This window comes from Cottoperca gobio, chromosome 4 (genome assembly GCF_900634415.1).
Source record: "Cottoperca gobio chromosome 4, fCotGob3.1, whole genome shotgun sequence".
NCBI lineage: Eukaryota > Metazoa > Chordata > Actinopteri > Perciformes > Bovichtidae > Cottoperca > Cottoperca gobio.
Window position 1 is genome coordinate 11,937,489 of NC_041358.1, and position 72,089 is coordinate 12,009,577.

Below are 72,089 nucleotides of genomic sequence, written 5' to 3' on the forward strand. Positions count from 1 at the left end.
TGTGTGTGTGTGTGTGTGTGAGCATGTTTAATAAGCAGTAGAGTTAAAATGATAGATCCTCGGGGCAGGATATTCGGCTCATTAAAGAATTACACATTCACTTTGCTCCCACTGTCTCTCTCATTCAAAGAGAAATAAGGCTCTCTCTTTTGTTCAACTCACCCCGAGAGAGATAAAAGAATTGGACTTTACATGAAATGCTGCACATCGGAGAATATCTACAGAATTACTACGTGCACTCAAGCTATCAACATACCCGGAACCTCTTTCAAGCATCTCCTGTGATCTTATATATTCATGTCCTGCTCTCTCTCCCATCAACCTGTCTGTTTGCCTGTTTCCTGCTGTCCTGTCTTTCTGTCTGACACCCCGCTTGTCTCTACACCTGAGTGAGTTTGTTCATGCGAACCTGATGAGACATCATCTGTTTATTAGTCATCCCTCTCTGAAGTGATGCTGTTATTCCCATACTTGACCTTTAGAAAGAAGCCCTTGCTTTGTCTCGCTTTCTCTAGCCGCACCTCCGGCTTCACTCCTCATGTATTTAAATGAGCATTCACATGCCGCACACACAGCGGAGCACACACCCCCATTGGACTGCGTTGATGTACAACCTTCAACCAATCACTCTGCCGTGTTCATTCTTTCATCCAGCTCTAATCACAGTCCCTCGCTGCCTATATACGCTGCAGCCTTCAGCTCGTTTTTTCCCCTACATGTTTCCTCCAAAGGTTTTATGATTTCCACTGGAGGCTCTGCTTAACCTCGGTGAGTGTGACCTTGGGAAGATGCTTCATTGCAAGTCAAACCGCTAACTGTTATTATGGTCATTAGGAAACAAGCACTAGCCATTAACGTGGATATTACTTTTTAGACTATGTAACCACACAGTTAATTTGGGACCAGTGGAGCAGGTGATGTAGATGCAAACTACATCACCTGATCACTCAAGTTACACATTTTTGAGAGCCAGTTGATTAATTTCCTTATGAAGTCTTTCTCTCCATTACAACACTTTAATAAGAAGTATGTAGAGTAAACAGACCTTTCCTTCACATTCATAGAATCTTCTTTAGGTTAAATGTATATTTTAAAAGTGAGGTTTATCAAAACGGTACTTTCACATGTCAAGTGAGCAACCGTTTATGGATTGATCTTTAGTCATGAATAATGCATCCTCACCTGCCTGTCTTCCTGTCAACCCGAAGTAAGGAATGATGGACACGAGATGATGTTTGAAACATATTACAATTTCGACCAAAGCAAATATGTTTGCTCGTTAAAATTAAAGTATTATTATCATTTATTTTTGTTACCATGCTACGGGCGTATATTTCTGTATTTCTGCGTAATATAAGCATGTTGGCATTGTTAGCATTTAGCTCAAACCTCCGCCGTGCCTATGACCAGCCTCTTGCAACACGTTATAGAATGGCCGTAGAATTTTAGTCTTGTTTAATTGAATATTGCCGTGTTAGAAACACAGCGCTTCCCTTGACAACCAGTTAGAAACCAAAACCTAAGAGCCTGCCCATAAAACCCCACAGGTGCTATTATGTTTATAAATGTAACACTGATTTAACATCTCTGCGTAATCCCTTCAAAATAAGCAATTGTGAACAGTAGCCTTAGATATGCTAAAGGTTCTCATTCATTCCCTCTGAGATAAGGAGCATCACTTTCGCTCAGTATAATACAGTATACACTTACTAAAATTACCCACCAGGGACAGATTTGATTTTAGTGTCTAGATTCGTGTCTAAATGAGTAAGATGACAAGCAGGCCAATTTCACGATACTCTTCTTTTTTTAAAGTCTATAAATAACAAGATGACAGGGCTGGAGAGTATAATGAGATGCAGTACGGTGTGTGAGCAGGCGTAGTGTGTGTTCAGAAAGTAGCCATTGTCTTTGGTGTAGAGATATATTACCACTATTTATTTACCATGATGTGTACAGTAGATAGCTGATGTTATTTATGTCTTTCTTTCCCTCTCAGCTTTTTTATTTTGCTATCGTTTTATAATTTGATTCTGATAAGTACTTGCTATAATCCACAGCTACCTTTTACCATGCTCTTGTGTGTGTGTGTGTGTGTGTGTGTGTGTGTGTGTGTGTGTGTGTGTGTGTGTGTGTGTGTGTGTGTGTGTGTTTCTTCCCTGGGGAACTGAGGCTGAAGTAATGAAATGCTCATTACTGATTCAGCTGGAAATGCTAGGGATACATTTACACGCCTACACACACACACACACACACACACACACCATCTATCCAGACACTTTTCAAGGTCACCTTGCATCATATGTGTGTGTGTGTGTGTGTGTGTGTGTGTGTGTGTGTGTGTGTGTGTGCAAGAGAGAGAGAAGGAATGTCTGTTGTATACATACAAATTGAGGAGCAACAAGATTGGGCATAATTGGGGCCTAAGTTGACAGTTCTGTACAATACACCACAGGCATCTGATATCAAACACGATCATCAACTCGCGCACGTACACACACACACACACACACACACACACACACACACACACACACACACACACACACACATATTCACATTAGCTGTCCGTGCACTTTAAACTTTTGCTCATTAGATGCATCACTGGCATTAAAATGCATTGATACTGTTCTGCTTTACACACAGACCGGTCTGATTAAAGCATAACTAACATGTTTCTGTGACACACACAGTGTTTATGGGCACACATACAGCACACACAGTCAGTGTTGTTGGCTGTGTGTTGTCAGTTGGGTTTGTTTTCAGACTGCAGACTGGAGGAATGCATGACTGGAGGAATGCATGACAGAGAATTAAAAACAGCAATGGTGGGGTTTCTGATGCTTGTTACAGACCAGGCCGGGATGTTAACGTCTGAACATTACAATAGATTAAAGCACCGCAGGTGCAGATGGTGATGTTGGCTGGATAATCATAGAGAGAGAGAAATGCACTAAACGCTCTGCAGCCAGTCTGTTTCCTGTGGGTCACCACAACTCTGATTTATCGGCCTGCTCCACCTGCTTTCAACTCTTACTGTCACCCCTGGGAAAATGCTTCTCTGGAATCTAATTCCATTTTTATCTTATTATTTTGGAAAAGTATCTTAATTGCAAGTAAACGGTGAAGAGGACCATTGTTTTACTCGGGAATGAGGGGATGATGTATCACTGTCACTCTCCTCTTCTGCCATTACAATACATGGTAACCATGTTTGTCCTTCCTTGTAAAATGTCAGTTCAGCTCCTCTGCGAATGCAAACTGTGCATAAATGGAGGTGTGAGATGTTCATGTGCTGGACATCAATAAAGAAGGATTAAACCTTTGGCTGATCTGCAATTGCACTGACCTGAGGTCTGCAATCCACCACCACAACTCACTGACAGGATGGTCCAAATGTCACCCCTGCATTCTTAGTATCCCACACACACACACACACACACAACACACACACATGCACTCATTACTCATTCTGGTAAAGGTTAAACTACCCTATGAGTATGACCAGTGACATTGTTCATCACTCATCTCTGGCGGTGTGTGTGTGTGTGTGTGTGTGTGTGTGTGTGTGTGTGTGTGTGTGTGTGTGTGTGTGTGTGTGTGTGTGTGTTGTTGTACACGTATTTGGAGCCAATCTGCCACATATGACATGTTCTGGATTGTTTCTAAGAGATAAACATGCTGAAGGACATATAGGAGGAGACTGCATGTTGCCACTCGCTTTCAGACCACACACAAACAAACACAAACATGAGTGACACTTATTGAGTGTAATTATGACCCTGATCGAACCGTTGTGCTTTCATAATCAATAAATCGTTTATCAAGCAAAAATGTAAAGATTTGCTGCTTTTCTCTGTTGAATATGATTTTTATTTCTGTAGTTCAGACAAAACAAGCTTTTAGAAGTTATTTTCACTATTTTTAAAAATGTTTTATTGACTTAACAATTACTTACTTATTTGGAATAGTCATTAGCAGGATTTAAATAATGGTATAATCATTGATTTTGTTTAACATTTATTCAGTGGTAACCTTATGCGCCAGATGGTTAGTTAAACAGAACCATCTGAGAAGCCGTCATTGGAAATTGTTTGGACGAGGCCAGGCACTTTCAATAAATACTTGGCAATTGGTTGGATGAACCATCTGTCGGTCACCGTCAGTCTGGGGAAGAGCGAAAACAAAGTATTCAAATTGTCCGTAAAAGACAGTCCAGCTTTCAAAATATATTTCAAAGTAAAATATCAAAAGCAACATGGGTTGCAGAAAAGGGGTTTATTATTGAATATATTATTATTAAATTAATATTACTCATGCTTTAATGTGTAGCATTTTAGTGTGGTCGGTTGAGCTCATTTAAATTGCATACTTTTTATACTGATAGTGACATCTATTTAAACCATAACTAGTAAGTATAGCTGTCAGAGAAATGTAGTAGAGTAAAAAGTACAATATTTCCCTTTGAAGTATAGTGGTGTAAAGTAGCAGAGTGCGTACATCCCAGCTCTGTATTTACTGTTTTCTGCTGTCGTGCATATGGCGCAGACCTGGAACGCCATTCTTCAACAGCAGTTGGTTTATATCCTAAAAGATAATGTGTTTTAATCTCTTGTTACACGTTTCAAAATGTGTGTATAGAGCTGCACGAATGAGTCTTAAAACCTGGAAATGAGTTTGTCACGTGTGCAACAAGGGAAGGACCCAAACGCAGGACACAAACTTGGAGCAATAGGTGGGAGGTTTATTGAAGGGGGTTTTCAGGGAAAGGGGACAGAGGACGGAGAACATCCGGCTCGTGGAGGCAGAGGGTGAAGTGGGTAGCAGGTAGCAGGCAGGCGGGTGGACAGGAAGCCAGGGATCCTGTTGCACAAAAACCAGTAAGAGTTAACACGAAAAAACACACAAGAAAATGTACTTGAATCCACAATTCAAGCAGCCAGAGACGCAAACTACCACTGTAGCTGAGTAGACGATCTAGCGACGAGTGGCTGAAGACTGGAGTTGATATACTGCTGGGTTGATGAGTTAATGGATGGCAGGAGTGAGGCTTGGAGCAGGTGAGTTGACTGAACTGCAATCAAGGGAGAGTGAGGGGGGCGACATACCCACAACACAAACACATACACAGAGAGAGAAACAAGCAGGCGACACAGGGAAAACACAAGGAATGACAGGAGGCGTGGCCGTGACAGAGTTTGCATTTTTGCACTTCCAGTTAGTTACCTCATCTTGAAGCCAAAGGATTTTCTGAATGGGTTTTTCGGTAAGCTGCGTGAAATAGAGATTTTCACGTTTTGTTCTAATGACATCAGTAAATACCACTTTCATGAATTTTGAAGCTTTTACGTGTCTTAAAGAAGGCGATTGCTAACGAGTGGCCGACCATGGACATTATCGGGGAAATTAAACGTCATCACACCAAACACGGGGAAACTCATGTACTCAGTTGTGGTGACGCGACTTCTGACAAGAATCAGTTGTGAAGATTATCTTGCTGAACCAAACGTGTGTCATTAACGCTTGTTTTCCTCAGATCTTATTTTCTGCAATGATCCAATGTAAAAAGCCCTTTGTCTTTTGTACCAGGGCGATGCTAACTTGCGGGTTGTGGCTACAAAAATACGTCATGTAATGTAATGTCATCCCTGCAGCACCTTTACACATCAAGCAGCTATTTGTACCACAAGCGCTGCCTAATTTCTCTCACCTTGCTCATGCTTTTCAGTGTAAACTATTCATGAAAACGTTAGGCTTGCCTGATGTTCCTAATTAAAGGGTAAAAACAAATCAACTTGCCATTTTTTCTATCCATCCCAGCTCCCTGAATCCTCCCTTTGGCATGATTCCAATAGTTTAAGAGCTATGATGACAAAAGCAACAGATATTAGGCTAAAATTGAAACCTGAATTTATCACACTACACTTGTTATGGTGGAAAGCAATACAATGTGACAAATGTGACGCAGTTCTGTTCCATAAACAGGTTCAAACCAGATGTGACACAAGGTTTTCAGTTCAGTTTGGGAACAGATGGACACAAAACAGACCACACACACACATTTGCACAGCCATGAGCCCAGGGTCCCATATTGTTCCGTGCAGCTATTTATCACGACAGCATACAATAAAGGACGGATTCCTAATTGGTAAACATTCTGCTGTGATTAAATCATCCGAATCATCAACACACAGTCAAAAACAAAAACACATCATGCGTCTCTGAAACAGATCTTTATTTGCAGAAGAGTTTCTATGTCTGTGTTTGGATTTTCTATTGGTTTTGTGTGTGTGCGGATGTTTGTGTGTGTACTTATATGGGTGTCTTCCTGCTTCCTTCATGTCTGTTATTATGAGATATAATATTTGTGTGAGTGTGTGAACATTAACTACTCACCTCATTCCTCAGCGACTGAAAGAAGGTCTTTGTCTATTGTACTGCAGGACAATGTGTATTGTAAGAGACAGAATCAGATTTCTGCCCAAGCAGGTGTGTGTGTGTGTGTGTGTGTGTGTGTGTGTGTGTGTGTGTGTGTTTTGTGTGCAGTGAGATGTCAGATGAGCACAAATATCTCATATTCTGTGTGTATTACAAGGTGCGTGTTGGTACGTGTGTTAGTCGGTACGTGTGTGTGTGTGTGTGTGTGTGTGTGTGTGTGTGTGTGTGTGTGAGAGAGGGTGTGTGTGTGTGTGCCAGGATAGGGCATGTTGTGACTGAGTGTTTTTTGTGACAGCGCAGGTGAGTATGAGAATGTCTTTGGCCATGAATGTATGTGTGTGTGTGTGTGTGTGTGTGTGTGTGTGTGTGTGTGTGTGTGTGTGTACATTTAGCTGGCGGCACAGTCTGTCTCCATCCTGTCCTAATCCACTCATTTATCTGAGCTCCTCCCAAGAGGTGCTGAAGTCCTGCCAACACACACACACTCACACACACACACACACACACACAAACTACACAAATATGAAAGCGTTAAAGCAGCTGGTGAAGTCAAGCCGTATGCCCATTAAATGAAGCAAGATTTTGCACATCTGTGTGTGTGTGTGTGTGTGTGTGTGTGTGTGTGTGTGTGTGTGTGTGTGTGTGTGTGTGTGTGTGTGTGTGTGTGAGTAAGTGTAAGGTAACAGCATTCACTTTAGTGCGAAGCTGTGGATGGGTGGGTTGAAATCCATAAATCTTTCTTGTCTAAACAACAACAAAAACAGCCATAAATAATACAAGATTTTGTGCAACCATGAGACTAAAAACAGAACCAGAAATGACTTCCACAAATCAGACCGTTAATTTATGGACTTATTTATCTATGGAGAATTATTTTTAAACTAGATCTTTTTTAAATCATTGCAAAGGCCTGAACTTTTTTGGGTTCATTTAAATGATCTTTTCAGACACTTACAGTCGTTCAACTGTCATCATTATAATGTAATATTTTACATACTTTACTTTGGATAATAGATATTTATTTGTAGAGCAATCAGAAACCAGGCTTTACAGTGCTTCACAGGGGGAACAATGACAAATCAACAATAATAAAAGCAAATGGGGAAAAGTTGATAAATTACACTGGACCACCTTAAAATACATTTAAAAAAAGCAAGTAAAACAGAAACATTTGTTAAAAGAGATCAAGAGACATCAAACAACATTACATTAAAAGTAGAGAATATAAGAATATGAACTATATGATCCTATACTTTACATCTTTAGAATAACCACTAAACTACCAGCTAGGTGAGCGAACTGCATAGGACCTGCTGTGATTGAGAGTGTGTGAAAACTAATTAGCAAGTGAGAAGAAAAGTCAAAACATCGATAGCGAAAAATAATGAATAAATGGCCGAAGAGTCCAGCTGTGGTAGCAGTATGAATGCAGACTTGATCAAACCTTCAGTACCAGGAAAAAAGAAAAAAAGTAAACAAAAGTCTAAAGAACATCAAAGCCTAAGATGGATCACTATGTCTTGTATGAAAACACTTTTTAAAATGATTAATAATGTTAAATAACATCCAGTTTGTAGTCTGTTCAAATGAACATAGGATGGGCGGTGCTGACGCAGGGCTTGTTGGGTACAAACACCTGCTGTACTTTATGTACTTATACCGTAATGAACTGTCTTTTTCTGCATCTGTTCAGGTGACGAGACAGGTGATGCATCCAGCGGCCATAGTCCAGCGACAAAGGACGTGGCTCCTCCTCCACCTCGTCGCCTCGTCCCTCCTGAACACCTCCCACCTCCACAGGTTAATCATGGCTGCTCCTCCTTTCACATGCATTCTCTTCTTTCCCTTGTTCTTCTGTTCGTCTGCTCATATCATTTTGAATCTTATCGTATATTCTCTGTCAGGTGGCTGTTCAAGGCTCAGCCCACACGTTGTCTGTTGAACCTTTGACCCTGTGGACCCTGCTGCTCTTACTGCTGTCACCATGGGAACACCGCTGACCGTCTGACAGAGACAAAAAGACTGAGAGACAACCACACGTGTTTGGTGGTGAGGATGAATATTTGGAGTTTCTGTAAGCAGAAACCATTCTGGTTGTTTTTGTTTTGTGTGGGACAGGCTGTGGGTTCATCACAGTTGCAGGTGCACAGTATGCATTTTTATGTTACCTGTACTGACCTCTACATGTGTTTGTTTATGTGTATTTAACTCTGATAGGATAGATTGCACAGCACTACTGACTTTTTTTTTTGAAGAGAGATGTAAATACAAATATATATATATTATATATTTATATAAAGAATTTCTATAGATAACGACGGCTTGATGTGTAAATAGAGATTAATATAGAACAGAACAGACTTGGATGTAAAGGGATGTTCTGTTTAGTTTGATCTTTACATTTTGTATCTCACACGGTGACTAAGATCCATGACAGCTACAGTTCAAGCTGCAAGGTGCTTACAGTGAAGGCACACTAGTGAGGACGCATTAATGTTGAAGAGAACTCAGCACTCAATGGACAAAGAAAACAATTATGTGATACTTCAGACCATTGACAGATGGCCATGCAGCATAATGAAGAAGTTGACAGTTTGGCCTATAAGTCTGTGCAGACTGAAGCCCATCCGGCACTTTTTCCCCCCACAAACATGCTTTGTTGTTCATGCAAGCTGGGTGATTTCTTTCTTTTTTTGAATCAAGTATGTTGAAGATTTTAACACTTGCTCAACATTTGAATGCCTCAAAATGACTCTTTAATAGCAGAGCTCTCTCCCAGGAAACTGTGTCCTCTGGTAGTTTGTCATTTCTACGCATATAATACCTTTTATAGTTTTGGTAGTTGGCGAAAATTAAGTTAAAACTATTTTCTTCTCAAGATCTACAGTGTGCAGAATTGTAAAAGCACTACAGGGAGGGATGTGACAGCTTCAATTTCACTTTTAAGCTGCCATAGTCATCCTCAACTCAAAGCTCTGTTAAAAATAGAAGTTATCTACAATAAAATACAGCTAATATTATAAAATGCGAAATATGTCCCGCATGTATGATCGAGAAAACATAAATATCTGCCTGAACACTGAATCATTTGACATCTTGTTGTCATATACAAACACTGAACTGTCCCAGTGATTTAAAACGCTGGCTCGTTTCCAAATGCATTAATGAAAACTGCAATAATATGATAATATTCAACATATATATATATATATATATATATATATATATATATATATATATATATATATATAATACTCAAAATACTATATATTTAAGTCATTGTATGACTCTGGCACATGTGTTTTCAGCTTATCTCTGTATCCAGTGAACACAAGAGATGAATAATCAAGTGAGCGATCAGATACAGCTGAGCCCGGATCCAAGTGAATTAAATGTAATTCATGTTAATTAGGACCATCGAGTCCTTCCGGCTCTCCGTTGAGTCTCAAACCCCCCAAACTGCACTCAACACCAGGACAGACAACTGGAACACTAATTAATACATTCAAAACGGAGCAAATGAACCAGCTGAAGGACACTGTGTGACTGACTTTCTTCTCATTATGTTGTCCCATATAGTCTACCATTTTCCCATATATAAAAAATGGCACATAAATGTGTCGACTGTCATCACCTGAGGAAAGAATGTCACTGACAGTAGAGACAACTTAAGAAATACCATCAAGAGGCTTCGTGTGTGAGTTATCCGGGCAGTGAGCCCAAATACCATGTTAGCTAACGGGATGCTTTGACAGCACAATTTGTCATATAAGATTGCTATTATTTGATTACTACTTAAATGTTATACCCAAAATAAATGAGATTTTGGATTCGAGCCAACCCCTCCATCTTTCACAGCTCTTGCTAGGCCACCTACTGAAACAAAACACCAATGAACATACGGATAAGTGGATATTTAAAATGGTTTCACAACCAAAAATAAAAGCAGAGCAACGTTGGAGTTTTGAAAATGTAAAACAAAGTTATTTTATATACTTATAAACTTTGCAAAACTTAAATAAATGAGCATGTACAGCCCTCTTGGGTAATAATAAAGGAAATCATCTGGAACGTGAAGGTGAAATTGATCATTTGCTGTTTACAAGTCACTCTGCAGTGCTCACTTGTAACTGTGAGCTACAAACTGCTATCTGCAGTTGAAATGGCTGTGTCATTGTAAAAGAAAATCATTAAACGTACTTTTAGTAGTCTTTTAGTGTAGAAATGTTAATGTTGTTGTAGTAGTATGCAGGAATAAAGTTAGCTACAGTAGTATGGTTTCTCTCCCCACACTCTGAAAACCACTGTGCTAATTTAATAAACTAAACCAGTGACTGTAATTCTATGTGTCCTGCTACTCTGTTTTGTCATTAATCTTCATCTTAATATCCTCAGTAATAAACTGTTTTCAAATACATATTGTACTTTGTCTTTTATTGTGTAAGAAGCGCATCAGAGCCAAAACGGAAACAAGGTGTAAAAAAGCAAACGTGATTTGTAAATATTAATAGCAACTGGGATCATTTGAAACTTCTTTTATTGCTATCATAGAACAAATAAAAGATGTAATACAATAAATATTTATTTATGTACACATGGCTACCTGCATACAGTTTTTAATATGGTTAAAATTCTAATTTTGAGCTTCAGTTGTCGCATTTTCATACTACAGATTAAAAATATGCATGTGGAAAATTTTATCCATTTTAACAAAAAAGTAAAGACTTCATGAAATAAATATTTGGGTTGTATTCACCGTATCTGGGTTGCTAAAATGGGCTTAAACAGATAGCAGTTTGGTGCCATCAGAGCATTATGTGTACATATATATATATGGGAACCCAGCTGCAGCTCTTTGGCCTCTGGCCCTTTGAGAGATTACTGTGATTGGATTGGCATGGCCAGGAAGTTGGCACAGATAGCTTAGTTGGCACAGGAAACTGCCAGGGGATGATGGGAAATAAAGACATCATTGAATGCAAATTGTGACGGAGAGGAAGACACATAGAGAGAGAGCACGAAAGAGAAAGACTGAGAAGGTGGGGTGTGCCCATTTCTCATCCTGATGTTGGCACATTCGCCCCCCCCTCCCCCATGTACTCTGTTTCAGTATAAGAATGTTGTGTTTCAGTACAAGATGTCTTGCAATGCAATTTTGTAATACTTTTTATTATTTGTTGTTGGTTTATCATTGTATTGTCATTCATGGTAAGGTATGTTTCTTCTGGGACAATGCAATGTTCCACTTCTAATGCACTTCAGCCAAAGGCGGCAAAGCCAGCATAGTCTGCACAACTCTGAACTCTGAACATGGAGACAGAAACATAGACACCAGGCAGGTTGAGAGGTGAAGAGGGTGAATCAGAGTTTATGACAAAGAGAAGCCGCGAGACGGGGGATTTGCAGGATGTTGTTTCAACAAGCTGGTGAGGCTGCTCTGCTGAATAATATCCGTCCTCTGTGCCAGCACTAATGCAATCAGAGCTCTGATTATTTTAACCCTGTCAAAGGGTTATAATTTAGGTGTGCGCTGTTTAAATCATAGTTATGTTCCTATATTTGTCAATGTTTCCCAGCCTCCGAGAAACATTATGTCAGATTTCTCTGATACATGTTGCAGCTCCACATAGTTTTATAGTTTTAGCTCTAAAAACATGACTACAGGCTTTTGTGGTAATCACCCAGGAAGCACACCTGCCTGTTATTGACACAGAACAACACAACAATGCACAGCTATACAGGTCAAATTAGCATATGTATGACCTGCACTAGTCCTAATGCTTCTGGGTATATAAAAGATTACTAGTCTGAATGTGAATTGGGTGTCTTGAACTCATTTAACCCTGAAAGCTGATCAACTTTACAGTGGTTGGCAGCCTCCTTATCCATAGTCTATGATCCCAACATAGAGTAGCTCTGCTGAACAATCAGGGATTAAGTGTCTTGCTGACGGGCACTTTAACATCATTTAGTTTCTGTGTGAAAGGAGCACACTGAATCATCTAACTCACCTTATTACACACGCTTATTATCGCAATCATCCCTTAAATCCTCTTAACCACAAATTATTTCTGGTAAACCTGCAATAACTTTTTGTTCGTCACATAAGTGCAGCTGAAACATAAATTATCACCTTTTACTGTAAATGTGCAAAGTTGCCTCCTGACACATCCAGCATACACAGAGCAATGTTATCATTCATTTGGAGTCGTGTTTGTATCCACCTGGCAAATGTAAGTCCAATATTCACTTTGCTTTTAGCTCTACTTTTGGTCTCCACCAACTCCTAAGGGAAAAATCTGGCTCTTTAGCTTCTAAATGCTCGACTATGTTCACCAGCTAGTCTCTAACTCTGTCTGTCTGCTGTTTGGTGTCTGGCAGCTAGTGTAGGCTACAGTGGGTCTTTAAAGCTTTTTAGCTGAAAATAGCTGCAGGCAATAACAGCCTCTAAACATCACTTATGAGAGCGGAGAGACTGAACCAAACCAATAAAGTTGCGAGCCTTTAAATTGAAAGATGCATTAAAACTGAATAGAGCTCAGAGGAACTGCAGAGTCCTGATGATGTTCATCACTACAAGTTGCCACTTTCACATTACTGAAGGCTACATTGTCATTTGAACTACTGTCATTGTAAAACTATCCTTATAGTCAATTTAACCAACAAGTGGTAGTACCAACAACACTAACATACAGCCAACAGCACTGAGGCACAGTTGTGCTTTGAGATACATGCTAACGTCAGCATGATAACATGTTTACAATGACAAGGCTAACGTGCTAATGTTTCGCAGATACAATGTTTACCATGTTCACTGTCTTAGATTAGCGTGTTAGTATGTTAACATTTGCTAATTAACACTAAACCCAAAGTAGGCCTGTAGTAAATTTAGCTGGAAGATTCTGTGTTATAGATTTGTTTGTATGCCTACAAGTAGTTAAAATATTACAGTTTGGACCAAAGTAGTGGATCGATTGCTGAACCCACAGCCTTCGCCGCTAGCTTAGCTAAGAATTTACAACCCCCACCCCATGTCGGTTCTCTTAGATGGGAAAACACTAAATGGCTTTGGCCCTAAGCATTAACTTCACACTGTTTTCAGGTTGAGGCAGGTTCACATTGACCTGGACGCCAGCCAGTCATTCTCTCCTAATCCATCAGTGTTTATTGGCTATGGCTCAGAGATCTTATCCTAAATGACAGATAGTTTAGATCTAGTGTGGCAGGTAAGCTATTTAAGCTTCATCATGTATGATTTATTGTTTGTAGATGTAACGGGTGTTAGTGTGTATGCTTTGGGATACTCATAGTGCATGCTGTGTCTTCAACAGCGGTCCACTAAGGTTTATCATGTCATGGTTCAGTCCTGCTACTGCAGATGCTACCAAGAATGACTGACATGTGAGTCAAGACTGCCAATGGTTTAAAATCTGCTAAGAAGGAAGTATATGTCATTCCAGTTTACAGACTTGAAGGGAAACTGAGTAGAACAGAAAAAACATACAGATTACAGGTCGTAGCAGGCTAAGCTGCCTTGTCTTTCATTATTTTTCTCCCTGACATCTTCATGCTCTGATGCATCTAAAGCATGCACTTGAAAATCCAGAGCCCTAAGATGTATCTGCATTATACTAAAAGTGTGTGTGTGGAGAGCAAGGTGCAAAGGATGGCAAACAGGGAATATATTGAAAAATGGAGAGTATTTAAAGTATTAAAACAGTTCTGTTCTACAGTGTGTGTGAGTTTAGTTAAGGGCGGATACAATAGGGCAGTCAAGAACTGTGGTAAGGTGATGAAGCTGGTTTAATCCTATCGTTAATTCAGATGTGTGTGTCTGACCTGACTTAACTCGCCTCGTATTCAGCAAAGATGTCAAAGGTTAAAAACATGATAGAGAATGTGGGAATGTTCTTGCTATCTCTGAGGAACAGGATTATAAATTGTCAATTGTGCAAGCAAGACCGGTTACCTAACTGACACAATTGAGACATCCTTGGCTCAGTGGCCTGCACCGCCACTGAAATCCTGCACAAACGTGGTGCCAAAAAGAAAGTTGAGACAACTTGTATTTGTCCACAGACAGTATCCACATTGTTGCATGAATTAACGCCCTAAATGTTTTGCTGATATCACTTCAAACCAGTTTTCTGTGGTAATTTAATCTGACATTTTCACTTTTAGTTGATCGAGAGCTCAGCAAACGTTTTACTTGAATGCCTGGTGGACTATATTAATGTTTTTGTTTTCTTTACACGGTGAAAGATGATTCTCATGAAACATCTTGCTTACATTTCCACAACAGGAAGATACTATTCTTCCACTGGATCTGAAGACTGCTATACAGTTATGAGAGCTGAACATTTCACATGTTCCTCTTCACTTTCTGTCTCACGAAACTGTTAAAACGTCTGTCTCCCTGAGGGGCAAAATGGCTGGTATGTCTTTTACACATGAATCCGAACTGCACTTAGCCTGACAAGGCGATAAATCATTGGTTGGATTAACACTTGCTCTGACATTACACGATACTGTAGGTGTGTATGGAGCTGAGCATATGTGGGATTATCTCTTTGCTGAATGAGTTGGCCCATGAGGGTGTGTCCTTAGGAGGTGTGGGTCAACCTGTTGTTCTAAAATTAGTAAATGTTCCAACAACAACAAATGTTGTATTTGACCTGAAAGTTGTCCTCAAACTGACCAACAGTCTGTTAAACAGTCAAAGCAGTTGTTAAATCAGATAAATTCCATGATACTCAATTGTATAATACAAACTGTGACATTTACTTAAAATTAAAGATTGACAACTGGTAAAAGATAAGAATAAAAGTGTGTTATGTTAGTGATAAATACTAAAGATCTGCGCTTCAACATGTTCAGGCTCCTGATGGCAGAAGATGTTTACTTAGATTTTTACACCTAGCAGTGAGGTCTTTGTTTTGTGTAGTTCAGTGATTAATGACCACCTGAACCAAATGCCATGTAAACACAGAGCAGGCCACATATGTCACAGTGGGGAAAGCACAGGTGTAAATGATACAGTGAAATTATATTAAGCTGCTTCTCTTTCAGGGTCCTGGTATATTGCATGCTGGCTCACTGTCACAGTTTACTGGGGCACTTAAGTCCAACAGAGACATTGCTAATGTTATCAATAACAGCTGTGTTTCTCCTACTATGACAAGTCAAAATGTCAGCTGTAGAAAAGTCTTATTGACCGGTCTGCTGCAAATGATAGATACATTAGTTATGTCCTTCTGACAAAATTGTTGTAATTCTTGGCTAGTTTGGGTTCAGTGTACACTCCATGTTCAAAAATATGTCCGATGAGTGTATGTTCACACCTTAACATATTTTTGGAGGGGATTATTATGGTTTTATTTCCAAGAATTGTGAGATAACAGGAAATGAGGGAAGATGGTAAATGACATGCCACAAAGGGCAGTTGTCAAATCAGGTATCTTAACATTACACCTTACTGTATATCTTGTTGTTGAGCATCTTGTTCTAACACCATGGGTGTTTAACACCCTGCTGTAATGTCCTTCACTCTCTTTTGGCAAAGATTGCAGGGATTTACTCGCATTCCGCCACCCAAAGAGCATTAGTGAGGTCTAACACTGAATACTGGCTTGCATTCAAGTTCACCCCAAAGGTGTTGGATGGGGTTGAAGTCAGGGCTCTGTGCAGGTCATTCAAGTTCTTCCAAACCAACTCGTGGAAAAAAAGCATTTCTTTATGGACCTGGCTTTGTGCACAGGAGCACTGTCATGTTGAAACACAAAAGGAACTAACCCAAACTGCTGCCACAACGTTGGAAGCACGCTGACTGTGTGTAAAATATCATAATAGTTCCATAATTTACTTCCAGTTTGGAGGAACAGTGTTTTTTTATTTACTGTCTTGAACATATACGTATATATATATATATATATATATATATATATATATATATATATATATATATATATATATATTCATATAGACATCAAAGTGTTTTCAGCGTTTCTGACGAGAGCATTGTGAAAAAGAATAGAGAGTGAGGTACAGTACACTGAGTTCTGCTAATGTACGACACGCAGTATTATTAATTAACATGTCTTGACCCTGAGCCTGACCTGCGTAGCATTAACAGCACTCACACTGTTACCTTCACACTCCTCTGCCTTATCCAATTTAAAAATAATTAGAGCATATTTAAACCCTTTGTGGATTTAATTCACCTACAATTTGATTTAATTTCAGCATTTAATCTGAGTCAGATTTCAGGGCTGCCAGTGACCTTTCCCTGTTTGCCTTTGGACCCAGCGCTGCTGTTGGGGAGGATGTGGGATGCAAGAATGGAGGGTGTCTGACAGCTCATCGGTCACATCCACCAACCCTTCCAAATTGAGCCAGAGGAAAGCACTGAATCCCTACCAGCCGCTGATTTCCCTGCAGGGAAACATAGCGTGTTTAGAGCTTTGTGTGTGTTTGTGTGAGTCAGGTTTGGTCTCAGACTTTTTTCATTTTTTCATTTATTTTCCATTTCATATGTTTACTTGTAGAAAAACATTTACCCTTGAATCTCAAATCCTGACCTCGATATCTTTGTTTAAGTTTTTGTGGTAAAAGATTCGATTGATGTTCCACCGCCGCATGCTGACTGAATACTGTGTGGGAGAAGAATAATTCAGTCAGGATCCCTTCAAACCCCTAGCCTGAAGATCTGAGGCTTTCAGAATCAGTAACAACTCTTCTCAGAACTCATATTTAAAAATGTTTTTATTAATGTTACCGCTACAGTAAAGTCTAATATATATTATTTATTTTATTTGTTTATATCACATTTTCCAACATATTGTATTATTTTGTATTACCTGTACCTTATTTGTAGTGCTTGAAACAGTGCTTGGAATTCTTCCATTTAAAGTAGCCTATCTTGTACCATTTTTGTACCAATTATTGATTAAATATGGGTTTTAAGTAGTATAACATTGAACAGAATAGACACTTACTTTTTGAGCTTCTTCTTTTTGAGCTTCTTCTCATGATTTTAAAGTAAGAACAACATGCTGTATTTTTAAAACTATATTTATCTAATGTACGCAAATCCTCATAAAGGATTTCCTTTAATTTTCTTTTGAAATGACTTGCATTCATACAGTTCTGGCTGAAGACCAGTTTTTTTTTTTAATGCAAAAGAATACCAAAGACATTTAGGATTCAAAACATGGACCCCCATTTGATATTACACTTTGGAAAACTTTTTACTTATTTGTGATTTATTATAACTTTAAGCCTTCATTTTGAGGATCGTGTGTAGGAATAATGAAACCACTGTGTGTTTTGTCATTTTCAATTAATGGGAATAAATATTATAAATCTTTGATGGAGAATCCCTGGAATATATAATTCTTCCACGCGTTCCCTCTAATATTATGACCTGCAGGTGGCGCTGTTTGCCGCTGGTCCTTGCAGCAGAAGACACACACATGTTCACACGCACACACAAAGAGAGCGAGAGAGAGAGAGAGAGAGAGAGAGAGAGAGAGAGAGAGAGAGAGCGAGCATCACACTCCCTCAAACACTCATTTCATTGTCCCAAAGCCCGGAAAGAGGGATTTACCGGACAGTCCTTCTCCTCTCTGAAACCTCATTTAGAATAACGGATTTTGCTCTTTTGTTGCCTTTAAACCGGCTGATTTCCATAATCATGAACCCGTAGTCTGCGCGTGGATTTGCACCGGCTTTGACTGAGCGACACCTGCTCTCCTGCACACTCTCTCTGTCTTTTGTCTCTGACATCTCTGCAGCTCACAGCCAGCAGCGCGGAGGAGGAGGAGAAGGAGGAGGAGAAGGAGGAGGAGCGGGGTGTACCTGACACCTACAGCCGCGCGTACAGCTCTCTTCCCCCCGCAGAAACACCCAGGACTTGCCCGCCACGGGTGCCTTCTTTTTCTCGCCAGGTTGTCTGTGCGTAACCGGAGCTTTGTGCAGTTTGTCCGCGGAAAACTGCTTCTGCTGACAGACTGAAAACTGTTTCAAAAAATACAAATAAAAAAGCAAAACAACACTTAAGACAGGAATCTTCCAAGAACTCCTTCTTGATTCACTCGGACCAGAAATCTTCAGGATTTTCTGACTGCAAGAAAAAAGGACTAACACTTGCGAAGATGCGTCTCCCGGTGCTTCTCTGTGTGTTGCTGTGTGTGTCTGCAGCACCGGGCCCGGTGGCCGGGGCGGACAGAAGCTGCACCGACTTGCGGCAGTTCTACACCGGGAAAGGGTTCACTCTAGTAGAGGTGCCCCAGACAGAGATCTCCGGTGAGTTGTTTCGGAAATTTAAGAAGAAAAAAACCCCACATACAGTTTCATGCACTTCACAACACTTATTAAGTCAGTTTTTTAATTATGATTAAAAACATGAAATAGCTGGTTTGCTCAAATTTAATAGGATGTTATGATATAATGTTCTCAATAACAGGTTTTCACTGACCTCACCCTATTTTGTGGGATATCTCCTATGGCAACAGTAAAGACTTTGTAATATTTGTATTGCAATCTTCCTTTAAGGATGACCCGCTTAGTTATTGAACTATGAATAAACCTGCACCTAAAGCTTGTTTAGCCAAGTTTTAAATTGCATAAACGTGTTTGAAAAGGTGTGCTTAGATCTCGGTTTATGTATCATATTGTTCAATACATTCCTATTTTCCATTGCCCTCACTGAGCAATGCAGCCATCCTTAGTGAGGTGTTTCCCACACTCTCCTGCACATCTCTATTATATTCCTTTCTGGGGCATTTTCATTGTCTGCTGCTGAAGGCTGGGTTGCAGGTGGGTGTAAGATATGTGTCCTGTGGTTGTTTGCTGATGTTTGCACTGCAGGTGTGAACAGCTATTAATATAAACTAAAAAGGGGAAATATAGATTCCTTTTCTGCTTGTGGCTGATGTAACTCCATGTTGAATAGAATAGCAGTAGTGCACTAATGTGTTCTTGGGCATTTTTCATTGTCTTCTCTGGGCTGCAGGTGGTGTGTGTGTGAGTGTGTGTGTGTGTGTGTGTGTGTGTGTGTGTGTGTGTGTGTGTGTGTGTGTGTGTGTGTGGGTGTGGGTGGGACTCAATAGATGCGGAAATGGCCTGTTTAGCCAATTGCATAAACTTATGTTTTAGGCTAGTCTGGGGCAACATCCAATAGCAAGTACAGCAAATCAAATCAAATCAAATCAAATTTATTTATATAGCCCAATATCACAAATTATACATTTGTCTCAGTGTGCTTTACAGACTGTACAGGTTACAACACCCTCTGTCCTTAGACCCTCGCATCGCACAAGGAAAAACTTCCTAAAAGAAACCCCATAATTAAAGGGGGAAACATGGAAGAAACCTCAGGCTCACAGCTTAACCTGCTGTAACAAAGTTAAAGAGAGAGTAAGATTTGGGATTTCATTCTTTTGTTTCATCCTCTCTTGTCAGCCATTCAACCATCCAGACAATCATGCATTTAATCAATCAGTCAATTACCCAGCCAGTCGATTAATCAATCAGCTCGACACTCAGTCAGTCCACCAGTCAGTCAGCCAGACATCAAAGTCTCTGTATCTCATCTCTCTGGTCTTCACTCTTCACACATACTAATTGAACTGGCCTGGCCTTGATGAAAATGCAGTTGGGAATTGTAGTAATTGAGCTGTTTTCCCCTTTAAGGCAATCAGCTGACTCTCTGTCTCTTCCTGTATTTCACATAAAGATGTACAGAAGAGCAGGAGATGAAGGCGAGGTGAGATTGAGGTGTGCGTATGTGTTCAGCGTGTATGATCTGAAGGTCATTTCATGTTGTGTCAATGAAACTAGTCTTGTATGGGCATTTGAGTTATTAATATTGGATGAGTTTGTGTGTGTGTGTGTGTGTGTGTGTGTATGTGTATGTGTGTGTGTGTGTGTGTGTGTGTGTGTGTGTGTGTGTGTGTGTGTGTGTGTGTGTGTGAGTGAGTGAGTGAGTGAGTGAGTGAGTGAGTGAAATAGATACCAACAGCCTAGACAGGAGCGAACCAAAGAAAGATGGAGACAGAAACAAACAGAAAAAGAGAAAAGAGAGACAGACAGTGAGATGGGTTCGCAGAGACAGAGCAAGCGAGTCACTCAAGGTTTCTGTCAGACCCGACACGACTTTCTCCCTCCCTTTCCATTAAAAACTCATCTTTTATTGACAGATGAAAAACACAAGGCTTCAGTCACTTGGACCTTGATCTGCTCTAGTTATTTGAGCAAGAGTTTCTTCCTTCCCAGAACCCATTAAAACTGACAACCAGATAGAAACAGAAAGATGGAAACTGGCGGCAGAATTCCCCAGAACAGGGGCCCTTCAATCTTTCTTATCTCAGGGACCCAAGGTCGGTAAATTTAGCTATTCCGCTCGGGGAGAAACAGACTCCCTCGCACTCCTGTGTCAGTGTCACTCATGAGGGTTTTAGTGTTGACCAAGGTGAGGGTTCCTCATATAAACAACATTTTGGTGCAACCGCCTGAGGTGGTCATGTTTTCACCTGGAAAGACTTCTTTACAGACCTGAGATACATGTTTATTCATTCATTTGGATGCCGTTTATGCACCTTTACGCCCATTAGGAGGAATATCAATTTTTTGGATGATAAAGCTACTCAATTGTTTCATTTTCGTCCACCATTATTCTTGCAAGCATGTAATAGGACTAATAAGTGCTCAAAAGCAACTACTTTATAGTCGTTTATATATTTTTTAACAGCTGTTTCTTTTCTTTTCACTGTCTCCAAAGGTTCAAACTGACTTGATTATTAAAATATTCAGGTTTGTCAGAACTTATAAAAACACTTAAAGCTGACGGACAGGGAAATGCTGGATGAATTTAAGAAGGATAAGAGAACTGGAATCTTTTTTTTCAAATGTAAGACCATAATTAAAATAATTACTTAGTTTAATTTCCAAATTAAAACTACACTAATTAAATATTGACTTTATTATAATGTGTGATTGTGTTTATTGTAGTCCTGCCTGTAACCGCACATTGATACTGACACATTGGACATTTACCTCATTATGAAGGTAATGATAAAGTTATTTATTAAAAGAATCAAACTTAAACATGTTTTACTGTAGAACATGATATTAGCACATATTAGCACCTTCCTGCCCATCCTGTTCATTAAGGCTCACATTTGGAGGAGCAAACAGTTTCTTAATGATTTAGGACAACAGCCAGCTGTTACGAATCACAATCAGTTCATGATTTGCATTATCTGCAGAGTACTTTGGTTTACTGACACCGCTGGGTGACAAATACCTCAATATACAGTACAGGACAGTACTCCTGGGATGGGCATTGTTTTGACTTTTCTGATACCAAAACCTGATTTCAGTACTTTCTTCAATGCCATAAATCTGACAAACGTCTCAGTTTGTTTAAAACAGTTTCTACTGCAGACACATTAAGTTCTGTAGTCAAACACGGTTGAGGTTTGATACTAAGCCCTTTGCTTCTCAAGTCAGTCAGACATCTATGTCTATGTTATTTAAACAGCCCCACCAATTAGTCATACAACGTCAACACAAAAGTGCATTTAACATTAGTAAAACATTATGGGCAGGTATGTTGTTATTGCGAGCGCATTATTTCTTGTATTAAACATATATTTTGATTTTCGTAGGGGAATTCTGGCCACTGTTACTACCACCAACTAGTCAAACATCAGCGAAATTCAATTAGTTGATGCATGGAGAAAAGTAATCAAAATGTTCCATCTGTCTCGCTTGTTTTTTCCACACCAACATAGTTGCCAGGTCTGTACTTGTAAGTTGATATAATACCTCTAAAGTAACCTGTGCGTAATTCTTCAAACAGATGCTCTTAATTCCTACACAGAGTAAAAAAAAGAAGAAGCTCCTATTCTTCTCACAGCTATTGTCCTACAGGTTTAACATCATGTGAATGGAAGTCGTCTTTCCTGCTGTCTACCTGTCTGTCGTTGTGCCTGCGAGCGTTTTTGTAGTTAAAGACTAGCTTCCCCTATAGTGTGTGTGGGTTTAAAAGTCAGTGAAAGCCAACACCTTCTCCAGGGAAGACACTTAATTTAATTCACACATGCATTGTCCGTGCAGGGCAGCACACACCCATGTGATCGTATGACACACAGAAACAGAGAGGGGCTGCAGGTATATATCCTGCACGCTTCATATTCTGTATTAGGAGGTATTGAGTTTTAACGCCTGTGTGTGTTATGTAGCCTACATATTGAGTATTTGTCCCATTGTTGCCTGTTTGAAAAAACAAAGGAAGGGTGTGTGTTTGAGTGCCAGAGTTTAACACGATATACTGTGTTTTAGGTCAGATGTCCCGTAGATTATGATACATTACAGGTTTGGTTACCAGTCAATAACTCTTTAACAAGGCTGAGTCAGCTAGGGAACCTCTATTCATTTACATATACATAAAGTCAGTAACCTTTCTTTAGATACACTGTACTTGGGGCTGAGGAATAATTCAATATTATCAGTCATTAATCGAGTTTCCATACCCATGGATGTCTACAAAACTTCCATGAGGTAAGTGCTGGATACAAAAACATCAATGAGAGTACTGTGGAAACATACCGCACAATGCATCAGAGCTCCCTTAAAGCCTCATCGAGTAGGATTCTCCTAAAAAAACAACATATTGACCCATCCAAAAATCACTTATGGCCCTCTAGAAGTGTGTGGCGGTGTCTGCAGAGACCCTGGCCTCTGCCTGTATGCTCTCTTTTCTTTTCATTTTTTGCATTTTACAATTTCTGCGCTGATGAAAAACCTGCGGTCAAATCTGCTCTGCGTTTTAATCAAACGTTGCCTTGCCTGGAGAATTTCCTTTCTATGTATTTTTAAGTTTACCTTACTTGAGAATATAAAGCCCACTACAAATGTATTGATATAAGCCAGCATCAATATTTTACCTGCTGCAACATCTGGTGATGTTATCATATCTGTCCACTGTCTGTGTGTGTGAGCGTTTACGTATTTGTGTGAAGAGAGGAAATTGATACTGTCCGTCATCTGTCACACATCACATGCTCACTCAGGCGCTCATAGCACACGCCACCAAGTGGAACGTCGAATACCCAGTGTGCATACACGCACACGCGCACACACACACACACACACACACACACACACACACACACACACACACACACACACACACACACACACACACACACACACACACACACACACACACACACACAATCTCTTTATACTATTCTATAACTTTTGCACTCGTCTCGTTCCATTCCCTTGTTGTCTGTCTTATTCCTCCATCTCTGCATTGTTGTCTCTCAGATAGATGAGGTTTGCCGTGAGTGTGTGTGTGTGTGTGTCTGTTAAAAGCAGAGCTGTGAATCTTTCATGATGTCTGAGGCAGCGACATGAGAGAAAGACAGACAAGGATAGAGGTGAGAAGGAGAGGGATCTGTCCTTCATTGACATGGGATGGATGTCACTTCAGCGGGTTTTATACTGCTCCTGGCTCTTGTTGGATGCTATCACAGTTTGGGCTAACGTTAGCGCCTCTGTCCTGCTCTTTATTAGATTTACGCTCCAGCACGCATTCGATGAAAAAAATAAATATAACTAGAAATGTCAGCAAACTATAGATTGTCATGAATAAGCCTACCAAAGTTGCAAAGAATGAATTTACATTGCAAGAATCTTCTCTACAGTGTTGAAGCTTGATATACAGTACGTAATGCGGCCGCACTAATAATGCACATTTACATTCTACATATGAACCCATAGCTACTATCCAGAATGAGTGTAGGTAAATGTCTGATAGATTAAATCCCTCCATTGCTAACATATAATCAAGTAAAAGTGATAAATGCAAGGGTCGTACAGCCCTCCTGCATCCTGATCACGTACACTTTAATAGGAGTGGTAGGTAGGGGGAAGAAAAGAACCGAGGAGCAAAGGCACAAATCGCTCGATGCCTTAACATCAATCTTTGCACCTAAAATCAATGTGGTACAAACCAGCATCGTTTCTCAATAACCTCTGTCTTTCTTTTCCTCGGCTTCACTCACCCACAGCTTTAGTTCACACCTCCCCTCCCTGTACTCTCTCCGCCCTTTAGTGTTACTTCTTCCTTCTTATCAGCCGCTATTTTTACTTTCTCTTCCTCCTCCCAGCCCTCCTTCTCTCATCTTTCTCCCCCTCTCTGGGAGTCGAGCATCCATGTGTTTTCCAAATGAAAAGATGCACTGTTAGTCTGATGTGGTGGACTCGGTGGTTGCTCGGCTGCTTTATGAGTCAACGCTTTTCATGCATATGCTTCACGGCCATATACACTGTGTGCGTGTGTGTGTGTGTGTGTGTGTCTGAACTGAAGGAATGGAGATTTATTGGTAACAGGTAACATAGTGAATGACTGGTTATTGGTGGTTTCAGAGCTGATTCTTCACTTACATTAAGAGACTACTGAACAATCTAATCAAAACAGCATGCTCATTCAATATGAGATCAAATGATTAGTTAATAATAGGGCTGTCTAATGTATCTTTTTCTTTTATTGTAATCGCAAGTTAAAAGAGAGCATCAGTAGAAAACTGCACTTTAAAATGTAACTATCATTATTTTATGTTCAGTTCAATTTAATAAAGAATAAATAAATAGAAAATAGTTTTAATTCAACAAGCAATGTGTTGTACTTTAGCAGCATACTGAAAGCAGCAGTGAGGCAGAACTGTAAATATATTTGATTAGATTAGATTATCGCGATATTCAACAATGTTATTGCATATTGCACATTTCCTCATATTGTGCAGCCCTGGGTGATACATTAATTAGTCATTTATCATTCAATATATGTTCAAAGCAAACATGTAAACAATTTACTGGTTCCAGCTTCCAGAATGTGAATATTTGTTGGGTTTTCTTCATCTTAAACGGGATTTTTGTTTTGGACTGCTTGATGGACAAAACACTCTACATTATACAACACTATATATATATATAGGTGTGTAGTAACGTACTGTGAGCCTTTCCTTGCACTTGAAAGAGTTTTTAATAACTTCTTATGACAGTGAATAGAGACGACAGGAGTTGATGAGATGTGTCGGCTTAGTGCGTTCACTCTGCAGTTCAGCTCACAGCTCGCAGCTGCATTGTGGTTTGTAATTTCAGGGGAGGACACGAGTGCAGCCTCCTCAGTGGGTTATCTACAGTATTAGAGAATGTACAGTGAGGCTTTACAAGGCCTCGGATTTCTATTAATTGGTTATTACAAGGATTGATTGGATTGTTGTTCTTCAAGTCTTTACTGCAAAATAAATGTCCATCAGTTATAAACAAGATCAGTGCAGTTTTCCATGACATGGAGTTATCATTTTGTAAAAAAAGAGTTATTCTCAATTATATTATAAATATAATACACTATAGTTGCCAATTTATTATGTACATCTCGCTAAAAGTAATTCAGTCAAATACAACAGTCCTGCAATAAATCCTACTTTCATGAAGGAGGATTTATTGCAGGACACAGAGAAGTGTTTCTGTTATTCAGCCTTCACTGATTGATATAAATGGGGTGGACAAAATAATAAAAACACCTGCGAGTGTAACGCAATACAATTTCAATAAAACCGTGACATTTTGGATTGGATTGTTGTATTAGTTTTAGCTGGGTGTACCAAATATGTTATATAATACATCTTTGGATTCAAAAGTTATGTTTATACTGTGAATCAGCTTCCAGATCAACAAAGCCAACGACAGCTGAGTGATTCAGTGAGTTTGTGAAGAATGCAAATAATGTTAATAACTTTAATATTATTCATCAACGTACTAATGAGTTAAGCATCCTTGCTTTGAAGTTTTTCATAAAAACATCAAGCTGCTGCTACAACACAGAGTAATATAGTAAGTGAACCATTTAGGGCTGAGCATTTTGATGGGGTTAAAAGTAAAAACATGAAAATTACAGTCAAGTCTGTATTTATCTGAGAATTTGTATGCAGTTAGCAGCCGGGAATATTAGCCTCAGTGTGTTGAATGAGTACATTTTGTTCAATGTACTGTACAGTCACCAGGGGAGAAATTACATTATTACAGATAATCACATTTTGTAGTTTGTAAGTATTTCCTCAAACCCCAGTAGGGTTTCTATCTGTTTTATAGCTTAAATGGTCTCTGTAGAAGAAGCTTTTGCAGAATGGAGGATGTTTTTTTTTCCCAGTGTCCTGACAGAGTTCATAACAACACATGCATGCACACTCAGACCCAGAGCATTGATAGGATCAGCGACCGGTGGAGAGTGTTATCGGGGGCAGATCTCATTGAGTGTGACTGGTCATCTTTGGCAGGTGAATCTGTCACGGCTCTACGAGGTAAAACAGACTTAGCACTCGTTTCCAATAGCAACAGAGAGCACTGATCATCTATGATACATTACATGTTAATGGAGTGAAAAGGTGATTGATTTTAATGTTGAGGAGTGTGTTTAGAAGTCCAGATCAATAAGGGATCAGGATGTATCTTTCAAAGTGTTTCAGAGTGTTAGTTCTTTTGCTGCTTGTCACCCGCCTGGATATAATGAGAAGTGTGGTTAGTTAATGGAGAATGTGAGACCAAATGTCGGAAGAAAGCATCCATCACAGTGTGTGTTTTCCCGTGTTTTCATGTGTGTATGTGTTTGTGTGCATGCGAGGCTCAGATAGAGGCCTATAATTAGACATGTTTCTGTACTTGTGTTTCTCTGAGCCTTGCCGTGCTTCCTACAGCCCGTCTCTCTCATACTTTTGTAAAACTCATTTTAAGCTCCTGAGTCTCAGCTGAGAGACTATTTCATGTTATTTTCTTATTGTTATTTTTATGGCATTACTGCTTTATTAGATAGTTTGCCATCGGGAGTGACCGAGAAGTTTATTTGATAGAGGGGGAAAACTGCATAAAAACAGCTCCTTGGCTCATAACATTTTGAAGACGCATTTTGTGTCAAATCCTCACGGTACACCAGGGTGTCGATATGAGTTTTCAGAAAATGTTCCACATTTTTAGTCCGCCAGCTCCTGCCCAGTTCTTACAGAGCCTTGCCCAAAGGCACCATGGGCGACACCATAATGAATTTCTGTGAATAGACTTCCAAGCAGAAAAACAAGTGCTCTTTATGAAATTTAAATAGCTGCTTTGCATTTTCCTCTCTTTTCTTTTGAATCTTGTCAGACGTTGTCATCGCAAAAATATTTATAGTCTTCTTATACGGCAGTAAAACAAACACTGATTATCTGCTGATCATTTTAATCCTTCCCAGGCTTTAACAAAACCCATTTTTTTGTGATAAATTGAAAGCACATTGGTGATTATTTTTCTTTCTTTCTCGTATCTCGAGGAATCATATCCATATTAGACATGATTTACGTCCAACTTTACCAATGCAGGAAGTAGCGTTCCCAATATAAATCAATTTAGAGAGTAAGAGTGTGGATGTCGGGGAGGTGGAGTAGCATGTAGCACATCAGACTTGCATGCAGAGTTTGCAGAGTTTGCATGTGTCCTGCAGACCTTAACCATAGTTTAATGCCCATGCGCAGATATTGTAGATTTATTTAGAATCAGCTTTGCAGTTCTTGTCTGGCGCTCTGGCTAGTTTTCAAACCCAGTGTGTGTGTATGTGTGTGTGTGTGTGTGTGTGTGTGTGTGTGTGTGTGTCTGTGTGTGTGTGTTTGTGTGTATTGCATCATACAACAGAGTTTCAAACATATATGCATAATGCTGTTATTTCTTTCTTTAGTCAAACTTTAGATAACATTTCTGTCCAGCTCCTTCAGTCCAAAACCACGCATCTGTTCACCCAGCAGCTCTAATCAGGCAGCAAATGCCACATACATTCAGTTTGTCCACTGTTCTGACATTGAATACTTGCCCTGGAAATGGCTGAGACCTAATGTTCCCCCCGAACCACAGAGATTTGATGGAAGGAGAATCCGCCTCTGATGTGTCCCTATTACCCCCACTCACACATGACACACACTCACTCACATTCATATACTCCCACTTCTCGCTCAATACATTTGGATTAGAGACTGATGTCTAATCTCCTGCTGATCCCGGCATGTTAATCTAAGTGTTAACAGTTCTTGGCTCGCAGCCTGATGGCTAACGTAGTGACCTTGCCACAGAGGGAATAATACAATCTCTAACTGAGTTATTCCATATTTACTTCTGTCTCTTTGACCCTTCAGCATGTTTACATTTGCAGAAACTCTCATTATTTCATACTTAAAGCTTAATATTTCTCACTTCTCTCCTTTTGATTTGTCACAGGATGACTCTTGTTTAGGGTCAACTGTAAATAAGGGTTAATCCCAGCAGTTAAAGATAGCTGACTTGATCTTTGACTTTTGACAGACTTATCCACAGACTTAAACAAAGGTGCGCCGTCAGACACCGACTCTCCTCAGCGTGGCACACACCAGTTGGCACTTGTGCTTTTTTACAGACTGAGTGAAGGGGAGTAAAAGTAGTACTTAGTTTAAGAGCCTTTAACTACTCCCAAAAATGACATAGAATTATGGTATTATACGGTGAAGTTGGTGCCATGTGAGCAGACACACGTGCACACACACACTCGTTGGGCAGCACACAGGGCTGGACTGTGGGGTGGTGGTGGTATTTTTAGTTCAGTAATAGTCTAAAATAAGGAAAGGTCCTCCGTAAACACAGTTAACCTACACCTCCCTCTCCTTGTCTCTCTGCCTCTTAACTTTGTTTGTTTTTAACTCACATCCTCTAATTTTTCACCCTCTCATTCCCTTTTTATTTCATTTTTACAAGTCTGGTCTTAAAACCTTCACAGCATCAGCAACTACATTTTTCATTACTTGGTGATGCATGTTTGTTTTTGCTCATTACACATGCCTGTAGTGGGGACAATAAACACAGTATTTAATATGTAATGACCATGGTAAATATGTTATAAAAAGAATGAGTAAACAGGGGAATGTAAGCTGTGGTACTTAAAAAGTACTAGCGTCCACCACTTTGGTTCAGACTGAAGTATCTCAAAGCAACATTTTCATTGTGAGCATGTTAGCATGCTGGTGTTAGCATCGAGCTCAAACACCACTGTGCCCAAGTACAGCATCACAGAGCTGCTAGCATGACAATAATATATAATAACTTTAATTATTTGATTAATAATTTAGTCTATAAAATGTAAAAAAATACACAGAATGCGGTTTAGGTTCAAAATAGAAGAATATCTTTTCTTTCAGACACGTCGTGAGATGGACGTGGGAATATGTGCTAAAGTATTTACTTTATTATACTAAGAAAAGCAGCAAACTGGATGTTTTTTGTGGAACTTTGGCATTTTAAGATTAATCAATCATCAAAATATCGACTAATCACTTCACCTTGACTTTGAGTACAATTTGCATTACAAGAGACTTTTGCAGCATTATTTGCAGTAAACATGCAACTATTGATATAAGCTACAAGACAAACATCCTCATTGATTTGCATGTTGACCGGAGGTTTGGAAAGCTCTGCTTGCTGTGGGAAAAATGTGATGAACTGTCATAAAACTGCAGTGCAAGTCATTTTTTGTGATGATGGAGAATCATGTTCAATGAAGTGTCAATCAATTACGCAGGCAGTTTATGAGAAACTGCGAATATATCAGCAAAAAAAAAGAGGAGTGTGACTTTAAATCACAAAATCGCAGAGAAAAGATGTAAGCTAGAGATTTATTAGACACTTAGAAGTAAATTACAGCTTTATAATTTACTCCATTTCCCCTTTTTTCTCTCTCTGCTTCTTCTTCAGTCTCCACCCATGATCTTTCACTCCTCTCTCCCGCCTCTCCCTCTCCTTTCATTTTCATTTTATTGCCTTCTCATCCCTCCATCTCTTTCCTCTTTCATCATTACAGCTCCGTGGCTCTCTCCTCCTCTCCCCCCCTCGCTTTTTGGTGGATAGTAAAAAGGTAAAAGTGTACTTTGGGAGGAAGGCCATGTGGAACGTTAAATCACATACAGGTGCCCTTAAGAGAGTGTGAGATGGAAACACACACAGATGCACCATCAGCCTCATTTAGGTAGCAGTAATTTGCCACAGTAAGTGACAGGGTTATTGTAAGACGCTCATTAAGAAAAGGAAGCAGAGAATAAACGTCTGACTGAAGGGAATAAATTCAAACCAGTGCGCCACTTTTACTGCTCAGCAATAAGCTGCTTTGATGTGGTGTGTGAAGGCAGAGCTGAGGCAGACTCAAGGTGTGTGTGTGTGTGTGTGTGTGTGTGTGTGTGTGTGTGTGTGTGTGTGTGTGTGTGTCAGAGTGGTAGTTACGTCTTCTAACACTGATTTTACATTTTATATGTAATGTAATCACAGTACTGTGTGAAGTTTTGCTCTGCATGTATGTTTACGTCCTTACAGTTCCGAGGGTCAGAGGTCAGATCAGTTACTAGGAGACTGTTACCACGGTGCCAGGTCACTTCCTATGACAGACTTTCATCTCAGCAGGAGAGAGGGAGGAAAAAAGAAAAGTAGGGATAAGTGGATGACATGAGAGGAAATAAAATGAGGCTGGATTGGAAAAGGAGAAGAAACCTGAAATAAATGCAAAGATGCCTTGTTGTTATATTCCATCATACAGGATGTTGAACATGGATGACTTTCATGACAACTATGACCGATAATTTACTTCAGACTCCTTCCATCATAAGAGTCAATATTATCTTGTTTTTAGGCAGGAGGATCATGTTGGTCTGCTGGTTGATCCACCGCGTTGGACCAGACTAAAATATCTCAACAAGTATTAAATGGATTGCCATGAACTGAGAACAGACAACCCCGACCTGGAACATGAATCCTCCTGACTGTAACCTGTGACTTTTCCCCTAGTGCCATCAGCAGTTTGACATTTGCTTTTTGAGTGAAATGTCTCAACAAGTATTGGACTGACCATTCAGGAGGAATACACACACACACACACACACACACACACACACACGCACACACACACACACACACACACACACACACACACACATACACACACACACACACACACACACACACACACACACACACGCACACACACACACACACACACACACACACACACACACACACACACACACACACACACACACACACATACACACACACACACACACACACCATGTGGAGATTTGCTTAATATTTGTCTGAACATCTGACTGCCTGTATTTTTTGCTGATGCCGTTTCCAAATTACTGCAATTAACTTGGAGAACACACTGTTAGTATTTCTGAAATGACGGCCGGAACATTTTAAAGTATGACTGATCTTATAATAAACTGGAATTATCATTTAGAGAAATTGTTTCATTCTTTTAATTGGACAACATTGCTGCTCCACCCTACAGGAGAGGTGTTTGTCAAACTCAAATTGTATTCCCTTGTCAGCAGCAGCTGAAGCAGGTTGAGCAACGGTCTAACATCTGGAAACTAGTCATTTGAGAGACTTCAGTTATGCTTTACTGTGTGCTGATTCAGCTTCGGCGTATATTGCCGACCTCTGAGAGAGATTAGTCTGCAGTGTTGGTGCAGGTTAGATGTGTGATGGAGCACTTTTGTGGCTGAAAGTGTAATTGGATTTACACGTCTCATTTAACCTGCTAGATGCCTCGACAATCCCAGATATTGGAAACATTGCTAGAGTTTCTCAAGTAAAAACGAAATTGATTGTGTATTTTTCATGGTACAGAAATTGCCTTTAATTACTTACGATTAAAGAAAGTGCAACCAAAACCAACCAGGTCAGCAAAGTTCAGCCATTTTGGTACTTTATTATGATTAAAGTTATAGTTGCAAAGTGGGGGGCGGGGGGTAATTTAGAATGTGTATTTGTTTTAGCAGCAGTGTTCCACAGTTTCAGCACCTATTGCAAGCTGTGTGTGTGTGTGTGTGTGTGTGTGTGTGTGTGTGTGTGTGTGTGTGTGTGTGTGTGTGTGTGTGTGTGTTAGAAAATAAGAGATTATCTTGTGTGTACATTCCTTTTAGTGTAACCTACAGCCTCAGGGTATTATGTCTTTGTACATCACATTAAATGTCTCCCTACCTTTTGTGTGTTCGTGTGTGTGTTTGTGTGTGTCGATGGATAAAAGCTTGTACATATAATTTTAATAACTGGTGTGTGTTATGAAATACACTGACCTGATCTTCTTAATTGTATGTCTGGTGACCCTGATCCACCTAATCAAGGCTACAAGGGGAGGTGTGTGTGTGTGTGTGTGTGTGTGTGTGTGTGTGTGTGTGTGTGTGTGTGTGTGTGTGCGTGTGTGTGTGTGTGTGTGTGTGTGTGTGTTCTCATAAGCTCCCATACAGGGATGAAAATGGGTGCAGTAGCATTAATCTTACCCTGCATAGATCTATTGTTATATTGTATATATTGTGGTTTATGATTAAATTAGGAGTTAATCTGACTGCAAGGATTCTAACCAAAACCTGGAAAAAAAAGGAGAACAAGGAGGAAGCCAAAAATCGCTGGTGATTTGTGTTGCAATGTTGTTTTAATGTTTTGAGTTGCAATAATCTTTTTCACTAAAATGTAGGATTCTTGTTTCCACTGATTTTAAAGAAACAGTTCAACATTTTGGGAAATACGGTAATTTGCTTTCTTTCCTAGAGTGAGATAAGAAGATCGATACCACTCTCATATCTGTGTGTGAAGAGCCAGGAGGTGATAAAGACAGTAAACGGGGAAAATAGCTTCTCTGGCTCTGTTCAAAGTTCCAAAATCTGCCTTCCAGCACTTTTGAATCGCACTAATTAACACAATATATCTCCTTTGTTTAATCCACCCTAACACAGTAATATAAAACTGACAAAAAGTGGTTTTCGAGGGAGTCAAGCGAACAGTTCAAGCTATTCTCCCCCTGGCTCTAACTCTGTATCAAATGCAAAGACATCAGAGTGGTTTCGATCTTCTCATCTAAATTTGGTGAAGCGAGCAAATTAGAGCATTTCTCAAAAATGAAATATTTCTATGCACAGATGTCAGATTAAAAGAGGATTAAAAGATACAGATGGAACTGATAATAATTACAGTTACACGATCTCAGTATATCAAACAAAACAATCCGCTCTGCTACAGTAGGTCCAGCTCAATTCATCTCACATCACAAAATGTGTGATATGTCTGCAAACAATTTCCAGTCAATGATGAATGCTGGATCACAATCTGTTTAATTAGTTATGTAGCAAAGATAAACAACTTGTAAAGTTACAAAAATCTTCCCATGAACATTAAACTTTCATTTTACCAGAGGGGAAATACCAACAATCAGTTTGTAGCCAGAATCCAAACTGATAACTATTCCTGTCTCATGATGTCTCATATAAAAACGAGAGGCAATGCACCATAACACTAAAAAAATAAGTAATTCATTAATTATAAGTGCCAGACAGAGATAAACAGACAGCTGCTGTCAATCAATTGCTGCATCAACAACGTCCTATCTTTGATGAAATCTGGGTGTTTCCAAAACTAGAATATTTGACTTGGCTTAATGGATGTTTGTTTGGCTTGATGGGAGTTTGATCTGAGTTTCAATATATTTCTGCTTTAGTTAAAGGTCTCTGAGTTTAGTTTTCCTTATAGATGTTTCTTTGCAACAACAGGCAAGCACATCACCTCTGAAGTACCCGTAAATGCTACACTTCCCGTTACTGAGTGGTTCAGATTGAGCTCTCTGCAGCCCGGCTGGATGGCTTCCTGTCCGCCTGCAGTGCGGCGCAGGGTACCTGTTCACCTGCTTGGCGCACGTGCTGATTGTTGGCTCACTTGTTGAGACGGGCTCAGGTATGTTGGGGCTGCCACAAGGAATGCAGGGAATAAAAAGGAGACAGAGCGGGAGGGTGTGACAGAGAGAAGAAAGTGAGAACCAGATGCCTTTGCTGGAAAAAGGAAATGAATGGCTGAGCAAAGTTGTCTTGATGTGGTCTCCAATGGCGACCTGTCTAAGCTCTTAAACGTCTGCAGGAAAAAAACAAGTTTCGAATTAAATGGATTCACTAATGATTAAGAGCAAAAAATACCTTGCAGCAGAACAAGGTTCTGCAGTTTCTATAATGCAACACTTAGCTCCAGGAGGGCTGTGGGAAACTACGATGTTATACTTGGCACAATATCCAACATTTAATTAATTTATATCCATAGATTACATCGGACGTTTCCACATAATCAATACTGTTGAATTTACCTCACCAGGATTCATGCCAGTCTAACGAGGTGAATAAACTATTCCTTAAATAATAAACAGGCTAATCTGGGTTTAAATGGATTTTGCTTTGACTACATCCTTGACTCAGAGTTTATGGAAAGCAGATTGAGGCCACAAGGTTGTTGGTTTGAGTCCCTGAACTGCTGGTAAAATGTGAGAGGAGAAAAAGAGTGAGCAGTGGTTCAAAAATAGAAGGCTGTGATCGAACTAAGGAGCACTTATGGTTGATTGTGATGATGATTATAATAATATGAAGCAGCATTTTACTGGATAGGAACCCATCTGATCTTTCCTGCATTCATAAATGTTTAAACTATGAGTGGGCAATGATTAGACAAGAGTGTTTTAAATGAGATTAGTTCTCAATGTTTTTTTATGATCATATACATAGACACACATTCACATCAAACTGTCGAACTAAAACCTTTCAGACGTAAACTCAAGACCTTTCAGAAAGCCAAAACAGAGCTGGTGAGGCAGCATGTTTATGACTAAAAAGAGTTATAAATGAATACATTAAAAGTAGAAACAAGCAGCCGAAGAACATAAAGAGCCACCAGGATGAATTGTTATGCAAATTGATGTCCACAGTTCTGGTGCCATGTTTTCTCTGGGTTGTAATGAATTCATTGAATTGAACTCTATTCTGCTCTTTTTTCTTCACAACTCACAAACCGTTTAGGTAAAAGAAATAGTCCTCCTTTAAAAAAGAGACTCACACTACCACACTTCTGGGTGATAGCCCAGAGGGAGTTTATCTTTTCACTGCTGGGTAGAAACTAAAGCTCTGCATATTTATACCTGAGAAACTGAGCTCTTGTAATTCTACTGAACCTTTGTGATGACCCATTTCCGTTTTAGACGTCAGGAGGGAGAACAGTTGATTTGTTCTGGTCTTCCCTTCTTTAAAGGACTCTTTGAATGTTTTAACTTAAATAATGGTTTCCTTTGGAAATGGGCACCAAGGACAGTGTCTAGGCTTGTGTGTATGCCACCCAGGACTTTCCCCATCCAAGTGGCGCCTGATTGAAAAGAGAAGAATAAAGGCAGCTCTGCCTAACCTAGAACTTCAAACTGGGGTATTCGTAAAGAGATGAGTAAGGTCTTTCAGTGGGATAAGATCCAGAGATGCTCCACAAAGGTGATTGGGGTTAGGTGTCCAAGCGGAAATGTTTGAGGTCAGGGGAAAACCTTTGTTAAGGGGATACGACGAGCTCCAGATTTTAGGGTTAGAGTTGGTAGTACTGTAGCTTAAGGTGAGGTTTAAGACGATAATAAAGAAGTGCTTGTCGGACCGTCAAACTGCGTCTAAAACCTCATCTAACATTTTTTACCCTCTCTTTCCAAAACCAACAGCTCAACAGACACTCACTAAACTATGTCTACCACCTTTCATGTTTACCACGAAGGGCAACGCTAGAAACTGTCCAAAAGTGTGTTTCATTATCTACATTTGAACAAATCATCACATCTCCCCACCTCTGTATAATCACAAGCTTTTCACCTCACCTTCGAGTGTGTCCATTTTAATCAGCTATAGACACTTTTTCTACAAACAAGTTTGTTTTAAGCAAAGTGTGGCCTTTAAGATTAGGGATGCATTTCGAAAAGTAAGTGCAAAAAAGTTGAAAATGTTCGAACTCTCAAGGAGATGAGGCTCAGACTGGCTGTCAAACCACATCCTGGAAAATCTATTTATATTGCATTACTGTAGCGTCATGCTTTTCTCATCTGAATGTGGCCTTAGACACTAGGGAATTGATTATGTCAATGAGGGTCCATATATGTCATACTTTGTGTGTGTGTGTGTGTGTGTGTGTGTGTGTGTGTGTGTGTGTGTGTGTGTCTCGGATGTGGACTTAACTAAATATACCCTATGCTAAAGCTTGAAGGAAAAAACAACGCAACAAAATCACCTATAGAAACTGATTTTATTTGACCTAAATCTTTCCTCTGCTGTTTTCACGGCAGCACTTAAAAGCTCTGTTTTGTCTTCAAGGCTTTGCTTCAAAGGAGTTTCCACCATTTTGATAATCTCACTCTCTCACTATGAGCAGATGGTTGCCCAAAGGCTTTCCATTTCCCATCACCAAGTCCTAGAGCAAGGCTCTTATTCCCAGATTCCATGAGATAACTTGCCCTATGTTCTGGTCCTTTAAACTACTGTAATGTATCCGTTTGCATGTATTAGCATGTTGGCAAGCTTGCTTTTTGAACATGTGTTAGTGTGTCACCACTGTGCTTAGTTTCTGTCTTTTCCGAGTGAATTAAGTTTTTATAGCAGGATGCCAGCTGCTTCCATTACCCAGCATCCCAGGAATGCAGTAAAGCATATGTGTCTGCGGTAAACGCCCTGTGTCGTCTAGGTTGGTAAGCAAACCAACAACTAAATGCTAACATTAGCTGCAGCACATGAGCGCACAAAGATGGCGTCTGCTGTCTCTGACCCACATGTGTAACACTGATGGTGTGGTTTTAAACCCCAGCAGAGGAATCTCTCCTCATTCTGTGTAGCCCTGTCAGACGTTTTCAGAGAGATGACATGGTCAAAGAAAATTACGTTGATTGATACCTCGGATCTCTGCTGTGTCCTCTCCTCTCCTCTCCTCTCCTCTCCTCTCCCCCCTAGCTTATGGTGCTCCATTTTTGTGGAGAATGTGTCAGAGATGTATGTCAGTAAGTCAAGCTGAAATTTGAAACATAATCTATAAAGATACTGCGGCTATTGATCAAGTCATTTCTTGAAGCCTCTGGGTAGGCGTTTTCCACAACTTTTTAGGACTGGTGTTGCAACGAGAAGTGCCAAGGCTGGATTACCAACCAGGCCCCGGACTCTTAGGGCTCCATATTCACGGTTTGTCAGTTGGATTTGTTTAATCATTAGATGTTTGGACCTCGACTCGGTTCCCGGATTGTCTACCTGCCTTCTGGAGAGCCCGTGTGCTATTAGAGTATGATCCTAGTTTTTGGTTTTACTTCTGTTTTTACTAAGATTGTGGTTGTTTTTGTGTTTTATTACTCATTTAATTTACCTCTATGAGTCCCTATGTTGCTTGTTTTGTGATTCTAATGTTTGATGTGGCTGAGATTCCACTCCAAAATACTTCACCTTCGTCTTGCAAAGCTAGTTATTAAGTTATTAAATTCAAACTTTGAAGATGAACTAGCAGAAGACTCTTGGGGTGTTTTTCAATCTGCCAACATAACGTCATTATAAATGCCCAGAAATATTTGTTGGGATTCTGTGAATCAATTCAGAAGATCAGAAGTATGATTCTTATTTGATTCTTATTTGATTCTTATTTGATTCTTATTTGAATTTGAGTATGAATCTTTTTGCTGATTATGATTTTGACCTCTGATGTTGACAATAGCAGTCACTGATGAGGAGGTGATGCAGTAGTTCTCTCTTGAAATTAGATTGCAAGGATTGTTGTTTGAAAATTCACAGTTCAAGTGTGAGGACGCCGTTACATTTTTTAAGCTTTAAGCTTTTTGTAACTTTCAAAAATCAGGAGTGAATCATCTCCTCTCAGACTGACTGGCCTGCACTTGACACTTGAGGATTACTAAAGTGACGGGAATATTAAATAAGCATGGTGGTTGATCTTTGGAGTGAGTGTATGTGTGTGCGTGAAGGTTCAACTCCAGCTCCAAACCTCTAATAGTTCTCTTCCACTTTTGCTCTTGTATTAAAGCAAAAAAGACGTCTTAAAATATCTCAAAAAGGGATGTGAGGAAAGAAGAAGGGTGGTACATAAACAGCTATTTCCTGTACTATGCCTGCCAGTCTCTCTGTCTCACACACACACACACACACACACACACTCACACACACACATGCCAGCCAGGGCCAATGAAAGATTCATGGAGGAGTGATGATTAAGGTGTCTCCTCTTCTGCTCCACTTACCCTGGCGGACAAATTCTGCCCCCGAACCCACACAGACATACAGACACACATAGACACACACACACACACACACACACACACACACACACACACAGACAGACACTCACACACACACACACACACACACACACACACACACACACACACACACACACACACACACACAGACAGACACTCTCACACACACACACACACACACACACACACACACACACACACACACACACACACACACACACACACACACACACTAAACCAGGACCTGTAAGAAGAAGGAGAGCAGTGATGCACACAGCTGTGGGGTACTTACTCACCTTTAACCTTTCCAGGCGTAGGCGTGCACACACACACACACACACACACACACACACACACACACACACACACACACACAGACTCACATCCAGTCTGTCAAGAGACTGCTTTCTAGGCTGTCTGGTAGACTCTGTAAGTGTGTGTGTGTGTGTGTGTGTGTGTGTCTTTGTGTGTGTGTGTGTGTGTGTGTGTGTGTGTGTGTGTGTGTGTGTGTGTGAGTGTGTGTGTGTGGGAGTGTTTTCGAGCCTCCTATTCTACATTTTTATATTTTCAAGAGTAGGGCACAGCTTCAGGTTGAGTGTGTCATGATCAGGGTTGAGTTATTGGCTCGAGGGTAAGAAGAGGCAAAAAACAATCGTAGTATTCTATTACTTATTATGCTTCTACTTTTGATTACGTGTTGTTGCCAATACATCGTACGACTTTACCTTCATCACTGGAGAGGGGACCGGAAATGAGTGATAACATGCAGCAAATATCTTCAGCCGGATACAAACAAGTGAATTAAACACTAACAGGCTTTAATTGCAAAATAAGTTTATTAATTAAAGGAATAGGAATACTGTGAATTTCTATTTAGTGACTATCAGTGTACCCGCATGCTGTCCCGACACAATGCATAAACACAAACATGCAGGTACAGAACATACAGTACACTGTACGTGAGTATAGAAAAGACAAACAGCTGAAAAACAAAGACCGTGTGCTATATATAGATCAAGTGTACTGTATTAACTGTACAGAGTGCTTTTCTGGTCAGTAACTATATATAAAAGGATTCCCATTAATGATTAATGGGGTGGTGTGTTAGGCACTCCAATTCTTTGCTTAAGCAAAAGCAAAGCCACATTGGGAAAAACACTCTTGTCCTGCATTTAACTGTAATTAAGTATTAGTAAATCAATGTATACTAGTATCCATAGTTGAAGTACTTAAAGTACAGTAAACTGGTTCCTCTCAAAGTGATTAATTATTTACAAATGAAAACATAAGCAATGCGTTGTAAAAGTGTCTGATTGCTTCATTGTTACATTTTGATTCAGTAATCTGTCATATACAAATCTCATAACTCCAATATTTGGAAATGTTATGCTTTCAGATCAGTTGAAGAATTACACATTTACAGCAGTGGTTCCCGACTTGGACATTCAGGACCAGCTAAAGAGTTCACAAGTTAAATCTGAGGGATCACAAGGTGTTTAACAGGATAGGAAAGCACTAAAACAAAAAGCACTGCTGCAGACAATGTCTATTTATCTTTTATCCAATCTTTATTTTGTGTGAATTAGCGTATAATTTGAGGCCTCTAAAAAATACACAAACAAAATAAAATTCCCTCTTTGGTTCAACTAGTCACAACCAGAAACTTGTCACGAAGGGTCGTAATAAGATATTATTTTGTTTTAAGTGGTCAAGAGCCAAAAAAGTTAAAGTAAAGTCAATTCAGTGATTCAGACACGTTTTCCTTCATCCTCTGGGAACCACAGATGTCTGTACTGAATTTCATGGCAGTTAGTCAAACAGTTTTTGAGATATTTCAGTCTGGATCAAAGTGACCACCATTGCCATAGATACATAGAGCCATGCCAGTGTTAATAATATCAAATACACACCTGCATTCACAACTACTTGGTCTTTAATTTCCATTTATTTAAGCCTGGTCTTGATTAGGTGGGAAATGTGCACGTTAAAGAGCTGAAACATAGAGTGATTCAAATATGTAACAAAACAATTAATTATTAATTAATGAATTAACTCTGACTCTGTGTCTTCCCCACCTTGCCAGGTGAACATCTGAGCATGTGTCCTCAGGGTCCGACTTGTTGTACCACCACCATGGAGGAGAACCTGGCCGGCCTGAGTGCCCGAGAAACCGAGGGTCTAATCAGAGAGGCCGGCAGGTCGCTGCAGTCTGCCTTCAACGCTCTCCACAGGAGCTTCGACAGTAAGTAGAATGTGTGTGAGTGTGTGTGTGTGTGTGTGTGTGTGTGTGTGTGTGTGTGTGTGTGTGTGTGTGTGTGTGTGTGTGTGTGTGTGTGTCTGTGTGTTTGCAGGATAGATGCTCATTACTGGCTGAGCTCAATACCGAAGCTTCAACAGTGGGCCCAGAGGAGTATGACATTAGTATGTTGAGTATTTGTGAATTTGTGTTTGGTACAAGTTCCAACTGTGCTTAGTTCTCAATACTGCCACTTCAAAAGTGATGGTGTGTGTGTGTGTGTGTGTGTGTGTGTGTGTGTGTGTGTGTGTGTGTGTGTGTGTGTGTGTGTGTGTGTGTGTGTGTGTGTGGGAGGATGTGTTTGTGTCCTGTGCGTCAAGGGGACCCCTGACTGGGTGTTATAATGAGAGCGGAGTCAGCCAGACACAATGAAACGTGATAAGCCGATCCCCTGATCTCGAAGGGGCACACACACACGCACACACACACACAGAGGGGTTTCCCCTGGGGCAGTGGCTGGTTCAGCTAATGAGCAGTTGACCCACTGAGGAGCCGAGGCTGCAGATCGCTGCACATCAGAGAAAGAGAGGGATGAAGCGTGGAGGAAAAGAAGGAGAGACTGAGGAGTGCCACTGCTAACAATAGGGAGACAGACGAGTGCAGCAAGTGAGAAATGTGTCATTAGTGGAGTAGAAACAGGGACTCAAAATAAAAAATGGAAGAATAAGAAGAGAAAAAAAAGAGCAGGAGGAGGACTAGTCAGAGGAGGAGGTCAGTTCTATTAGTTTCAAGGCAGTAGGCCACCTCAGTAGCAGTAATGTGTCCGCCCATCTGGTTGTGGTTAGGACAGGCTGGCACTGGTCCATAGCCTTTGAAGCAGGAGGGAAAAGCCCAGACCAATATACTGCAGAGACAGCGAGCTGACTCCCTTATTCTTTCTGTTTGACCTCCCTGTCGCTTTGTATCCATCTGGCTGCAAAGAAAAATGTTCAATAAATGGGAAACATTTAAACTTCAGGGCATCCAAAGCCATTGTCCATAGATACGATCTAATTCCTTATTTATTATTTATTCTTCATAAGTATGTAATACCAGTTATTGGGTAATTGGGTAACAAACATACAGAGAATTATCTCCCAACTCTACCATTCCTTTCAGAGTTTAAATTTGGTTTTACAACCAGCAACTTCACTGATTTGGTTCAGTCTCTCCGAGTGATGCAGCTCTAAAAAAAAAGAAACTGTATGCTACCTGCCCAGCAATAAACAGTGCTTTAAACAATGTTAGCTACTACCTGGTGAACATAGTGGAACCAGCTAAAGAGCCAGATATTTTTCTTATGAGGTTGAATATTGGATATATATTAGTCAGGTTGACAGATATACAACCCCAAATGTGTCTCAGTTTACCCAGCTCATCTCTATCGTTGTTGTTTTCTTTCTCCTCCCTCCTTCTCCTTATTTCTCTGCTTGTCAACACTTTCTCCTTCTATCTTTCCTTTGTCTATTGCCCTTGTTTTTCTCTCTTCTCTCCGCCTCCAGCCTATTTTACTGAACTGCACGGTCGCTCTGAGCGCTCCCTCCAGGAGGTGTTGTCCCCACTCGGCCCCCTGTACTCCCAGAACACTCGTCTCTTCGGAGATCTCTACACCGACCTGCGTCAGTACTACCGGGGCTCCGCTCTCAACCTGGACGAGACCCTGTCTGAGTTCTGGTCCCGCCTACTGGAGCGCACCTTTAAAATCTCCACTCCCACAGATGTGAGTAAACAAGTTAAAACTAGAAGACTTTATGCCACATTTTGAATGAGAGACTGGCGTACAGAATAATAAAAACATAATAATAAGATAGTAAAGCAGAAACCAGAGCACCAGAGTAGATGCTCGGCCACATTATGACAGTCTCAGTTGGATTTTTTATTGTACTCAATGACAAATCATGAATTACAGCAAAAGATATTTGAATGGAAATGCTTGAAATCTTAATAGTTCTCCTGATCCATTCAGCTGCTCACTGAATTGCCTCTCTTCAATTTCATAGAATAACCATTTGCAAAATCTGATCATGTAATCCCATGTAATGTCTGGGAGTCTGGCCTTGGACCTTTGTTGCATGTCTATAATGCACACTATCTAATAATGGAAAAACAGGCACAAACTAAATACTAGGAACAACATACTTCTCCTACATTTTTCCACTTGTCTTGCAGGTCAACCTTTCAGAGGACTACCTTGAATGTGTTGCTAAGCAACAGGAGACGCTGCGGCCATTTGGAGACGTCCCGCGGGACATGAAGGTGAAGCTGATCCGTGCTTTTGTCACAGCCAGGTCGTTTGTCCAGGGGCTGATTGTCAGCGGAGAGGTGGTCAGGAAGGTTTCACAGGTGAGTTTGTGTGCGTGCGTGTGTGTGCGTGTGTGTGTGTGTGTGTGTGTGTCTGTGTGTCTGTGTATATGAGACGTAAGGAGAGACACAGTGAGCCAGACAGGGAGAGACCGAATGAGTTGTTGGTGTGAGAGTTCAAGAGAGAGTTTGTGTCTTAGTGAGAGAAAATCTGTGTGTGTGTGTGTGTGTGCGTGCGTGTGTGTGTGTGTGTGTGTTTGTGTGCGTGTGTGTGCGCGTGTGTGCGTGCGTGCGTGCGCGTGTGTGCGTGCGTGTGTGTGTGCATGTGCGTGTGTGTGTGTGCGTGCTTGCGTGTGTGTGTGTGTGTGTGTGTGTGCATGTGCGTGTGTGCGTGCGCGTGTGTGCATGTGCGTGTGCGTGTGTGCGTGCTTGCGTGTGTGTGTGTGTGTGCGTGTGCATGTGCGTGTGTCCCCACTAGGCTTCGTCCCAGGAAAGCAGATATGATGGATGCTTGGTTGTCACACCCTAACTGTCAGAGAAAAACGTCTCCACCCTAAAAAATGAAAAGAAAAAAATCATCAGAAATTAAGCGTCAGACTGCCATCAGAGCAAAGCTCTCATCAAATTCTGGGCGTGAGGATGTTTTTTCAGTGCTTGATGCAGTTTTTTCCCAACAGTCTGTGTGACTGTGTGATTGTTCTTTATATATATATATATATATATATATATATATATATATATATATATATATATATATATATATTGTTTTTAAAAGGTTATTGTTAATATTTAATGTAGTTTATATGGTCACAAAAAACACTTTTTACACCCTTCTTTCTCCCTTCTTGCCAGTGATTTTTCATATTGTAACTCACATATTCAGTACTTTACATCACAGATAATCTTTTAGAAAAAATCTGCCGTGTTTTAGAAATGTGAATGTATTTTTCCTTACATTTCCAGGAATAAATTAGCATCTATTCAAATCAAATTGATAACAATAATTAGAGCACTTTCTTGAAACTAACTTGAGTTGTGTAATGTAAACATCATGTCTATTCATGTTTGTCAAAGCTACATTATGGTAATGAGTGCAGACTTTTTATATCAGCACTTAAACCACATTACCACACAGCGATAATGTAACACTGACACAAATTAATGCAGGCTTGATGCTGACAGTGATGGATTATATACAACTCGAGTCTGTGGACTGACTGCACAGAAATAAATGCATGAAGGCCAGTGGGAAGATGCATCCAAATATCTAAAACTGCAAAAATGTAGTTGAAATCTTGGAAATTGTGGTCCCTAACTGCCACCCTTTTCGGAGGTGTCCCTCCATCACATCTGTGCAGGATAGTAAACAAATAAGTCCACTGTGGAACTTGCGTAATCTGAAGCAGACAGTTAAACAGAAAACGTGTACTGTATAGAGATAAGAAGGGCCATCACTGCTTTCTTGTTCAGGTTGTGTCCTTTATAATGTTACAATACTGCCCTCTGCTGTTCATCCTCTTCCTTGAGCTCTTTGTAAACTGCATTTCTTACAACAATGCATTAAAGAGCGAAAGGAAGAAACAGGGCCGTAGTATAAACATACTTTTGCAAAATAAAATGTCCTTCTTTCACTACTCGCCCTGAGGTTTGTGTTGCTAACTGTCCTGTCGAAACCTCCCCAGGTTCATCTGAGTCCAGAGTGCACGAAGGCCCTGATGAAGCTGGTTTACTGCCCACACTGTCGTGGCACGGCTTCCGTCAAACCCTGCTCCAACTACTGTTCCAATGTCATGAAGGGCTGCCTGGCCAACCAAGCAGACCTGGACACCGAGTGGCAGAATCTTATAGGTGCGATTCAGACCTTAAAGGGATAGTTTGGATGTTTTGAACTGGGGTTGTGCGTGATAGCTAGTGACAGGAGTATCAGCATGGAAGAAAAGAAATGTGCTGCTGCGGACGGGAGCAGCAGCAAAAAAGGAACATTCTAAAACGTTGCTTACTTTGGACTGAAGTCACACAATAACACAAAGACAGTAACCTTATCGAGGCAGCCGTAGACCAGCAAATCATGTGTTCTGCGAGGTAAATGTTTTTTAAGTGGCTTTGACAAGGTTTTAAGGTGTCTAAAATATGCTGCAGCCCTCATCCACATCAGTATACTGCTTTGCTTCCGTGCAGGTACTGCCTCTCTGCTTCTCCAAACCATGGCGTGCCGACTTCATCTACTATTTATGTACATCATACAACTCCACTTCAAACTATTCAAACTTTCCCTTTATTGTAAGACATCGAATAGTAAAGCTAGATAATCCAGATGTACTTATTAGAGTGGATCATTGGAACAGACATCGGGCCTCATGCAAAGAACCACTTGCACTAAGCAGATTTGTTCTTGTTCACTTGGTGAATGCACTGGTAAACTGGGATTGTGTGGTTTGGGAGCAAATCAGGTTTTGTGCCCCAAAAAACTGGCTCTGAGTTTCTTCTTCTTTGCTCCATTCAGACACCATGATCCAGGTGGCCTCCAGTTTCAGCACAGAGCCCAGTCTCGATGTGGTTCTCTCCTCCATCCCTGCGCGAATCTATGAGGCTGTTCACTTCCTCCAGGAAAAAAACATGGACACATTCACAGCAAAGGTATGACGCCTCACTTTGTCTCGTCACTTACTAAAATTCCCTTTTTATCTTCAGTCAAATGCCAGTTTACGTCTGCAATCCTGCACACTTAATTTGTGAAACCTTTCACATTTTTATCAGATTGTACCCAGGTCAAATATTATTAAGGAGTGTGCAAAATTAAAATGACAATCCTCAAGGAGTGCTTACCTTGAGGATACTGAGGGTAGAGATCCAGCAGCAACAACCTCTCTCAACTAAATTTTATTGGTTTTATAGATTTATCCTTCAAATAAGGCCAGGCAGCATTATTAAATTGCAAGGCTCCTATAATTTAACCTAAGTATATATCAGTGTCAAATGTATTGGACCAGTAGTGAGTGCTGCTATGAACACTCTTGGCCTTGTTTTCAATGCCAAGCTGTTATATTCTTATATTTTGTTAAGTGCAATTTCTTCAGGGTCTGTGTATGTCTGTGATCAAACATGCTCACAGTTACAAACACTTGTCTGCAGCGACATCTAGTGGATCGTTTTAGTTCTCACAGAATGTTGCAATACAGACTAAACAGTGTTTTCTAAAGCTGTATCATTTTATATATAAAACTTCATAGTTCACAGCTTCCAGTGCGTCTGTGTGTTTGTGTTGATGTGTGTGTGTGTGTGTGTGTGTGTGTGTGTGTGTGTGTGTGTGTGTGTGTGTGTGTGTGTGTGTGTGTGTGTGTAGGTGTACAAGACATGTGGAACTCCAGGTGAACCAGGAACAGGAAGTCCCACTCTTCACGAGCAGAGGAAGAAGAGCGGCTCCCTGACCGCATCCGAGTACAAACCCTCTCCAACCGCTGGGCTCAGACTGGAGATGCAGGTGTGTGCATGTGCATGTATCATGCATGTTTACATATGTCTAACTCTGTGGATGGGAACATATTATTTTAAACGCTCAAGAGTGTACATGTGACATGTTTACATGTTTAAGGGTATTAAATGTACATTGTAAACGCATTATGACTTTATTATTATGACTAACTATAAGATTTGGGATTTGAGACTCACCTTTTACATGTAAAAACATTTTCTTCTGTGTCTTCAGGTGTCAGATCTGTCCAGTAAGTTGAGGGAGATGCGGCAGTACTGGACTCAGCTCCCTGCGGCACTATGCAGCAAAATGGCAGCAGGAGGCGCCAATCAGGATAAATGCTGGAATGGCATTACTAAAGCCAGGTGAGGAAGAAAACCTGCTCTAGGGAAACATTGCCGGTCACTGACCTAACACAAGCTTGTTTATATTGGACTGTGACTTCACAAACTACCACCAGCCTACCTGCTCTCCAAGCTTCAAAATGCCCCTCAAATGTCAAAATATGGTCCGATCATCATTCAACAATGACATATTTATTTGGTTTGCTTTAACATTTGTTTTCGGCAATCCATTTCTTCTAGTAGTTTATTCTCATATTTTAGTGTGTCCGTGATGTCCAATACATTTCTGTCCGCTTCAGAAGAGCTTTGTGATGCCTCATGTGTGCCTTCATTCCTGCATTTTATGTATTTCTGATTTCAAATCCTTCAACCCGTTGTTGTTAGCATTGTTCCTGCAACAAAGCTTTTAAACCAACAACTCCTCCATGCTCCCTTAGAAAACTGGATTGTAGAGAGCTGAACAAAACGCTTTCAAGGTTCGTAATCTGTTCAGCACAAGTTTAATTCATGGAGCACGAAAACAAGATACATTACAGAAAGAAAACTTGTGTTCCTTAGCACTTACATGATAAAAGAGACTTCTGAGGTAAGGAATATAAGCAAGGAGAGGAGGCACGACTAGCTTTTGAATAAGTATCTATGATCCAGGCCAGTTCTCATGGCGTTGGAGGCCATTTGTATCCTTTGTGTCATAACAAAAGATGTGAGAAGCTATTTTCTCTTAGACAAACTGTAAAATGTAATTAGTGAGCCTTCATTGACTTGTGCTGAACAGATTGTACGAAATATACTGTGTGTGTGTGTGGGTGTGTGTGTGTGTGGGTGTGTGTGTGTGTGTGTGTGGGGGTGTGTGTGTGTGTGTGTGTGTGTGTGTGTGGGTGTGGGGGGGGGGTGTGTGTGTGTGTGTGTGTGTGTGTGTGGGTGTGTGTGTGTGTGTATGTGTGTGTGTGTGTGTGGTGTGTGTGTGTGTGTGTGTGTGTGTGTATGTGTGTGTGTGTGGGTGTGTGTGTGTGTGTGTGTGTGTTGTGTGTGTGTGTGTGTGTGTGTGTGTGTGTGTGTGTGTGTGTGTGTGGGTGTGTGTGTGTGTGTGTGTGTGTGTGTGTGTGTGTGTGGTGTGTGTGGGTGTGTGTGTGTGTGTGTGTGTGTGTGTTGTGTGTGTGTGTGTTGTGTGTGTGTGTGTGTGTGTGTGTGTGTGTGTGTGTGTTCTCATGAGCTCCCATACAGGGTTGGAAATGGGTCACAAAGAAATCCGAGAAAAGCCTTGAAGTATATGAATCTCTGACTGTGTGTGACAGATTAATATGAAATTTGCGTGGGGCAGAGAGTGAATTATTACTGTTTGAAACTGTACAGCAGCATCTCACGGATTTCTTGAGAGCATAATAAATGACACACAGAAAATTATAACTCTGATAAATAGTGGAATATAGCATTGGAGTAGATAGGTTAAATTGGGTAATTTTCATCGAAGCAGCTGCAAGAATATAAATCAAATCCCACCACTTAACACATGGTGCGTGTGTGTGTGTGTGTGTGTCTGTGTGTGTGTGTGTGTGTGTGTGTGTGTGTGCGTGTGTGTGTGTGTCTGTGTGTGTGTGTGTGTGTGTGTGTGTGTGTGTGTGTGTGTGTGTGTGTGTGCGTGTGTGTGTGTGTCTGTGTGTGTGTGTGTGTGTGTGTCCTTATACTCATACTGATTAATTTTTTTATGCACCAGAACTGCCCTAATGATGTTGCCACACATTGTTCCCCTATCCCCGCTCTCCTCCAATCAGGTACCTTCCAGAGGTGATGGGTGACGGCTTGGCCAATCAGATCAACAACCCAGAAGTGGAGCTTGACATCACAAAGCCAGACATGACCATCCGGCAGCAGATCATGCAACTCAAAATCATGAGCAACAGGCTGAAAAACGCACTGGATGGCAACGACGTGGACTTCCAGGATGCAAGTGGGTCCCTTTCTAATATTTGTACTCCAGTGGTAATATCTTTGACATGACTCACCTTGTACTATCTTTTATGTTTCTGCCTTTGATGAAGTTATTTAATAGTGCGGTTCCCTTTGTTAAACCAGATCAAGTTCTCCCAACTAACAACAAATACACTTCAATTAAAACATTGATTCCTGAAGGTCAAATTGTCCCCACTCAGTAATGACCACTTAGTTATAACTGACACGTGATCACGACATCAGGTGCAATTAATGAGGAAATCTCATCTGCTTCTCATCCCTTTAAAAGTTAAGTAATAAACTATTTCACATTAAAAATGTGCTTTCCATCTCTCTCTAATGACCTGCCCAGGTGATGACATCAGCGGCTCAGGAAGCGGGATGTGCGTCGGTGGTCAGTGTCGGAACAGACCACGATTGTACGACTTCTCACCAGACAGCAACCGAGCCAGAGGCGCAGCCACGTCTCAAACCCGCCTCTGTGGACTCCTGCTCCTGTTCCCATTGGCCATCCTGCTGCTTCAGCGATGATGGACCGCCGCTGCCTCCAGTCAGACTCAGAAGTCTAGATGAAGGCTGAACCAAGGGATGAACAAGACATTTCGGGGAATGAATGGACAACATTTTCTTTGACCAAGAGGAGCAACAATTGACAGTGACAATATTCTTTATTTAGTTTTTGCTCAGTTTAAATGTCTTAGTTTGGGTGTGATTCAGTTTGTTGAGCTGGTTTCAATGGATTGTTGGAAGAAGAAGATAAGGAAGGTGAAGAGGACGAAGAGAATGATGTCTGTTGATGATGAAGATAATGATGGGGATATTGATAAGGATTTATTGACACTCTATCAGGTCCATTTAGCTCCAGTTTCCAGTCAGCAGGCGGCAGAGCTCAGAGAAAAAAAGAATTTGTGCCCCCATATGTGGTGCGTTCAACAAGGTTTTTGTTCTTTTTATTTCATTTTGTAAGTCGAGTCAAGGTTGTCTTACCTTAACAAACATTGTGTAAGTTGTAAATGTTTGCGTACATTAGCTAAAAGACTGGCACCATATTGAGCCATGAATGTACAGTATAATACTTTATTGGCAATGAGTCCCCCCATTATCTGTGATGTAGTCGTCCAGATGTGTTGGTGTGTGTTGGCATAAACATTAACATTCAGTAAGATTTGTTTGAAATATTGCAGATCAATTATCACACTCCTGAAATGTATGAAATGTTGTGATTGTGATTTTACCTCACTTTTACTGTACACCCAAACATTTCAAAGGGAAAAAGGAAATGACCGTAAGAAGAAAAAACTCATCCCCTTTAAGAAGAAATAAGCAGTCTCATCAAAGCACGAGTAAACAAGCACAGACGCGCAGTTTTGCCAAAGTCCTGTAATGTTTTCCTGCAATGAAGACAGAAATCTGAAGAGAAAATATTTCATGACGCAGTAATGCTACAAAGGACTCCTTGTTGAACGCACACCTGCGTTAGTAACTTTTAATGAAGTCTTAGAAGCAACACAGTGGAGATATACAGTAGGTCAAACCAAAGCACTTATTACACTTTTTTACATTTTTTTGACAGCCCCGAGTACGTTGAGCATTTGTGACGAACCTTTCACCAGGTTTTATGACTGCATATGTTTAAGAGGAGAAAAAAAGCATCACAAAGAAAACATGTTTTGTTCATATAGTACAGGATATTTGCAGAATATTGACAACATGTATACATTTGCCTGGTGATACATCATTTACTCGGCATGCCTTTCTTCAGTCTACACTACTATACTGGTACATAAGAGACTCTTGATTCACACAAGTCTCTTGCACATACATACATTTACACACACTGGGGTTGTGTATTAGGCTGTATTTAATCACACATTTCATTCATTAAACTCTGTTTGATTGTAGTAGTGGATTTTGCCATGAACATTTTGACTTGATTATTATTGATTAGCATCCGTTAATAAGAAGCTACATCTTTATTGAAAGGGGCAAAAAAAGCCGCAGGATGTCGTAGGGATGTCGTAGGGATGTAATCAGTTTGGGATTGGGGGCTAAACATTTGTAACAGAAAGACTACATTATAAAGTGGGAATTTTTGAAGATGTGGGTTTTTATCAAGCAGGGAAGGTCAAGCTAAGTTATTGAGTTGCATTACGGCAAATATAGCATCCAGTGTTTATGGAGTTTGACCCGTACTATGGGCTAAAAGTCAGGATCTCTCGGCTTCAATTTTGACCATTTTTAGCCTCGCCAGAGGAATGTCTGTCAGTTGGTACACCATTTTGGTACAAACACAACTATCTCAACAACTGTTGGAAAGATTTCCATAGAATTTCATACATACATTCGTGTCTTCAGAGGATGAACCCCAAAGACTTTGTTGATGCCTTGACTTTTCCTGTAGCACCACAATGAGGTTGACTTTTGTGGTTTTGAGTGAAATGTCTCAACAACTATTGGCTGGATTGCCATTAAATGTGGTACACACACTAATGTTCCCCACAGGAATGAACACATTGCTGATCGCTGAAATCCATTGCCATCAACAGGTGAAACATTTAATGTATCCAATACCTTGGTTTATAACCAAATACCTGCAAAACTAATGGCTTTCCCATCAGCCTCAACTGTTTAAACGTAAGGTCAACTTAAATGGTAAACATGGTAAACATGCCAACTACATCATTCAGTATGTTATTATGCTGATGTTCACATTTAGCTCAAAGCTCCACGGTGCCCAAGTACAGCCTCACAGAGCATGGCTTTGTGTTTAAAAGTCTCCTACAAGTCTTTATGGAAGTGCAAAACTAAATCACTGGAGAATCCCTTTAAGGCCTCTCTTAGTCATCTGATACAACATTTCAAGCTTGTATCCATTCATTAGCCACAGAGATATGACCAAGCACCAGTTGCTCTCGTCTTCACATTGTCTGTGCCTGATGCTCTGTGGACACCAGATTTTGCCATGACTCAGTCCCTAATTGTGCTTGTTTTTAAGAAAAACTCAACTCGCCAGCTGCACTACAGCTACAAATAAACATATAACTCATTGTAACAGGCGCTGACAAGCCTCATGTGTCCCTGCTGGACAAAAGCGGGGGCCACGTGTTGTGTGTGAGGAGGACAATCTCGCACCAGTCAGGGGGTTTGGAGTTAATGAATGATTTACTTTCCTGATACCGTACAACAGAATGAAGCCGAGTGGGAGGCACATACACAAATATTTCACTGCACGTTTCTGTCTTTAAATGATGGAAAAGTCTTAAATGTTTGAGTGTACAGGGCTTACTTTTAATTTCTCAACATCAGTATCTTATCTGTGACTGAGCGAACCCGATGTGAACATCCGTCTGAATTGACCCTGTTCTCTACTTCATGTGTCTTTTCTGAAATGTGTCTTGTCCTGTAATTGTGAATGATGTGGAAGTAAAGGTATAATCTGAACTGAGTTTTACTGAGAAGTGGGAGGACACGTGTAGCAGCCACAGTGTGTCACACTGTTGATTTTACTTGTCTAGACAAGATTTATCGACGCTGAGCACTCAGATCTGAGCGGTCTGTCCATGATCACCGTTTTGAGTCCCCCAGGTGAGAGTTACCTCTGAACAAAAGGTGCCACAACTCTTGCTGCACAAATTACAGGAATGTAACGTAACTCTGGAGACTTAAACTTAAACATAATCGTTCTGCTCATGTGGTCTAGAATCAATCTTTGCGCCTACACCTGTGGTTTGAAAAGAAACAGACTTGGAGCTAATGCGTTTTATTGATATCCGGCTGCTTTTCCGAAACAATTTCCAATGCCTCCGACTGCTGGCTTTAAGATAAGAAGCACTCTCTTTGTCTGCTTTTCACTGACGCACAGACATATACACAACTCTTTAAGATACTCGTCAACGTGTACAAGGATGCAAGAGACACCGAATAAAGGGGATTGATGTAGTGTTGCATGAAGCAGTGTCATGAAAGCTCATGAAATGTCATTTCTGCAAAGGGACTGTCTGGGCTGGAAAATGCAGTGTCACAGCAATGATCTGTACTGTCGTGTTGTTGAGCAACTTTTTCCCTTTCTACAGACAGTGTAAGAGACAGGAAGCTGCAGAAGATGAAGGAGGCGAGAGACAGGACAGAAACTTCAAGAGTAAATTGATCCAAGGCCACCGGGGGCTGAAATGTATCAGAGTTTTCACTTTTCAAACTGCAGATTTCATCAAAACTTTTAGATTGTGGTTGCAGAGGGACAAAACAAACTTTTTTTGTACTTCCTGTTTACTCATTGCTCAATAATACTGCTTCAAGGGATGCGCCTGTCCAACTTTTTCTCTCCTGATACCAATTCAAGTTCCTGTACTTGTGCTGAGCTTAAATCCAATACAAATGCTCTCTTTTTCCCAACTTCAGGGCATCACTGTGGCATTAAAATCTGAGTCGGTCGTAACGAAGAGATTCCATTTTATTATGACATTCACCAAGAAACTGTACTTAATGTCACCGAGCAGTAAATACTGCTCAATTTAAGTAATTCACCTTTTACCACCCGATATTCTGCCTGTGGGATGCTGGAAATATCAAGAACTTTTACTGAGTGCCAGGGGTAATGGAAGTTATGTCGATATGAGCATGTGTTATGTGTATTATTAGATCCTTTTTTGGGGGAGTCACTTTCCAAAAGAGCCTACAATCCAGGCCAGTCCAATCGTACAATAAATCCTTAAAAAACGTTACGTCTAATCTGCAGAGTTTCATGATAAAATCTTTTGTTTTCATTTAAGTGGGCCGACCCCAAAACGTGGAATAGGTGTTAAAAGGTTAAAGTTGGTCTTATAGAGTGTGTGTGTGTGTGTGTGTGTGGCGGGGGGGGGGGGGGGGGGGGGGTTACTTCCTCTCAGGTTGAAGTTTGGATGTCAGAATTTGAAGCAGAATGTGTGAATGAACTGTTTGTGGGCTTTAATTAATGCTCGTGGTGAACATGAACAACACATCTAAGTGTTAAATTTGTTTAGCTATAAATCAGAGTCTAGAGAATAAATCCAAAGAATGTAATCTGGAGATGCTCAGTGTTGCAGTGTGTGGGACACAATTTGCTCTTTTTCACTTGTTTTGTGTGATTGTGTGTTAATGTTCAGATTTAACTGACCCACTCTACTGTTATCTTCTTCATCATCATCATCATCATCATCATCATCATCATCCACCTGATGAGGCAAACAAGAAAAGAAAAAGAAAACACCTGTAGGAGTTTGCACTTACAACATTATTGACATCATAGTAATTTTCAGTACAACAGGTCTTTGTCACAGCAGGCATTTTGACTTGTCACAGTAGGAAAAACACAGGTTTTAAGACATTAAAATGATAAATCGCACAAGTCGTTTCCAGTACACTAACATGTTGGCTGTCTTTCATCAGGGTGGTGTCAGAGGTTGTTGCTTTTTTCTTTATAGAGTTTACAGTCCGCTGATCAATATTGTGACTTATAGATCACCATAGATACTAAATAAAATAAACAACATTACTAATATAGCCAACTGTTTATATATAGGCTTTTTTTATTTTTTATAAAATGGACTATTTCTTGTCAGTGTTTTATACATTTAGTCTCTATAGTGTTCAATAAGTCACATGAGTCATTAACTGCCTAAGAAGAGAAGTGCTGTGTTTTAATTTGTGTATGTAGGACTGTAGACTCTGCCTATTTACACATTCAGTTACACATTATATCCTATTATTGCACCATGATTTAAAACCACAACTCCCATGCCTTCCTGTCATAAAGAGGCACGAGCCCCTGCGCATGTCCCTGAGGGGATCAACATCAGCATCTTTTAATAACGGTGTATTACTGCTGTACTGCAGTTTGACCGCTGGGGGTCACTGTCCCGTTACACATGCCACCATACCGGGGCGGGGGGAGACCTGACCATTAGGCAATCAGCTTGGGTCAGGTGGAAAAGAACGGGTGATTGGTTTACGATCCGCCATGCTGTCTCCTGATTGGACAGAAAGGTGTGAGAGGCGAGAGAGCGGAGATCCACCAGCAGTGTATCCGCTTCAGTCCCCGTTGACTGCCAGTGCTGCATACACACACACACGCACACACACACACTGAGGGCTGAGATGTGACCGTTAACCAGAGGAATACAGCGTGTTTCTGTGGGATTTTGTTTTAAACTGTCAGCCGGATAATGGGAGAGGACAGGCGGGCCATGCGGGCCACTTGGGTCGCGGTGCTTCTCTGTGTGATTACTTCGGTGTGCGCAGTGGAAGGTAGGTGTGCAAAGAGGGGGACATGTTTAAGGGTTCAGATGGTGCATTTCATTTAGGCTAACTGTGGTTCAAGCTGTCCTGTCAATTGACTTGCTTCTTTTTTTTTTTTAAATCAACCCTGTAATATTCTTATACACTTACAGTTTAACTTTGTGTAGACCTTTTATATAGCTTTCCAACAACAACTTATATTGTCATATTTAAATGATATTGCTTATCTTTTAGTTTTCTTGTTCGTCAGGCTGCGTTCTGGGTCTATTATGAGTGCTAACTTACCTTTCAGCTGTGGAATTTTGGACAACACAGGAATGCAAAGTGTATTTTTGGTAGTTGAAATGTGAGTTACAGTCCGCATTTCTGTAATAAGAAATGACAGAAAAAGTAACCTGCAGGCTTTGTGTGCTACTGCTCCTCCATGCTCATATGGAAATGTTTATTCTACTGTAGAATGAACATTTTACATTCATACAATCATCTAATAGCCTTTTAATAATTTTAGCAGACATAATATACAGGCAAAATACTATCAAGCATGAAATAGCATAATGTTTATTCCAATGAATCTTTTTAATCATAGATCACTGTATTATTATTATTATTATTATTATTATTATTATTATTATTATTATTATTATTATTATTATATTAGATGCTTAAATTAAATCAGGGACCTAATTGTACTGTGTCCTATGATATGTATTTGCTGTTTCATATAGTGTGATGTTTAGTAACAAACATTACAGTGTTTCTCCCTCCTGAGTGCACTGTAGTAGCGCTACTCACACTCCCTGCTGCTCACCTGAAGTGGCAAAGTGAATCATAATTATAGCTCACAGGTGATCAGTCACTACATGTAGCTGCCACACCCCCCCTACTTCTCCTCCCCCCGCTCCTCCTCAACATCATCTCCTGATCCTCCTGCTGCCACCCCCCCCCCCCCAAGCATCATCTCCCCCTGCTCTCTTCCAAACATCACCTTCTGCCTCTTTTGTTGCAAGTCTCCAAGTATGATTTCCTGTTACTTCTCCCAAAGCATTACCAGCTGATGCTCCTGCTGCTTCTCTTAAAGATTCTCCCACTGCCACTGCTCGTTTTCAAGCATAACATGTTACTCCTGCTGTTCTTCCGGCTCCTTCTCCTCCCTAGACATCCCATGCTGCTTCTCCCTTTCCTTCTCTCCAAACATAACCTCCTGCTTCCTTTGTTGCATCTCACCAAGTATGACCTCCTGCTGCTCCTCCCCAAACATTACTCCTTCTGCCATTTCCACCGAAGCATCACTGTATTGTTGCTTCTTCTTCTTCTTCTTCTTCTTCTTCTTCTTCTTCTTCTTCTTCCTAAGCACCAGCTCCTGTTCCTCATTTCCAAGCATCACATTTTACTCCTGCTCTTCAACTTGTCTTTCTTAAGATTGCCTTATTCCTCTCCCAGCCTCTCAACAAACATGCCTGCTCTTTCTTCTACTCCTCCCTAAATTCCCCAAATAATCCCTCCTTGTCTTTCCACAAAAACTATGTCCTGCTTCTCCTCTCTAAATATTTCTATTGATCCTTGTAGTGTTCCTTCTAGAAAAAAAATCTAAAATGATTGTTGCTCCTGCTTGTATCCCCAAACATCACCAGGTACTACACCTCTCCAAGCATCTTCTCCATCTGCAAGATCAAATTCTCCTCCTCCTGCTCTTCCTCAAGCATTTTGTTCTCCTCCCCTAGCATGACCTACTGTTTCTCCCTTTACTCCCTTTCACGTATCTTCCTCCTGCTGCTCCTCCACATGCATAACTTCATATACTTCTCCTGCTGCACCCCTTGCTCCTTCTACCCCTCCGACATCCTTCCTTCTACTCCTCCTCAAGCATCTCCTAGTGCTCTGGCCACTGCTGCTCCTCCTCCATCCCCTTTCTGCGGTATTCCTGTATCAGCTCCACTCCCATGTCCTCTAACACGTCTCCTCCCCATGCTGCTGCTGCTGCTGCTGCTGCTGTCCCTAATGCTAGATTAGTCTACTGCCGTGTTTTAATGGTGCGCGTAATGACGGGCTTCGCAGTGAGTCTCCCCCCATTATGAAACATGTAAATGCATTAAAGGGTAGGTCTACTTTGATTAAACAGAACATGTTTAACGTGTGTGTGTGTGTGTGTGGGAGATAGGTAGGAGGTTAAGATTGAGAGGAGAGACAAATATGTACAGTGTGGGTGGTGGGTTGTTTTGTGGTCACGGTGGCCTTTCATGGTAAGTAGGTGCTTAATGAACTGATGTAAATAGACTCACTGCTGCTCTGTATACACTTTTATATTCTCCTGTGTAAACTTTCAGACTTTTATTTTCCTAGAGCTCGACTGATGCATGCACTGGGCCGATATTATTGGCTGTTATTAGCGTCTCACAGATGTATCAGAATATAAGTTGGTCTGTAAATGACTGAACACTGAAGTATGACTTGTACGTCATACTTCAGTGTTTCCTATATTTACCTCTCTGGTTTTCTGTTTTCTCCTGAAAACTTTGTTGCCCGCACCCTGTTGACTGCTGTATATGAAATGAGGAATGTGCTAGATTTGAACAATTTTTTTGTCTTGGTCATACCTGTACCACCAGCAGCTTTTTGAAAGCTTGAAGTCAGGGAGTCTTTGCAGATTTCGGCCAAAATACTGTAAAAGTTTGCTCTCATGAAGACAAAGTTAAAGCAATACATCACTCTGGCTTTAGCTGTTTGCTGTCTGCTATGTATCCTGAAATGGCCGTACAAATCCAATGACCTATATATTCCCTCAGGATGTACACCTTTTCATTGAGCTCAAAATGCAGTACAGTAAATCCAGCATTTGACCCTGTGATTTTGAAAGTCAATGCAAACCCTGACCCAGCGGATATTGTTGGGTATACGTGCTACATTTCCCACAACAAGCCTTGGGAGGGATGGCAAAGTCCTCTATGTCTGAACCAAACGCCCAGTCAGCAGCAGGCTCTGAAATCACTGAAATTGCTGATTTGTGTCAGTGTTGAGTGTCAACTAGGGGTCGAGGAGTTAATTTCTTTCGACTTTTTATGCAGGAACTGCTACTGTAGTCGGAGCCAGATTTAAAAATTCTGAATTTGTGTGTTGCTGAGGCATAGCTACATGTAAAATATGCACTGTACATCCTTTGTGCTCCTACAAGTCAACTATTTTGGTCCTTGTTCCCCAAAGCCTGAATACATGCATGCCCCATCTGTCATCTTGTGGGAATGCAAAAGCTTAAACGTCGTACATCCTGTTTTTAAATGCTGGTATTAACATGACAAGCTGTAATTTGTGACTGTGTTCGATACAAGTGTGTTTGTGTGTGCAAGTAATGATGTACAAATGATCTCCTCAGGGAAACCTATCGCACACTTATTGCGAAGAGATATGCAGATGACACACTGCACGTACACAGACACCCCTGCCGCCACATAACATACAGCACATACTGTACCCTGCACCATGCTCTGCCAGCTCATGTTTTTAAGATGTGGTTTCTCTATTCATCTGGTGACAGGTTATCAATGTGTGACAGACAGATAGTTGAACTGGGGGAAAGTAGAAGCCTACTGGAAGATGATCCTTCTCAACAGTCTTGAGCTTTTACTCCAGTGTTTTCCAGTCTATTTTACCTTAGGGGTCTCCCGTCAGTATTAAATATTTATTTCCACGTAGCATTCAAATAGTTTCAGATATTTTCTTCCGTAAGGTACTTGGAACCTGTGGGAATATTTACCTTTTTGCTGAGAGATTTGTGGGCTTTGCTGCTGTGTTTCCCACGGCGGATTGGGCATCAAGAGGCAATTACAGATCTGTCGGTCTGGTTATAATACGAGGCTTCTCTATACCCACAGGCTATCAGACCTTAATATCACAGCTTTCAGTGGTTCAGGAAGTCATTTCTAACAAAACATTCTCAATGTTTACTGAGATGTGATTAATATGTTCTATTAGTGCTGAAAATATATCCTTAGCTTCACACCTTGGCTGTGATTTTTCACACAACTCAACAATCCTCTTGTTATATTCGAGGAAAAACTTGTTGTGAGAAGTCGTGTCAATTACTGAGGAAAGAGATTTTATTTTAATGCATACTTTTGGCAGCATTTCTATAACACATGCACATCTCTGTGACTGTCTGCTGTGCATTGTGGATGAGATCTGCGCAACATGATCTAAAATAGTTTATACATTTACAACTGTGGCAAGTTTTTAAGGTCTTTCTTTACGTCTTTACGTCTTTAAGTCCTTTTTAGGGCAAGACCAAGTCAACTACAAGTCTTCATTTGCAAATAATCAGTCCACATGCAAGTCTTTTAAGTTCATTAAAGAATCAGAATGTAAACATTTTCCATTCAACGCTGTATTAATAGACCAGGGGTAGCCAACGCGGTGCCCGCGGGCGACCAAGTGCCCGCGGGCATGTCGCCCGCAGGGACTACATGAGTCGCCCGCAGGGCATGTTCTAAAAATAGCACTAGTCACCATGGAGCTCCGTCTAAAATGTGTATTTAATTGTTTTGCTGTTTAAAAATATATCAATAACACTTGACAATGACAATATTGAATATAGAATTTAAAAAACAAAAATGTTTTATGTATATATGAACTCGGACCCTGTCTTCTTACAGAAGTGATTCTTTGTACTAAAATATAACTGCTGTGATTTTGAACAAAATGCTACAAATGTGCTCATTTATACAAAACTGTCAATAAAGATATTTACAGAAATATCAGAGATGTGAAACTCTGACTTTCAAATGTTGAAATAGATTGAGAACTGTAAATAAATAATGTTGCATGTTTAAATATATCTGTTTCCAACCATAAATCATTGTGAGGAATAATTAACATGAACATGTGATCAGACAGTCTCTTCACATATATGAATATTTATTATGATTATCATTATTAATGATAATTTTATGATTAAAGGTGAACTGTGCAACTATGTTATTCAGGAAGTTTGTATCAAACAAGTAGCTCTTCTATTACTCAGTACCCTTGGCTTTTTTTTCTATGCAAGGCCTGCCTGACACGGTCTCATTCATTTTCTTTCTATTGTTGCAGAACTTTACAGTTTAAAATGTAAGAGTTGAAAAGTATCTTTTGGTTGCCAAGTCCTCAAGCAAAACCAGTGCTGTGCAACTGAATTACATATACGTGTGTGTATACATACTTTTGTTTTGTTCTCCACCAACTCCTGAGGGAAATCTGGATCTTTAAATGCCAAATGCTCCATTATGTTCACCAGATAGTTGCTAACTTTGTCCGCCTGTCATTTGGTACTCTGCAGGTAGTGTACGGTCGTTTTCTATCAAGGCTTTTTGCAGCTGCCTGCTGGAAATGAGAGAGTGGATCAAAAGACCAACACAATGGGCCTTATCCACCAATATCTTCACAAGTTTTTTCTCAAATTTGTTCTTGAGAAAGGTCCTAAGAAAAGTCTTTGGCCGTTTCATGACGTCTTCTTAAACCCGCAGGATTTTTGGTGCCTGTGTTCTTATAATGGTGAATCCCATTAACCTCGTAAATTGAAAGTCCATGCAAGTTGATGCTAATTGGCAGGGAAACGCCTTTCCTAATCCTCATCAACCATTTGAGCATTTGGTCAAAACTGCCCAAAGAAGAGGAGTGGAGCACGAGACTTTTTTGGGAATTATGCTTTATTGATAGAGATAGCTTTGATAAAGAGCGTGGGGATGAAATTGCAGCAAAGGTCCCAGGCGGCTGTGGTAAGGACTCCGCCTCGATGGTGCACGTACTCCACCAGGTGAGATACCGAGGCGCGAGTGGAGGTACTTCTGCAGGAAGTGAACACCAACTGAGCTGTCATATTTAGTAGCGTCAGTAGTGAATATAAAATAACAAAAGTGGTTGGTGAATGAGGCCCAATGAGCTGAGAGACACTAACATGCTCAGTAGAGCTGAGGGGATTATAGCAGCTTTAAGCTTGACATGAAAATCTGTGCTGGTGTATGACCTCTGAGGGGAAGATTTACAGTATACAGTGGAGGCATCTAGGTGGTACTGTGAAACAAGAGCAGCAGGTCCTGCTCTATGCAACTTGCTCAGTGGATATACGTTCATATCTACAATAGTCGATCAGAAAATAAAAATGTAAATTGATTTTTAGCTGTAGAGAGAAGCAGAAGGCTCGCACATTGTAAAACACTTCACCCCCCCAAACTCCTCAGGTTATTTGCATAACAAACCAGCCTGAATAGATTATATGTTCCTGATATGAGACTATAATTGATACAGAGCAATTGTGGGAATAAAAGGAATGAAGGAATCCTTCTCCTAAAATTCTCCCTTTTGCTTTTACTTGGGTCCATTATGCTGTCACTTCAACTCACATGCAGCTCCGAGTCACAGTCAATACACCGCTGTATTAGACAGGCTGCAATGACATGCTCCTTTTTTAGTTTGTCTTTTATTTTTCAACATGCAAGGGAAGCGATGGCATTAATTACCTTTTGTTTCAGGCAAAGACTAAATCATTTCTCTACGCTCTTGCGTTACACTTCACCAATAAAAACAACACCTTGTTTTATCTTGACCGCAGGCTTCTCGCTCACTGCTCTACCTACCGGCCGTAGATAAGAAAACACAGGAGGAATAAGAGGGGTTAAAATATGCATTCACTTCTTTTAAATACAAATTAGGCATAAAGCCAAGCAAAGATTGCTCCAGATTGAGGTTCTTTAGTTTTTCTGTAGTGATGGCACGGCACCATTATTTCACTTCAGAAACATATGTCACATGTTTGTGTATTCTCGTGTAGTGCTTGTATGCAATATACAAAATGTAAACGTGTATTAAACGTTTACATTAATGTCACAATTCAAGAATAGCATGTTTATATTAGAGCTGCAACCAACTATCATTTGAATTATGGTTTAATCTATCAATTCTTTGTTGGATTAGTTGACTAATTTAGTTTATAAAATGTCAGAATATATAACGTAACATAAAATACCTGTCACACGTTCCCAGAGCCCAAGGTGGCACTTTAGGTTTTTATATTTCTTTTTAGTTACGATGATATGAAACAGTGAAAAGAAGAAAATCCGCTGGAATCGGTGAGTGTCGTTTAATAAATGACTTAAAATCGTAATGTTTCTGTTGAACTTATCAATTGTTTTTGGTAGTAAACCACTGGAACGCCTTTAACAGGAATCGCAGGTTTTGTTCAGAGCTGTGAGGCGTTTGATCCCTTCGCTTCGCTGAACGCACACGCTGTGTGCAGTCACTGGAGTTAATGTTAAATGTCCTGTGACATAAACCATCTGATGATGGTTAAACCTCCACAGTAGACCGACAACTATTAAACATATTACATGTGTAAAATACAGAAGATGTGATGTGTGGGTAAGGAGGCTTTGAAGTTGCTTGAAATTCATCTTTGATGGCACTGGGCTGAGTTATGTAATGTAATTAAATACTTTTGCAGTTGAGCAATTTATAGTAGTATCATAGTGGTATTAAAAGTCAGCCCTTCTGTTCTTTTCTATTCTTTCTTCTGCATGCTGCATACTGCAGCTCTGAGCTTTAGACCTTTTACAGCTCAGCATATGATTGAACATAATGGCCCATTATTTATTTGCTGGTTGAGAGTGGGCCCTCTGCCAGCCTCTTAAGGGTTCCTGCCGTGGGCATATGGTCTCACAGAGAGCCATGCTGGATATTAAGGACTGTGTCACAGTTGAAGCAAAAGAAAAGGAGGGAGAGGACATAGTGGGTGAGACGACGCACATCAGTGAATTTCCCTCACCTTAAAAAGGTTGGGGGTGGGTTAATTAGTTTTGATTTAAAAGTAATGTTAAACGGTATGAAAGTATTCAGGGAAAGGATAGTTTCACACAAGTCTGTCTTCAATCATTATTCAGGTGTTGCGTGCGACAAAATCCACAGCCATCGTTCAGTGGAAGAAATAGTCAAAAGTTCACCAAAAGCTAATATGAAGCGTTAGCAGTCTGAGTTAGAGAACACAATATCAGCCCGATTATTGCCCGACCCGGCCGTCGTACTCAGATCGTTACTCACAACGGACGTCGGCTACGTCAATCAATCGTTTCGTCCCGTGTAGCGTGTCATCGTAGACGACGACCACCGCCTCACGACGTCCCGACAGAAAGACTTAACATGTACAAACAAGAGCGCTCTTCAACTGTAAACAAGGCGAAGCTTAAGAGCAATGATATGAAAGATATATATATGTTTGTTGTGAGTGCTGCAGGTGCAACTGTGAAAGGTCAGTTTTTCTTTTTCTTTCTTTGTTTTAGACTTTTCCGAACATGAGAGCCAGCATCGTACACAAAGTTATTGTTTTTTTACACTCTTGTTCATGGAAGTCGGGCGCCATGGCACCTCTTTCGTGTTGTGAAAGATGTCGAGCTTTGATTGGTTGTGTAGTCTGTCGTGTCTCTCGGGCCAAGTCAGCTTGAAAAATTGTGAATCTTTCTATCTAAAAAATAAAAAGAGAAAGAAAAGTCAACCCACAGGAAGGGAAACTGAGAAGCTGGAGGCAGCAATGTCTGGCGTTCTTCTTGCTAAATTACATAAAGGGTTACCTCCATTATAAATTCGTAATCAATTATTCAACAAATAGTTTTTTCAGCCCTGAAAATTCTCACATTTTCAGCAGCTGTCAGAAATGATTTGGCTTTTTGACAAGACCAATAATTGTTTCTGAATGTTTAATAAGCATTTCCTGCTTTGACGTTTCATAGTTTTAGTTCTCTACCTGCACAGAGTTAAACACTGTCTGGTGTTTCTATTTCAGTTTAAACTTTATAAACTCACCGTTGGTTGACCGTACAGCCCGTGCTCTTTAATAACAGTTTTACACTTGCTTGGTTTCATCCACACCTGCCTTTCACAGCCACAGGCTTCTGTTCTTTTGGCCGCTAAGCTGCTCTGCTGGAGCAGTGGGGCATACAGTTGTTCGGCTCGGGAACAGAAGGGAACTGACCGCAGGAAAAAGGAAGATTATTGTTCAGGTCCGACACGTGTACTCTGAGTGTCGGCTTTTGTCTGGGAAAATGTCACAGGCTTGCCCGAATTATGACCCCCACATTTCAGGCTTTCTTTTGTAGTTGCGTTTTTTTCCCTTTTTGTTCTCTTTACTAACGTTTCATCACAACTGTGTCAAAACAAAATCCAGGGCAGAGCAGAGAGGTGACGGGAGCAATTTTAGCTTTACTCTGCGTGACATCAGTTATGATGGTAAAGCTCATGAGCGATGGATGGAGCAAAAGATTGATGGTGGAGGATAGAAAATTAGTAAATTCAAAGAAAAATACATAAATACAGAGACAGTGAACCCAGTGGTTAGCCCTCTCCAGTTTGATATAGCAGCAGAGAGCCAATAAGTGTCAGGTCCCGCCCACCAGGGAGCCATTTTAACAAGCTCTTAGTGTTTGAGTGGCTGTTAGCAGGCTTGTAATCCAGCCTGGCAATTTCTGACTGTGAAACTTGAAATATAAAACTGTGAACACATACGTAGGTATACGTTATATGGTATTTGTAAAGGAAATACAGCAACCCCTTCCATCAGCATCTGTCGTTGTGTGAGCTATTGATTCATCTATCAAAATACTTATGCCTTTATAATATTTTTAAATAAGCGGAGCTCTCAGGATGGATGATACTAATACTAATGATACTAATAAACCTGAGATTGTGGTTCAAATTGTAAGTTTAGTCAGCAGACTGGTCTTCTGCATTGAGTTCATTTAGATGAAGTTAATTGATAAAGTTAATCAACCTCAGTGTTGTTCTTCCTTTTGATTCTATGGATTTGGAGAATTGTTCCTCCTATTATTATTTAAGGTATGTTCTTTGATCAAGGAGAGAAGCGATGGCAGGTAGAGGGTGGGATGTAACACCCTGTTGTTCATGAGCCAGATTTAATATTTACACTACAAACACACAGCTACAGTGTAAACATACAATGCACTGTTTGCTTTAAGGCTCTGGTCCAGCTGGACACTTCTGAAACACATTTCTTCACCTCAGAATGAGCAAATAAATGTTTTATTTGGGTCCTGGCCTGGAGCACACACACACACACACACACACACACACACACACACACATGTACAATATACAATACTTAATCGTTTGTATAAGATCTCCTTCACTGGAACAACATCTTTACGGAATACTCTGCAAGCCCATTTTAAACAGGAGTATCCCCCAAGTGTTTACAACGCTGCACATTCCTTTTCAGGGACATTTTATTGTATGTATGTAATATGTTTTGCATGTGTTGATGTCATTCTCACTCAGCTCTCCACTGACTCAAACTGTACATTCATAATTTTACACTGCTATCACATTGAAGTAAGTAACCAGCCAAAACAGTGCTGTAGTGATTCTCCTGTCATTATATAGACTGCAGTTTGTGGTGTTGCATTGGATCACATTATAGTGCAGGCCTAAGGTGTTTCCAATATTGAGGTTGAAGAAGTTATAACAATTCCTACAAAAAGTTATAATTACAAGTATTACAAGTATACTACCTGTTGAGATAATGTGTTGCTATTACAACTGTATAAGTAACTGATTAAGTACATGTCAATGTATTGTACTCTTGTGGACTTTAATTGTTCTATATATATACTTTATATATATATATATATATATATATATATATATATATATATATATATATATATATATATATATATATACATATACTTTATATATACACATACATACATATTATTATAGGGCAAAAGAAAAAGTATTCTTATCAAAAACGGAACATTTCAGGGCTTTTTTCCAGTTTGTCACGCAGCTCAATATTGTTTATTTAAACTTTTAAGTAGTTTCACTGAAATTGCCATTTAGCTAGTTTAGGGAAAATTTTCCAAGATGTTGGAGACTACCAAACAAAAGAAAAAGGAATGGGAATAATTATTGTGTGTCTCTGGGCTGAACTGGAAGCTGCAGTAGTAACCACATAGCTGGGAAAAAGCTAGAAACAAATTCAAACTAAGCAATCTATCTGTCAAACATAATCTTGCCCTGACTGGTGACATTGCTAAAATAATGAAAATTGTTTTGGCAGCATCTTTCTCTCACGTGACGCCAGTAACATGATGGTGGAGTCCAACTTGTACCTCACTTACTCTACACTGCATCTCTGAGTGCACTGTATTTATTTAAGGAATTTAGGAAGGCCACAACAAAGAGTAACACTCAAGTCAGGGAGCCAATTTATCCTTGAACACGAATATATATATATATATACTTGACAAACTGTCCTTCGACAGCCACAGAAAGTAAAAGATGGCAATGAAGGGGGCAGAGGTCGCAGAGGAGAGGGAGGGATCCAGAGATTCACAGACAGGAGAAAAAAGTGAACATGGATGCAGCTGTAGTGTTGCAGCCCTCAGGGTGGATCCAGGAGGAGACACGGGCACATCTCTATGACAGCAGGTGTGTAAGTGTGTACTCAGGCGAAGATATGCGGTTGACTAGACACCAACACTTGACTTTTTTGAAGACACACACACACACGCACACACAAAGGCATACACTTGCGCTCACACACAGCATTGCATCTCCAAGGCACAGGTGTCATTTCTGAGGTTGAATACTAACACATTTTACTTTGTGTCCTTTCTCTGAGATCAACTATACCCTACTCTCCCTCATCCCCCGCTCAGCAACTGTTTCTGCTCAGGTCTCTACCTCTTCTTCTTCCTCTCCCACGGCCAAACATATCTCTCACATTGCTGAAATTGTTTAGGTATGCTTGGTTTACCTTAGCTTGCATGCAGAATTTACATAATCATCCTCACTGACTCAGAAAATAGCTGTGGCATGTCACGGTACAGGCGACCTTTTGGCAAACTCAGTTGCTTTAAATTGCACCTCTTGTGACACAAGTCCTTTTTAATGTCTGTTCGGTGCTGGCACTTTCATTGCACCTCACCAAAATATTTAAAGTGGCCTTTCTAAAATGTTAAAGCATTTCTTACAGCAATCAAAAACTGCCATTCCGAAGTTTAGAACAGACACATTTAATGTGGAATTGTTTGAAACTACTATTTAATTTCCTTAAAGTGAATTTATAAACAGTTAAAACAATGTTAAAGGGATCTGTGAGTCTTCTTGAATTTACCCATTATCATGGTGCTAAATGCTCATTGCTATAGTTATGGCATGACATGTTTATGATGTCTGATATTACATTTGATGCCAAATAGGTTGTGTATAGTCTAAGTGGACAGTATACCCCGGAACATGTATTATTTTCTCAGAAGGACCGATGAAAGAAAGGCTAAATGAGATTGTACTGAGTTACAGAAGCTAAAAGACGCATGCCCGTGTGTGATGCCAAGACTTTGGCTCTCTATTTTAAGAAGGGTGGGCGTAATGAACTGTAGCTTTATAAACAGGTCTGTAGAAAATCTTAAATAGTTTTCTACTGTGACGTTATGTTGGAAGTAATCCCATATAATGTTTTTTTTTGCCAAATTGTGTAATTATTTGCAGACCAGCGTTATAATTTTAGCAGTGCACCATTCAAGCTTAGTTCATCTGTCATGTCAAAACACACAATGAATCGTAAGTTGTAGTCCATTTATGCTACACAAACGGAATATATTTAAATGTGATTAAAACAAAAGCAATATATACGGTTACTAATAAACTATATCTAATATCTAAACACAGAAACTATGTACAGTATGTGCAATGTCAGTGTAATATGAGTATTTTAAATTCTAGTGCAAAAGAAAGATTTTGGTTTATAGTGGGAATGAGGAGTGCAAAAGGTAGTGGCAAAGTAAAACCAGCCTGAAGTTCCATGTCATGTATTTATGGTGGAGTGCGGAGGAGGAGGAGGTGGAGTTGAGTCTCACAGCCTGAGGAAAGAAGCTGCTCTCTAGTCTGGTGGTACAGCCGCAGATATTTCTGTATCGCTTGCCAGACGGCAGCAAGGTGATCAGGATGTGACTGTGGTGGGTAGTATCATTTGGAAAGAGTTGGTTAGCTATCAAACAGTTTTCTCAGTAATGTGACAATTAGATGTTCTGTTGATAAAAAGTTAGATTTCTCTGCCAAAAATCTGTAAATGTTAAATCTGGAAAAAGTACAGACAAATGCTACAGGCTGCAAGAAATGATTATTTCTTTACTTCCAATTGATTTTTTCAATTATTTGGTTATTGTTTGGTCTATAAAAGGAAAACAATGACCCACACAAAGGACTAATAGCCAATATTATGTCTTCAAATTAATTTATTTTAATTAACATTGATACAGAATTTCGGGGAATAGCAGCAAATTGTCACATTTTAGAAGCTGTAACCAGAGAATTTCAAATTTGGTTATCCAAATGGTCTAATCAATAATTAGTTTTAGCTGTGATTTGTCTTCATTGTAAGCACTTAAACAAAAAGTACTTTAACCTCCGTTGTATTGGTGTTGTGGCCAAAATTCAAGAAATCTGAAAGTATTGAAGAACGTATATAAACAAAAATACATTTCCGCATGACTTGAGACTGAGGATAATAATAGACTGTCTATATCCATTAGTAACATGTTGTAACCAACCCAGTGCTGCCTCATGCTCTGCAAAAGTTTCTACCTCTAGGGTCGTGCCGGCAGCTGCTCCACCCTCACTTTGTGGTCTACATTGAGTCTGGTAGCGTGCTGCTCCACACTGACATGACCAAGCTTCACACTGTGCAAGCATGTGTCTCGTAGGCATACTGCACTCTCCGAGTTAGCATGAGGTGTCTCAATGAGCGAGCGGATGCCATCCAGGCCAACTTTGACTGAACATCTGCCAACAGATTGACCCGCTGATAGATTGCGACTGTCTGGGAGATACAGCAGAGGCATGGCGGCATGTGGTGGTCAGCTGACTCTTTGTTCATTTCTGTCTTTCTCTGGCTGTCTCCGGGGAGACAAACGGAGACACATGCTGACATGTGATAAAGAGATCTGTGACTAATTGTCTGTCTTTTTAAGAATACAAATTAGATGATTAGACAACCTATTTTATGCCAAGCAAGGAAAAGCAAGGTTCACAATATAATGCTTAAAGCTGAAGTCTGCTCGTTTTAAATTCTCTTTATATCCCAGCTGTATGGTGGGGGATGGTGTACAATCTCAACTGGTACATCAGCATCAGTGGTGTGCTTGGATTTGGGGAAATATTGATTGGCTTGTCAGGTCACGCTTGTCCTAGTATTCAATGTCAGTAAAGCAAATTATATATTCATGTTCAAATTACCTTGACATTTCACTGCTGGATACTAAGCGTGTACAGTTGTGTTGTCGTTTCTTCTGAGAAACCAGTCTAGATTCCTTCCCTGAAGGAAGTTTGAAAACAAAAAAGAAAAGAAAGAAAATCAGCATTTACTATTAACTATACTACTATAAATAGGCAAAGTTGTCAGATGAGATTGTTCACCTTAATTCACAAACCATACTATGTTTTCAATGTAACCTGGCAACCCAGAAGACAATGGAAAAGGTAAAGAAGAAGACGGTGGTCAGGTCAGGATGTCAGACGATGGTTATGAAACTGACACAGGAACATTTATGACATTTGTAAGAAAGTTTTCAGCTGAAAAAAAGGCCTTCACTCTTTGTTATCTCTTGACATTGACGGGTCTTTGTCTGTACTCTTATTATTATCCAGTAAACAAAATGTCAAACGCCAAAATTGCCTTCTTGCTTTTGCTGGACATGTATGAGTAAAAAAAAAGTCAACTTATGAAAGACCTCAATGACAGCATAACAAGTGCAACATTAATTCTCTGCTTTCTTTGACAACATAAGTTGATGCTGACATCACATCAGAACAGGAGGTCGGCGGGCTCGCCAGCTCAGAACATTATGGCTGCAGTCTCACAAACGCAAGGCTAAGGCAGACGAGCACACAAGCAAACAGGAATCCTGGAGCCCAGGGAACAAACAAGCATTAACTTGGTTGATAAGCACACAAGGAAACTTTCTCAAAGACTTTACAGCTTGGCCTGAGCATAGATACCACTGTGACTGGAACGACAGTCCTTCACTGAGCGGGAGAAGAGCTCTGGGTTGATATGCCAGGGAGGTGATGAGCCGAGGGCAGGCAAGTGTGTTGGATGAGCAGGGAGCAAGGAGAGTGAGAGAGGTGATGAGCTGATTGATGGGCAAGCATGTAGGTTGAACAGGGACCCAGGATCCAGGAGAGAGAGGCCCAATTCCAATCTGGCCCCTACACCCTCTCCCTTCCCACTTTCACTCCGTTTGCATGTTCGCATGGAGGGTCAACAATTTAAATGATAAATAAAAAAGCTTTTTAATTGTGTGCTGGGCTGGAAATGTTGGCTTGTTGTCTTCAATACACTGGAAATGTGTATTTTATAGAACTTATTTTTCAGTCTCCACATTACCTTCTCAATGCACTTAAGAGGCTGTAATGCTGCTGTGGGTGTATTCTTTGTGAATAGGATGAGCTTGTCAACATTTGAGATGCAGTGTAGATGTACTTAGACACACAATACACACTGTGGCCCATTTCCTTTCAAATATGTTCTATTCAGATACTGAGTTTTTTTCCATCAGGCTTTTTCTGATCGCAAGTCTCATATTAAATAATTTTGACACCCACTTGAAGGACTCTCGTGGGTTTCTAAATTATTGTCAGTTTACATGTCATAATGCAAAAGAAAACATAACATGGAAGTATATTTACTTAAGATTGATTTGGGGAAACGTGTGGGGGATTAGGGCTTTGATGTTGGGGGCTTGGAGATTAAATGTTGGCGTTTGGAGCTGTAATGCTTCAATGTGTAGCTCTCAGTTCTGCCTCGTCTGATTTCGTGTCCCACTCATCTTTCATTTCTGACTGGCAGGTTTGAGACGCACACAGTGGAAACATTGGGAATCTCTTGATGCTCTTAAAGTCCTACTGGAATTCGTAGTTTTGTGACTTTGTGACTTTTGTGACAGTTGGAATTGTAGCCTCATCTACCGTGTACTCTAGATGTCATATCAAAAGTGATAGTTCCTGACTATCAAACAGGAACACAGGAAGGTAGGGATCTACCAACAGTCCAATCAAACTTTATTTGCATAGCCCATTTAAAAACAACTGAATTGACCAAAGTGCAGAACAGGCACGGAATGAAAATCAATACAACAAAAGTCAACAATAAAGCATAATAATAGCAAAACGCTTATTATAGGCAATTGATTTGTACATCATTAGCAAAACAATGCAAATAATGTTATGTTTCTTACAATTGGACCACAAGGGCAGCATATACAATAAGAACAGAATAGAGCCAAAAATAGAGCCTTGAGGGACCCCACAGGTAAATTATACAGACGACGAATATTCACCTAGGTGAAGAGAGAAACTCCTATATGCCATGTATGAATGGAACCATTTGAGAGCAGTATTACACATAAACCTAAAGACAGCACCAGATCCAGTGGATGACCCTTCTCATGTGTGGGGCCACTGCCCGACTGAGTGTCATTAAAATAGTCTATAAGATTCAAGTATTTGACCAGAGGTCTGGCTTCACAGCATACCTGTGTATTAAAATCGCCAACAATTAAGAAAAAACAAGAAAGGGAGTTTGTTGTCTTAAATATACAAGCCCACCACTCTTGCCAGTGGTCTGAGGGGAGTTGCGAAAAGCACAGCCAGGAGGAAGAAGTTTGGAAAAAGGGGTAAACTCACCAGCATGAAGCTAACTGTGAGAACTGTAGTTTGAAGTCCACACACTGGATTACATCTGAAATCAGTCCAAGATGTAAACCACATCATAAAACCACATGATCGTTAAAATGGAAAACTTAAAACAACTAGATAAAAGTAATCCTACGA

The 72,089-nt window shown here is 40.3% G+C and overlaps 3 protein-coding genes across 7 annotated transcripts in view; all 3 read left to right on the top strand.

Annotated features, from left to right (window-relative positions):
• The window catches only part of LOC115006595 (glypican-5-like), a 46,685-nt gene extending 37,023 nt beyond the window's left edge, over nt 1-9,662 (top strand). For all 3 annotated transcript variants that reach the window (XM_029428884.1, XM_029428883.1, XM_029428885.1), the window contains 2 exons: nt 8,132-8,238; nt 8,343-9,662. In XM_029428884.1, coding sequence (XP_029284744.1) covers nt 8,132-8,238; nt 8,343-8,438 — 203 coding nt within the window. In that variant the 3' untranslated portion in view covers nt 8,439-9,662. The remainder of the gene's footprint in view (nt 1-8,131; nt 8,239-8,342) is intronic.
• Nucleotides 9,663-18,047: 8,385 nt separating this feature from the next.
• gpc1a (glypican 1a) lies at nt 18,048-52,409 on the top strand. Its single transcript, XM_029430328.1, has 10 exons — nt 18,048-18,741; nt 40,710-40,868; nt 42,404-42,621; nt 43,071-43,244; nt 44,885-45,050; nt 45,706-45,839; nt 46,546-46,683; nt 46,909-47,039; nt 48,791-48,966; nt 49,321-52,409. The coding sequence occupies exons 1-10, from the start codon at nt 18,591-18,593 to the stop codon at nt 49,497-49,499; spliced, it is 1,626 nt and encodes a 541-aa protein (XP_029286188.1). The 5' UTR covers nt 18,048-18,590; the 3' UTR covers nt 49,500-52,409.
• Nucleotides 52,410-55,031: 2,622 nt separating this feature from the next.
• The window catches only part of LOC115006609 (ephrin type-B receptor 1-like), an 89,779-nt gene continuing 72,721 nt past the window's right edge, over nt 55,032-72,089 (top strand). For all 3 annotated transcript variants that reach the window (XM_029428900.1, XM_029428901.1, XM_029428904.1), the window contains exon 1: nt 55,032-55,232. In XM_029428900.1, the coding sequence (XP_029284760.1) occupies nt 55,151-55,232 (82 nt within the window). In that variant the 5' untranslated portion in view covers nt 55,032-55,150. The remainder of the gene's footprint in view (nt 55,233-72,089) is intronic.

Coding starts and splice junctions, on each gene's coding strand:
- gpc1a (XM_029430328.1), top strand. CDS start 18,591: ATGCGTCTCCCGGTGCTTCTCTGTGTGTTGCTGTGTGTGTCTGCAGCA. Junction 43,245..44,884: donor TGGTCAGGAAGGTTTCACAG/GTGAGTTTGTGT, acceptor AAACCTCCCCAG/GTTCATCTGAGTCCAGAGTG. Junction 48,967..49,320: donor CGTGGACTTCCAGGATGCAA/GTGGGTCCCTTT, acceptor TGACCTGCCCAG/GTGATGACATCAGCGGCTCA.